Source organism: Brachypodium distachyon, chromosome 5, assembly GCF_000005505.3.
Source record: "Brachypodium distachyon strain Bd21 chromosome 5, Brachypodium_distachyon_v3.0, whole genome shotgun sequence".
NCBI lineage: Eukaryota > Viridiplantae > Streptophyta > Magnoliopsida > Poales > Poaceae > Brachypodium > Brachypodium distachyon.
Genome location: NC_016135.3, coordinates 780961 through 841792, shown reverse-complemented (window position 1 = coordinate 841792; position 60832 = coordinate 780961). Strand labels below are relative to the sequence as shown.

The 60832-nt window shown below is 45.5% G+C and overlaps 8 protein-coding genes and 1 long non-coding RNA gene across 11 annotated transcripts; 4 read left to right on the top strand and 5 right to left on the bottom strand.

Annotated features, from left to right (window-relative positions):
* Window positions 1-6542: 6542 nt before the first annotated feature.
* LOC100835176 (peptidyl-prolyl cis-trans isomerase FKBP53) lies at window positions 6543-10681 on the bottom strand. The gene is made up of 10 exons (XM_003579896.4): window positions 10506-10681; window positions 10331-10404; window positions 9550-9785; window positions 9334-9464; window positions 8142-8460; window positions 7883-8057; window positions 7285-7369; window positions 7161-7202; window positions 7033-7081; window positions 6543-6927 (listed from the first exon to the last, which is right to left on the bottom strand). Exons 1-10 carry the CDS (start codon window positions 10516-10518, stop codon window positions 6849-6851), a joined length of 1203 nt encoding a protein of 400 aa, XP_003579944.1. The 5' UTR covers window positions 10519-10681; the 3' UTR covers window positions 6543-6848.
* Window positions 10682-12034: 1353 nt separating this feature from the next.
* On the top strand, window positions 12035-13285 carry LOC112269270. The gene is made up of 2 exons (XR_002960874.1): window positions 12035-12492; window positions 12575-13285. It is a non-coding gene; the product is annotated as an uncharacterized LOC112269270 (long non-coding RNA).
* Window positions 13286-17383: 4098 nt separating this feature from the next.
* Window positions 17384-25222, top strand: LOC100837957 (putative disease resistance protein At3g14460). Of its 2 annotated transcripts, XM_024455650.1 has the most exons (5): window positions 17384-17481; window positions 17579-18645; window positions 18682-22470; window positions 22564-22724; window positions 22826-25222. In XM_024455650.1, the coding sequence occupies exons 2-3, from the start codon at window positions 17613-17615 to the stop codon at window positions 22125-22127; spliced, it is 4479 nt and encodes a 1492-aa protein (XP_024311418.1). In that variant the 5' UTR covers window positions 17384-17481; window positions 17579-17612; the 3' UTR covers window positions 22128-22470; window positions 22564-22724; window positions 22826-25222. The 2 variants fall into 2 exon arrangements, with proteins under 2 accessions (XP_024311418.1, XP_024311417.1); XM_024455649.1 differs by having other exon boundaries at window positions 17579-22470.
* A 497-nt stretch (window positions 25223-25719) lies between these two features.
* LOC100837646 (probable amidase At4g34880) lies at window positions 25720-27943 on the bottom strand. The gene is made up of 4 exons (XM_003580893.4): window positions 27127-27943; window positions 26813-27027; window positions 26488-26727; window positions 25720-26401 (listed from the first exon to the last, which is right to left on the bottom strand). Exons 1-4 carry the CDS (start codon window positions 27673-27675, stop codon window positions 25846-25848), a joined length of 1560 nt encoding a protein of 519 aa, XP_003580941.1. The 5' UTR covers window positions 27676-27943; the 3' UTR covers window positions 25720-25845.
* Window positions 27944-28157: 214 nt separating this feature from the next.
* Window positions 28158-43434, bottom strand: LOC100837347. Its single transcript, XM_010241302.3, has 22 exons — window positions 42304-43434; window positions 41527-41642; window positions 40275-40483; window positions 38932-39051; window positions 38272-38397; window positions 38069-38194; window positions 36932-36987; window positions 36750-36849; window positions 36026-36143; window positions 35718-35927; window positions 35120-35444; window positions 34038-34131; window positions 33221-33329; window positions 32863-33131; window positions 32221-32348; window positions 31167-31401; window positions 30568-30756; window positions 29843-30126; window positions 29552-29759; window positions 29205-29444; window positions 28954-29036; window positions 28158-28750 (listed from the first exon to the last, which is right to left on the bottom strand). Exons 1-22 carry the CDS (start codon window positions 43140-43142, stop codon window positions 28591-28593), a joined length of 4344 nt encoding a protein of 1447 aa, XP_010239604.1. The 5' UTR covers window positions 43143-43434; the 3' UTR covers window positions 28158-28590.
* Window positions 43435-45544: 2110 nt separating this feature from the next.
* On the top strand, window positions 45545-48468 carry LOC100837041 (subtilisin-like protease SBT1.7). Its single transcript, XM_003580891.3, has one exon. It carries the CDS (start codon window positions 46072-46074, stop codon window positions 48466-48468), a length of 2397 nt encoding a protein of 798 aa, XP_003580939.1. The 5' UTR covers window positions 45545-46071.
* A 232-nt stretch (window positions 48469-48700) lies between these two features.
* Window positions 48701-50957, bottom strand: LOC100827230 (1-aminocyclopropane-1-carboxylate oxidase homolog 1). 2 transcript variants are annotated; one of them, XM_003579872.4, is made up of 3 exons: window positions 50352-50957; window positions 49241-49562; window positions 48701-49136 (listed from the first exon to the last, which is right to left on the bottom strand). In XM_003579872.4, exons 1-3 carry the CDS (start codon window positions 50852-50854, stop codon window positions 48882-48884), a joined length of 1080 nt encoding a protein of 359 aa, XP_003579920.1. In that variant the 5' UTR covers window positions 50855-50957; the 3' UTR covers window positions 48701-48881. The 2 variants fall into 2 exon arrangements, with proteins under 2 accessions (XP_003579920.1, XP_024312091.1); XM_024456323.1 differs by having other exon boundaries at window positions 48736-49113.
* On the top strand, window positions 50951-54245 carry LOC100836728 (protein HEAT INTOLERANT 4-like). Its single transcript, XM_024456324.1, has 8 exons — window positions 50951-51355; window positions 51478-51537; window positions 51688-51746; window positions 52723-52793; window positions 53286-53324; window positions 53415-53477; window positions 53576-53834; window positions 53920-54245. The coding sequence occupies exons 1-7, from the start codon at window positions 51306-51308 to the stop codon at window positions 53708-53710; spliced, it is 477 nt and encodes a 158-aa protein (XP_024312092.1). The 5' UTR covers window positions 50951-51305; the 3' UTR covers window positions 53711-53834; window positions 53920-54245.
* A 3895-nt stretch (window positions 54246-58140) lies between these two features.
* On the bottom strand, window positions 58141-59831 carry LOC100836109 (putative 12-oxophytodienoate reductase 4). The gene is made up of 3 exons (XM_010241300.3): window positions 59122-59831; window positions 58415-59046; window positions 58141-58313 (listed from the first exon to the last, which is right to left on the bottom strand). Exons 1-2 carry the CDS (start codon window positions 59627-59629, stop codon window positions 58463-58465), a joined length of 1092 nt encoding a protein of 363 aa, XP_010239602.1. The 5' UTR covers window positions 59630-59831; the 3' UTR covers window positions 58141-58313; window positions 58415-58462.
* Window positions 59832-60832: the final 1001 nt, after the last annotated feature.

Genomic DNA, 60832 nt, shown 5'->3' with positions numbered 1-60832 from the left:
CTCTGGCCAGCAGGTCGCCACCCCACCATCACCCCCAACAGCTATCCAGCCAACCACATGCACCCACCAGCTCCTGGCCGCCTGGCCTCTGCTCCAGGTGAGCTCCAGGCCGTCAGCGTCCCTCTGCTCAAGGCGAGGGACAATTAACTAATTTGACATAGATGTGGTGATGAGAACTGAGAAGGATGGCCAGGAGGACCAGCAATGGGGCAGGCTTCTTCTTGCCCATCATCTCCACTAATGCTAGTTTCCAATTTTCTAACGAGTGAGTGATTTAATCTAGGTGGTGATGCTAAGGTATTTGGTTTGAGCCCATAGTTGTCTTGCCAAAAATTTGATGCCAAAATATTGGTTGAGATTTTGCTTGCCCATGATTTGACCAACTTTGATAAAAAAAAATGAACTAGAGTTAGTACTGGTGAATTGGCTTGCCAAAAAATTGGCTTTGATCCAAACAAGAACCAAATATTTGCTAGGGCATGGTTTGGTCACTATCCAAACATACCCTTATACACATAGTTGACCAACACACAATTTATGCCCATTGATTGCTGCTGAGATCATCTGAGCAGCGGTTCAGAAACATCACATAATGTGACTGCCAGTATGAATTTGCATCAAACTAGCCACAATATGAATAATTTCTAACTCTTCAGTTTTACACAAGACTGCAATTAATTAACAAGAACAGAGTACCACGTTTGATTCTATTTTTTTTTTCTGAAAAGAGCCTCCCTCCTACATAATCATACTTCAGCTTGTAGTCAAGATGTTAAAGGATTTTGAACTGATGTTTTATGACGCTTATTCTGATTCTGAACTGATGCGTGAATTAGCTATGGACAGGGAGCAAGCCAAGCTACAATATGTAGGCAAGGACTAGATCATTTCTGCTGCAGTAGGATTATATGTGCCACCGCACACTTATCCAGTTCACTGTCCTCCGAAAAAGTTACTACTAGTCCATTATTGTGGCACTACAAGCTAGATTTATTTCTGATTATATACAGAGTATACCCCAGTTGCAAAATAACTCCAACGCTGAGACCTTAATTGTTCCTTTTTTTGAATGAAGCAGCAGGGAATGTCATATATTCCTAATTTCTGAATAGACAACATAAATAAACAAAATTCTAGTGCTGATTGATTGTATATAGTTTCAGATTTACATGAGTGAAATTGAAAAGAACAAGGCACGAGCAGCTAAATTGCTCAGAATTGAGGCAATCACATTGTGAATCAAATTGATCGCTCATTTTTACTGTTAATTGCAGCTATTTGAGTAGAATTGAGGCATGAATTTGATCACATTGTGAATTAAATTGATTACAGTTAGGAATATATGATGTAACCTATAAGTGCACATCGAAGTGATCATATTTCAAAAACATTTTTTCTAGTTTTTAAAGATATTGTGTGCTCAGAGGTGTAATTTTCCGTGTAGCAAGATCCATGGCACATAACATGGTCTATCTTTACAATTACGATATACACCTTGAACTTAAGTACGAATTTGATTCGAAGGTAATAAATCAAAACAATCCTGCAGCGAGATATCCTTTCTCAAGACTGCCAGCATGATTTACCACACAAAGTAGTAAAGGATGCTAAAAAGCCAATACAAAAACTGAACAAGGAGGAACAGCTCTGAAGAATTCTTTATTTTAAGTTCTACTTTCGAATTAGAAGTACTTTGTACTTTAGAATTAGAATTGAACCCCCCTAAACACCCCTTTGTGGCATTTTTCCTAAGAGGCATAGCTCCCTCCCTATTCTCCTCCATCGCCCTTCAAGGCATACCCCTCCCCCCCACCCCCCCACCCCCCCATCTATCCTCCCCGTCTGTAACCGTAGACTCTAATTCTACCTATTTACACATGAAGCTGAGAAGCACCTCCGGACGTGCTTTTGGTGCTTCTAGCTGAGAAGCACGTCCGGAGATGCTTCTTAGCTTCATGTGTAAACGAAAGAAGTGCTTTTGAGATTGCTAGAAGCACCAAAAGCTGAAGCTGAAGCCCAAACAAACAGGGCCTAAAGCGCCCGGGCCGGATGGATTCCCTGCACATTTTTCCAGCGGCATTGGGACTTATGCGGGAAAGAAGTCACTAGTGCTGTGTTGAGTATTCTTAACGGTGTTGAAGAACCTCAGGAGGCTAAACATACTCTTCTTGTTCTAATTCCAAAAGTGCCAGGTGCATCTTCCCTTACTCAATTTCAGCCTATCAGCTTATGTAATGTCATTTTGAAAATTGTTTCGAAGGTGCAAGCGAATAGGCTGAAGGAAATCTTGCCAGAGATTATTTTAGATGAGCAATCTGCTTTTGTCCCCTGGAGACTAATCACTGACAATATTATAACGGCTTATGAGTGCCTACACTTTATGAAGAAGCGCAGAGCGAAGGGGTCTCAATTTTGTGCCCTGAAATTAGACATGATGAAAGCGTACGATCGCTTTGAGTGGACTTATTTGCAAGCAATAATGTTGAAGCTCGGTTTCAGCGAGCCGTGGGTGGCGTCAATTATGAACATTGTTTCGTCGGTGAAGTTTTCAGTTCTGTTTAATGGTGAAAGGACTGAGGAGTTTCAACCAAGTAGGGGGATTTGGCAGGGTGATCCGATCTCGCCGCATCTGTTTTTGCTAGCAGTTGAAGGTCTGTCTTGCCTGTTAAGGAGCAGGGGGAATTCGGAATTCTTATCGGTGTCGTTGTGGCACCTAATGCACCCTTGGTCAATCATCTTATTTTTGCAGACAACAGCTTGCTATTTGCGAAAGTCAGTATGGAAGGAGCTGAGGCTATCTCTGAAGTAATTCAACCTTACTGTCAAGCTTCGGGTCAGAGGGTGAACCGGCAGAAGAGCTCTATCTTCTTCAGTAAGGGCTGTCCTACCGACACTCGGCAGACCATAAAGGATCTACTCCAAGTCCCAAATGAATCTTTAGCGGCGAAATATCTTGGTAAGCCGACTGATGTTGGAAACTCAAAAAAATGGTGCTTTTAAATATCTGAAAGATCGGGTTTGGGTCAAGGTCAAAGGCTGGATGGAAGAAACTTTATCCTTTGGCGGCAAGGAGTTTCTGATAAAATCTGTGGCCCAAGCTGTTCCCACTTATTCGATGGCGTGTTTTAAGCTTCCTCGCGGTCTTTGGTTGAAAATTAACTCAATGATCAGGAGCTTTTGGTGGGAAGGAAAAATGGGAAGAGGAAGACTCATTGGCTGTCATGGGAAACCTTGACGATGCCGAAATACATGGGTGGTCTGGGATTTAGGGATATAGAGCTTTTCAATCTGTCTTTGTTAGCACTTTTCAATCTGTCTTTGTTAGCAAGGCAGGCATGGAGATTACTCATAAACCCTAGCACGTTGAGTGGCCGGATTTTAAAAGCTGTCTATTTCCCGGACTCGAGCTTGATGCGAGCACAGCTTGGAAATCGCCCATCTCAAATCTGGCGAGCTATCTTAGAGGGACGTGATGTGTTGAAAATTGGTATAATCCGTCATATTGGAGACGGTATGACAACCTCAGTTTGGCAGGATAGTTGGATTCCCCGAGATGAACGTCGTCTGCCTTATTCAGTTGCGAAGGAGGATGCGCATGTTCGTGTTTCTGAGCTGATTGATTCTACATCACGTTGCTGGGACTTGGCAAAACTTCATGCGCACTTTCTCCCCATGGATGTTCAAGTTATCAGGAGCATACCAATTAGCACTATTAACCATGGTGATTTCTGGGCGTGGCACTTTGAGAGAACAGGTGTATTCACTGTTAGATCCTGTTATAAGCTGCTGGTTTCTACCAAAAAAGTACGGGAGGATTGGATTGAGCAGAGACCAACTTCTAGTTCTGATAGTGTTGGTAAATCATGGACGAAGCTTTGGAAAACAAAGGTGCCATCAAAAGTCTGTGTCTTTGCATGACACTTGGCTCAACAATCCTTGCCGACGGGTGATGTTCTTAATCACCGGAATATGGCCACCACTTCCCTCTGTGCAATCTGCCGATCGGAACCAGATTCTTGGAGACACTCATTGGTTGATTGCACAATGGCAAGATGTGTCTGGGCGCTAGTAGATGAAGACCTTGTCGAGCATGTTTGCGCTTCGGTTGGCCCTGACGCTAGGGAGTGGCTCTTCCATCTGCTGGAAACAGTATCACATGCAGAATTCACTCAAGTTCTGCTCACGCTTTGGGCCATTTGGTCAGCTCGGCGGAAGGCCATCCATGAGTTGATTTACCAAAGCCCAGTGACCATTAATGGATTTGTGACTAAACTCTTGTCTGAGCTTCCGGTGCTGCAGACGGTGAGGTCGACTCGTTCGCCTCTGGCGGTCTCGGCGGCGCCCAGGTGGATCCCTCCTCCCTCCGGTTTTCTTAAGTTCAATGTTGATGGGGGTGTGGCGAAAACGCAGATCAAGGGCGCCTCAGCATCTGTTTGCCGTGACCTTGCGAGCACTCACCAAGGTTCCTCGGCGCGTGTCTTTGATGCAATTACTGATCCGCCAACCTTAAAAGTTTTGGCTTGTTGCGAGGCGCTAGCTCTAGCAAAGGTTGACGCAAAAAAACTCTACATTGCATCTGATGCTTCAGATGTCATCAAGGGTATTTTTGGTGGAAATCAGTGTGCGTATAGTGATATTCTTCATGAAATTGTCGTTCGAAGTAGGGAGTTTGAAGATGTTATTTTTGTTCACGAGGATCGGGCGTCGAATAGCAATGCCCATAGTTTAGTTAGGAGCTCTTTATCGCTCCAGCACGGCAGGCATGTGTGGCTTATAAGCCCTGGAACAATATTGTACCCATGTTTTTGAATTAATAAAGCCGTATCTTTCGTAAAAAAACAAAAACTAAGGATTGTACTCTTTCTCCAAAAAAAAAGCTAATTGTTTTCTTTTTTTTCTCGGTTACATTGCAGTCAAAAACAAAAATGCCCAGGCAAGTGTGTTTGTAGAGAGAAACTGTTCCGAGGTTTTTTTTATTTTCACTTGGATAATGCAGTGTCTCCCGTGTATTCAAAGTCTAACATTATTTCTCTCCACCACCCTCGACACCTACTCTTAGCGTAATAAATGTTTGCAAGATCAACAGTTGACTATGCATGCAAATGGATCGACAACGGTGCTGACAGCCTACCACGAACGCCATGAAGAGACATTCGGAACCGTGTCTCTCGCACCACGAGCTTCGTCCCGACCAAAAACGGTCATGTCACTGTCGTTCACCACACGGGCTTACCCTTGTGGCATCATATGGTAACTGCACGTGGAAGATGAGATGGTGACATAGGCGGTTAGGGTTTCAAAACCGGTCATGTCACTGATTTAAGTCCGGGATCCCTCTACGGTTTTATTGCACGTCAATAAATTCCTTGCCTACATTTACATTTGGTGTTAATTAATGTCGTTGCTGATATGTTTTGTTATATATTATGAATATTACCAAAATTAAGAAAAATATTTGCGGGTGTTCTCCCTGTGATCAAACTTTCTCACAGAAGATGGTGTACACGGGAAAAAATTCAAGGTGGCGCGGCATACACCTCACGATGTGAACGAATAGGAAAATAGCTTTCGATTGATGCGGTACAATTAAGCTATTGTCATCTCCGGTTCTATTACCGTTGCGTTATTTTGCTTCTCATTCACCTTTGTGACGTATGAGCGTTGTAGTTTCATTCCATGCATGCATGCTGAAATCGTCACCAAGAAAGTTCTAGCCTGGTAGGATTCCAAGCAACAAAATCCTGCATGTCATAAATGAACAAAACTGCCTTCTAGAATTCCAAGATCTCAAGACTAATTAATGTTAGGATGAGATATATGCGAGTCTAACTTAACTTACATGACCATGCATTCTTGCATACCGTTCAAGAATTAACTGCTTTACATTGTAGTTTCCAAGGAGCTGTGGTGAAGTCGGAAGCCATGCCAGAGCCCCTGCCGAGCTCATACCGGACTCGATGCTTAGGTGGCTCAAGGACTTTGATTTTGTGAAAGAGAACTCTGATAAAACCGTCTGTGACTAACCTTGTACAGTTATTCTCTGTCACATGATCCCCCCCTACCTCCGGCAAGTTTATAGACCAACCATGTATTTTAACTTCCGTTAAAAAAAATTCTTTTCTACTTTGCTTCATGGTTTCAACAACCTCTATATTGTCCGAATTGACATCAACTTAGGCCGATTGAGCAACTGATAAACCAAACCAAATGGACTAGTTTTTACTAGTTGAGAGCAGGGTCCAGGTAACCAGTAGACATCGGGGAAATGTACTCTTGCAGACTGAAATTGCCTTGTTTAAGTCAGTTTGGAAACCAGCAAGGTCCAAAAGTAGGCCTGTCAGGTTTCACAACAATTCTGAAAAAAACCCACATCCAAGAGACGACTCTTCTCCCAAGTTACTATAAAATCCAGGCTCCAGCATCTCTAACGCATAGAGTCATAGTAACTCAAACTCCTAAATCAAAGAGTTGGAAAAATCTCAACTCACCCGACAGTCAGGTATATGAACATGAGAACAGAACACATCAAATAATCACGAGGCAACGACGAGAACAGTACTACTTTACTGATGACAAACAGTGGAGTGCTAAACAGTTTTCACCATTTTCATGGTGTGCAAAGCAAAATCAGAACATCCACTGGATCAGTCATACAAAATCTACTGTCGATGATACCAGCTGAAAAATAGTTGAAAATGTCCTATGGTGCAATATGAGTAGCAAACAGATTTTACTAGATTATATCCTCTAGTGTTTTTCAGAATAAGCTACGGAATCTGCCATCCATGTGCTTGTATTGCAGCCTTCAGCATAGGACATCAACACGAAGCTTGGAGTGCATCTTCAGTTTATCGAACTTTCACCAACTCTACTTCATAGATTGCTGACTGACCTTTTGGTATTTTCTCCGCAGATTTATGACCATTTCTGCAAAATAAATGTTATCCAGAGGCAGCGCAAAAAACATTATATGTAAAGACAAAAATATGTGCAACTGAAAGCTGAAAAGTAAACAAAGTGAAAAATGCTTACAACATGGATGGTGGGACAGTTAGCCTCCTTTTGTCTCCAACACGCATGCCTACAGTCAATATCATAAAACTATAAAACACACCCAAAACACGACTTTGTAACATAAAGGTGAGTTCCAAGAGGATTACCACAAATTCCATCATCCCATCCAGGCTTTCCTTTCCCAGCTCCTGTCATCAACATGATATGCCTTGTAAGCATTTAAAAGTAAAATAACTTAATAAAAAGTGGAGATATTTTTAAATATTTTACCAAGCTTAAACTTGTAAGGCTTTTCCCCGACATTGGACTCAACAGTTTTCCCATCGTGCAGCATGGCGATATAGTTGATATAAACCTGCACAAGAAAAGCAAGGTTGTGAAATCTCTTCTTTGGGGCAATATGTCTTGTCAGATAGATGAAAATGCAAAACAGCGATCAATTAAATGACAAGACCACTCATTTAACATTTACTCCATTCGCCATTGTAAAGTGCAGAGTAATTTCAAGATTTAACTTTCACCAATATTTAGAACATAACTTTTTTGTTATGCGACACAAAAGTGATAACATTGGATTCATATTCAAACATTTTTTTACTTGTACTTCTTTTTTTCTCCCTGCTTTTTCTACTTGTACTTCAGTGTCACATAACCTGCATTTGATTGGTCTGATTGTTAATTAAATTTAAACTCGAAATGTGTGGGTGCCTTATACATGAGGGAGTATCTTAGTGTAACTGCGACATGATCACAAAGGCAGGGAGCTCTTTTTGATGAAAACAAAAGTAGGAAGCTTGGCCAAGCACATAGAAGTAATATGAGCTATTTACATTCCTTAAGTACAGGTATGAATGAAGTGCAGGGATACCTTGCTGGTATTGGAAGCCAGCGGTGCATCTATGTTTCCTGCTGACAGATCTTCTACAATCAACCCATTTTCCAATGTTCTTCTGTTGTCAGATTGCTTCCCATCTTCTGTCTCCAGTGAGGTCTTCTTATTTTTCTTCAACTTCAATTTTACTTCAGCTTCTACTACTACATCCCTGCTTATGGCATGTAACAACGTACAGATCAATATCACTATATACAATATAAGAAAATAGGCCTAAATAGAAGCAGAGATATACTTCGGTGGTGCAGGATTCTGACTGATGGCATCATGTTTTCTTTTCATGGCCTCCTTACTCTTCCTTACAGTCTCACCATTCGGCTGAACATTTTCAGGCTTGATCTCCACAGAAACTTTACCATTATCTTTCTTACCTAATGAATAAGATCCAAGCATGTAATCTTCATCTTCACTGCCACTATCAAATATTAAAGAAGCCTTGCGCCTGACAGCAGGCTTGTATGGGGAATCATCATTGTTGTCATCAGTGCTGTCAACTTGGTTCTTTTTCTTTAAGTGTTTCCGTCTTTCACCCTTACCAGCTTGCTTTTCAACAGCTATGGCACAAATATTAGATTGCTACAAATCAGTATGTTGGAATTTCGAGAGGATATTTGTAGTAGACATTTAACAATACGCATTGTGCAACTGAACACAAATACAAGCACTGTAAAGATAATGATACAACAAAAAAGAAATAATCTAGATGTAGTGGGTGGGATAACAAAGTGCACTCGGGATCACAAGAACCTTATTAAAAAGAACAATACTCGTGCTTAAAAGAACTCAGACAATTGAATCTTGTGCATGAGTAATTTTTGTGCAAAATGTTGCTTTTTGTGCCCCGTTCAAAAAGAAAACGTTTGGTGCCCATAATATGCTTTTTAACCCCTCATGCTTGCCTTTTTAGTACTCATTTTTATGAAACTTGGCAGTTACATGCTGTATTCTAATATGTACATGCGAGATTTGTATGAATCTTTTTGTGACCTCTAAACACAGTTTATTTATTTATTTAAGAAAGAGAAAATGTGTGTTTGGGAGTACAAAATGCATGTCCAGATATAGTGTGACTTGTCAGAACATAGTAGCCAACAGATGTTAATTCAGCTTCACAAAAACAGCATAAAACCAGGAGCAATCAAACCACCATGCGATGAGCATACATTTTCCATCTCTAAGATAATAATTCTAAGGTGAAAAAAATATTTTGAGAACAAGCAAAATAAGTAAAAATACAATGTACAGACAAATTTACCCAGTCTCATCCTTAGTTTAGGACTTTGAAAGTGCTTTAAAAACATAAATCTAGAATTTTATGAACATTATCACTCACAAACAAAATCTTGAAATAAGCTAGAAGCAAATATTTATATGTGAATTATGAAAATATGTTAAGTAATTTGGTGTAATAAAACTAAATCATGCACCTTCCTTTTTATGGCGATCAGGGGAGGAGCACACATCACCATCATCGATAAAGTCAGATTCATAGCTGTCATCACTCACAATATCCTCCTCAGCAGTATCAGACTCCCCCACATCCTCGCCATAAGATTCTCTGGTTGCAAGGTTAAGAATGATAAAGTGTGTAACGTGACAGAAAAGTGAAGCTAAGAGTCAGATGAGCCTCTAGGAAAGGATACGATTCTTCGCCTCCTGCATTGCATCTGGTGCTTGGATGGAGGTAATACCCAGAGAGATGAACAGAACTCTGACCGAGTACTGAGAAAAGAACATCCTCGTCCTCCTCCAATTCGATCTCTAGATGGCACATCTCAGCCAATCTAGGATTCAAACTGCAAAGTTTGACGGGTGTCTTGTTACCAACATTACACTGCACCACCGTCCTTGTAGCAGCATCACAACAGCCCAGTGTAGCCTAAAAAACCATAGATATTTTAAAATTGCTGTAGGATGCCTTAAGATCCGTTTGAAAGGGTTATTGTGCTTCAAAGGAAAATACTAGATAACACCAAAACCTTTATAAATTATTATAGAACCAACATGGAAACAACTAAGAACATGAGCAATTGATCTCGTCTGAATATTTAAGAATATAAGCACATGATGAACATGATTTTGTTTTCAAGACTATAAGATACTCCATATATAGCAGTGCCCAGGGAATTGCTTCAACGACAGAGCTCAAGTTTGTACAGACATAATTAAGGATGCCAATAAGGCAATAACACATGATACACAAAGATTGGCTTAAAGCATCTACATCCCTGGGTAGGCTAAACTGGGGATGGATTACCTAGCAGCAGAGCTAAGGGATTGATCCTAGGTGCTAAGATAAAAGACTAAACCTACATAAAATTTACACACCGCAAGTAAATCAATCAAAATTAAAGAAGGCACATAAGCAAGCAATAGGACGACCATGAGAAGTAAAATTTCAGCAAGAGGGGGAGGGGGGGCAACCTGACAAATGCGGAGACGGCCATGGGAGGGGTTGTGGCTGTGCGTGTAGGGCTTGCCAGGCCTCACCTCCACGCCTGCACAGACCACGCACATATTTAACAACAACACCACATAAGAGACAAGGTAGGAGGCGATGAGGCAAACGGAAATAACACAAAGAAGCAGGCTTAATTACCCCAGAACGCCATAGGGTTCGAGGGATTGAGGAGGGATGGAGCCGCGAAGCCTTCCGCGCAGGCTGCAATGGAAAAAAGCGTGCGCTACCGTCGGCGCAACGGAGGGCCCGCTCGACGACCGCCGTCTGCGGAGTAGCGTGCGGCGGTGGCGGTGGCGGCGGCGGGCGCGAGCGCTGGGAAGCCGAATGGTGGTAACCGTGCGACAAGGCTTTAAAAAGAGAGGTCTGTAGTTACTTGGGCCGTCATTTGGGCCGCAATAAAGCGTTTATAGCCCAGGCCCACAACTAATCATCGGAAGCTAAAGGAAAGCCCATCCGACGACGGTCCTATGAGGCCGATTGATGCCACCCATCACGCGCCGAGTTTCCGAAAAACAAAATTCTCCGCCATCTCTATCCGATTCGTCTTGCCAGCGCGCACGATGCCGAAGCCGAAGACCTCCAATGCAATGCAGGAGAGCCCAGCGCAGGCGCAGCCATGTCTCGGCGGGGCGATTTCGGAATCTCCAAGTTCTGCCTTTTTCTCTGGACAAATGCGATCATTTTATTTTCCTGAAAAACGAAACTAACACCCGATAAATCTCTGATGACTTCTTAGATTTGTGCGGTCCTGCACTATCCACCAAATGGTGAAGACCTTGAACTCTCTATTTTTTTTCCATTCAAGTGTTTCAAAATTACCTTCTTGTTGCAAAAAGTGTGAAATCAGCAAGTTTATATCACTGAACCTTTTTGTTCAGCTTGTTTTTTTATAAGTGTCAAAGAAAATAAAATACGTCTTATTTTTAGGAACAGAGTGCGTATAACTTATGTTGTGTTTGTTTGGGCCGCAGTTTCACAACTGCAGATTCTACGGCTGCAGCTCTCAGAATCAGTTGTGGCTGTCAACTGCAGCTGAAAGGTTGAAACTAACTGATGCTTGTTTGTTTCTTGAAATGTGCTGAAATGACTTGAATGACCCTTTAGTTTTGTAGATCGGATATAAGTGGTGACTGTACTTTTTAAAATTTAATTAGCCGTTTAATGATAGTTTTTGCTGCATATGATTAAATTTTCGATCCATTATGACAATTATTTTGAACACATTAGGGAATCACCGGGTACTGTTCATACCATTAATGTGTTTGGCAAAAATCTGCATTAGTCACCCGGTACTGTTCTTACAAAGCGACATATACTTCTCTGGTATCGTCTCAAATAACATTATTTTTGTAATTGCTGTCAAGAATAATCAGAACTAGCAGTAGCAGATTCGTACTAGCTATAGCAATGAAACTGAGATCTTCGGGTCACATATATAGGCGAGAGCCATATGAAAAGTCACCTTCACCAACCATATCTACCTTCAGCAATCTGAACCAACAAACAATGGAAGATGGGGCAAAACAAGCAACCAAGAAACCCAAACAAAAGAAGTAAGAAAACAAAGCAGCGTGGGGACGGAGCAGCACGGGCGTTGCTGTCGCGGTGGCGGACCGTCGAGTAGCACGAGCACGGCTAGCCGCAGTGGGCGTGGGAGAAGAGGACAACATAACGGGGCTCCTGCCTGCAGCAAGGCAGAGGCAGACTATGTCGTTCATTTCCCATCATGTGGCCCTGCTTTCCCTCCCCTCTTTCAACGCCAGACAGTCAAGCCTAGCCCACGTTTTTTAGCCCACGCAACGCCTGGCTCGAAGCACAGGGAGGCAAAACAGAGTGGCTTCGCGCGCGGGACTGCAGCCACGGAAGTGATTTTGGCGGGGAAACGCATCGGTCGGCTCGTCTGGCGCTCTCCCTCGCTGCAGCAGACGATCGACGAGAATCTGCGCCGATCGACGGAAGATCTTGCCAGCTACCCTCCCAATCTTTCCTGATGATTCTAATCTGCAGGTAGCACACACTTGTACTTTTTCACAAATCTGGAAATTTACTTGTATTTGTTCATGATTTGTGCAGTATTTATTGAGTTCTTGCCTTCTAATTAAGAGTTCATGGCACAACCCAACAAGTAAGTTAAGCTCACATTCGGCATTTTTTTGCTTGTTGGCATCTAGATTTGTAGCACTAAGTACGTATTTATTTTGTTGTAGAGAGAATGTGGTTCCTGTGTGCTTGCCTCAAGTTGGTCAGAAGTTTAGAAACTTGCATGATGCTTGGTTATTTTGGATAAACTATGGAGGCCGTGCAGGTTTTGAGGTCAGAAAAAGGTCTAGTTGGACAAGTAAAATGGATGGAAAGGTTACTTCATGTAGATATGTTTGTGCGAAGGAGGGTCGTCGAGCAGAAGACAAGAGGGATCATCTGACAAAGAACCCTCGAGCTGAAATAAGAACAGGTTGTGATGTTCATATGTGATGTTCATATGTGTCTATCATTAGATCGAGTGGCCGGACATTATGAAGTGGTGGAAGTAATGCTTGATCACAATCATGGTGTTTACTTTCCACAAACCTTCCATTTGATGCTATCACAAAGAAAGATTTCAGATTTGCAAGCTTTTGAAATTGAGGCCGCCGATGACTCTGGAATTAGGCCAAAAGCTGCACATGAGTTGGCTAGTCGCATAGTTGGAGGACGAATGAATCTCGGCTACACTTCTCGTGATCTAAAAAATCACTTGCAAAGCAGGCGTCAAAGGGAGTTGGCATATGGTAAGCATGAAGCATGTTGAAGTATTTTCAAGACAAGATATGTGAGAACCCTTCTTTCCAATGTACTTTGCAATTGGATTGTGAAGAACAGATTACTAATATATTCTGGGCTGATGCTAAGATGTGCATTGATTATGCACACTTTGGGGATGTTGTCACCTTCGACCCTACTTTTGGCACAAACACAGAGTATAGGCCTTTTGGTGTTTTCATTGGATTCAATCAGTTTAGAGAGACCGTTATTTTTGGTGCTGCCCTTTTGTTTGATGAAACTCGTGCCTCTTTCACATGGTTATTTGAGGCTTTTCTAGCTGCACACAATGGAAAGCAACCTAGAACAATATTTACCGATCAAAACATGGCAATGGGAAAGGCTGTTGAGGGGTATTCACAGAAGCATGGCATGGATTGTGTACATATCACATAATGCAAAATGCTGTCAAGCACTTTTGCAATAGTAAAGATGAAGACTCCCAAAAAAATGAGGAAGATGAAAAACCTCATATTCTGTTAGATTTTAGCGCTTGTGTATAACATTGAGGACAAGACAGCCTTTGAAGAAGCATTTAACGTCATGAGGAATAAGGTGGAGAAGAAGAAGGCATCATGGCTAGATAGTATCTGCAAGTTCAAGGAAAAATGGGTTGAATGCTACATGAGGGATACTTCCTCATTGGGAATGAGAAGCACACAATTAAGTGAGAATTTTAATAGTGACTTGAAAAAACATCTCAAATCAGATTTTGACATCATTCGGTTCTTAAAACATTTTGAAAGGCCGGTCCAAGGAAAAAGAGACAAGGAACTAGATGCGGAATTTGAAGCAAGGAAAAAACTACCAAGAATAAGAATGAAGACACCTATGTTGTTGCAAACAAGCAAACTTTATACATCAACCATATTTGACTATATATATGATCTTCTAGTTTTAGAATTTTATGTAGTATGTCATGTAGTACTACTTTTAACTATATATATATATATATGAACTTTGCCCAACTATCTATATATGCAATGTCTATCTTCGGTTAGTTTTTTTTTCTTAAATGGGTCACCCGCTGGATGCAGTAGCCGATCCAAACGGACGTAGGCCAGATTTGTGTCCGGCCCGTGACCCAACCGGACGAAAACGACCGTAAAAAATGGGTACGTTTGGGTTGCGTGGCTGGAGTTGCCCTAGGTAGAGGGAGTGAAGACAATTTTTGAACAAATTAAGAGAAAAGGATTCAAGAGGATAAAGGATGACACAAAAACAACACGGCAAAAAGCGAAGGGAGGTTTGCACTCGATCCGTGGGGCGCCTTCCTGGTTCGTCACCAACTCGTGGGCTACAACGTTCGCACTCGTTCACACCGGCCTGCCCATGCGGCCGCACGATACTCGCCGACCATAGTGTGTGTATATCATGCCTGTCGCGCCTCTTTTTGCAACTCAAAATAAAGATACTCCAGGGATGATGTACTTTACTAAAAAAACAGAAGGGAGTGTTGAACTGGACTTACAGTGGCATAGTATGCAAAAGGTGAATCGGCACGTGCAGCTACCTGTCGAAAGGTAAAAGATGCGCCAAAAGGGAACAGACCGTACTTTAAAACTAACATCCCAGGATGAGCGTCTATGGAACACCATTTTTTCTTTCTTCCCAATAAAGGCATGGAATTTTTTTTTCTCTCCCGAATAAAGGTATAATCAGAGCATTTGTCTTCTCCTCTGGAGGTGTGAGAAAAGAAAACAACAAACCTCCAGAGGCAGGGCATCGAACCAAGGATCTCTCTCCAATCAAATGTTGAGTTCATTCCACTGGGCTACAACCCTCCACAGGCAGGGAATCGAGCACCCACTGTCGTTGTATGTTAGCTGAATACGGAGTAACAACCAACCATATAAGACATTCACGCGTCCCAAGATCTGATTATGAATTATATGTCATAAAAGTTATTTCATTTGACTACGAATCTAATAATATATTTTTTATAAAATATAATTTTTATTTTGCCAGTTTAATTTGTAATTTTGGTACACGTACGTGCCTCTTAAAATGGGACGGAGGTAGTACTTCTTTGGTCTCTGTGCCAACCATGCGTAGTGAATGGACGGAGAGAGTACTTGACAATGCAGTCAGTGATACACAAAAAAGTGTTTTGGGAGATGTAGGCAGCTATTTCCTGAGGATTGTCCTGATTCGTAAGGATTTCCAACATTAGCTTAGACCTCATGAAAATTTTGCGAGGGTTGAAGTGGACAAGCAACTCCAATCCTTTACCTTTTCTATTTTCGTGATCCTGAAATACTGTAAACCAAATGAGCCATGAAGATGTGCACCCATGGTGGTGTGTGCACCTCTAGATCTGAGAGCCTTTGGCACGAGGTCTGAAACCAAGTAATCATTTTGAATTCATGCTACTGAAAGATTCGCTGATGCTTATCTTAATTCACGATTCAAAAGGTGTAACCATGTGTGCTCTGCATCTTGCTTATAGGAAACATTATATTTGACTGGATTGTCATGGAAAACATTTAGTTGAGAAGGCATATACGGGAGCGTGGAGCCTAGAACGTGCGGTGTAGCAAAAGCGAGAGCATCTCCACGTCATGCGAGAAAGGATTCTCTCACCCATCCGTGTAGCAGACTGGGTACAAAACCCGATACCCGGATCCCGATAACCAAAGAGAATATTCGGGTGTCAAGTCTAAAAACCCGAATTTATCTCGGGCAATTCGGGTTTAGTTCCCGGTACCCGAATTGTTAGAATTTGGTGGGTCTGATCAGCCCAAGGTCCAAATTTTAATAATTCTGAAAATCTCAAAAGCCCATTCATATAGTGGGATGAGAGGGTTGGGAATAGTCTCACCTTGTTAGTGGAGGGTGAGTTTGACCAATACATAAGGTAGGTTGGTACACACCTAATAGTGAGGCTAGCAAGGGAATATCCCCACGCGCGTTCCTCCTCCGCTCACCTCGCCTCGTCACGACGCGCGCGTGTGCCGCCTTTCGTGGATCGAGTTCGAGCCGTGCCGGGTCGGTGCGGGGCCGGGCTTCCTTTTTTTGTCACGCACGAGGTATTTTGGATTCTGTTACGGACGCGTGTAGATTTTGTGGAGCCGAACCGACTTACCTGCGTGACTATATATATAGCCGCCGTCCCTGCCTCTCGATCTACACGAAACATGCAACACAGCCGAGCCTAGGGTTTGCCTGCCTCTCGCCTCTTGCGCCGCCGCCGTAATCTGCCCCATCCCGCGCGTCGGCGTGCACCGACGAACGGGAGAGGAGGTCTCCGGAACCACTCATCTTTGTGATCCTGTACGGGAGAGAGCGAATAAGGTTTTTGGAAAGTGCTCCGCACGACTGCTTGCTTCCCTGCCTCCACGGGTCGTCTGCCGTCCAAGTCCAGCGGTGCTACGGGCCGCCGTATTTGTCATCAGCAACTTCGCCAAGTCAAGTCAACTTCAGCCTCGACTTTTTTCCGCCGCAACAATATGTAAACCGTGATCCGATCTACAGTTTAATCCTGATCTGCAAGTTCATGTTGTTATTGGTTTTGCTGTTAAATAATTCTAGTATATTTGAGATGCATATGCTAGTTGTTGCTGTCGTCATGATTAATATTTTGAAATTACTCATTATTTTGTTAATCTCGAAATTGCTTAATATTCCAACACGAATAGCCCAATTTAGTTAAACGTACAGAGCAGCCCTGTTTAGAATTTTGGCCCAACCAAAGATTTAATCTAGCCCACTCTCGTATCCCCCGCTCGTCTTCTCCCTTTGCTCATCCCTGCCATGGCGCGCTGCCCTCCCCCCTACACTTCCCTCCTCTAGCCGGTGCCACGTTGACCCCGCGCTGCGCGTCTTCAGCTCCGGCGAACTGCCACTCTCCTCTAGCTACCCTCCCCGACCTTCCCGCTCCCCGATTTGTCCGGCCCTGCCGGCGGCCGCCGCCCCCTGCGTCGTCTTCCCCAGATCCAGTCGTCCTCCCTGCCGACTGCTGAGTCGCGTCCAACCCCATTTTTCAGGTACCCGAAACCCGAACCCAATGTCAGATACCCGGATTTTTGGGTAGATATTTTTTAGATCTAATTTCAGGTATTATTTTTGTAAACCCGAATATCCCGACCCGAAATTTCGGGTTAACCCGAATGCCACCCTGTGTAGTGGTGGCTGGTGAACTGGTGGACTTGGCAGGCTGGCAGCTGCTCGAGTCCCTATATATACCTTACCTCCTCCGCACCAATTCCTCCACAGATCTGCCATCCCACCAACTCTAGCTACACAACATTCCTCTGCGACACATATTCAAGACAGCCCCGGCCTCCGTCTTCTGCCAAGTGTTTACCCCCTTCCTGTGAGTATTTTCGCCTTCTCCTCCTCTTATAGGAAAGATGAACATGACAGTAGGACTATTGAGTAATCACATGAGAACGGAATTGCTCTTGCTGCAGGTAGAACCGTCCATCAACATCTTGGGACGTTCGGATGGAGGCTACCATTGGCATTAGCGCGGCGCGTTGGGGGGTGACTAGGGCGCTGGGCCCTATCCTGGATGGCTTGCTGGAGCCTTGGGCGGCCAGCTCCGCGCTCGGCACCAAAATCCATGAGCTCAAGATGGAGCTGCTGTACGCGCAGGGCATGCTGGACAATGCCCGTGGCAGGGATGTCCGCAGCGCCGCACTGGGGCAGCTGCTGCTGGAGCTCCGGCGGCTGGCGTACGCCGCTGATGATGCGCTCGACGACCTGGAGTACTTCCGCATACAGGACGAGCTCTACGGCACGAAAAAGGCCACCGACGATGATGACCAGGGTTGCCTCAAAGGCCTCGTCGTCAACGCTCACCACACGGTAAAAACCCATGCCGGTAAACTCAGTAAGCTCTTATCGTACCCCTGTACTGCTTGCCATGATGATTCAGATGAGGAGCAAGAGGATGGAAGCGGAGGATGTCTCCCCCGAGCTTGCTCACGTTACTGGGAGAATGCTCAGGCTGCTAATGGCGGGTGCGTGCCTAAGGTCGTCTCTTGTGCTCGTGCTATCGGTAAACGCCTCCCTTGCACCCGCACCGAGCATGCACCTTTGCTTAAGTTTGATAGGGTAGAGATGTCCGAGAGAATGTCCAAAATCCTAGATGAACTCAAGCCGGTATGTGCCAAAGTCTCCACAATTCTTGGGTTAGAGCTATCTGGCATGAACCGCACCACAACCAAAGAGACTCCTTTGGACCGACCCGAAACCACCCATCATATCATACAACCTAAATTGTACGGGAGGGGGAGCCAGATAGACCATGTTGTCAAGGACATTACCGGTAGTAAATATTCTACCAACAACCTCACTGTGCTTTCATTTTACGGCCAGGGGGGTATTGGTAAGACCACGTTCGCACAACACATCTATGATAAAGCGAAGAGCAACTTCCAGATCCATCTTTGGATATGTGTCTCCCACGGTTCCAATGCAAATATGTTGGCACGAGACATTGCAAAACAGATCCAAAGTAGTTCTGATAAAAAGGGTAGTGCTGCCCCTTCGGGGGCATCCGATAAAAAGGGTAGTGCTGCCCCTTCGGGGGCATCCGATAAAAAGGGTAGTGCTGCCCCTTCGGGGGCATCCGATAAAAAGGATAGTGCTGAGGACCAAATCGAAATGGCAGTACAATCTAAACGGTTCTTGCTTGTCCTTGATGATATGTGGACATATCATGAGGATGAGTGGAACAAACTATTGGCTCCATTTAGAAAAGCAGGACCAGCTGGTAACATCGTTATAGTCACAACTCGTTTTCCAGGGCTAGCTCAATCCGTTGCAACGACCGTGGATTGCTCCACCAAATTGGACCGTTTAGACTATAAAGATAGTATGGCTCTCTTCAAAGCATGTATATTTGGTGACGACGAGAAACAATGGGAAGGCCACGATAATTTACTTAAAGTAGGGAGTGAAATAGTGCCCAAGTTGAAGGGGTCCCCCCTTGCAGTAAAAACTGTAGGCAGATTGCTAAGAACCAAGCTTCATACAGACCATTGGAATAGCATACTAGATAGTAAAGAATGGGAACTTCAGACCAACAATGAAGATGTTATGCCTGCACTACAGCTTAGCTATAACTATCTTCCTTTTGAAGCACAACAGTGCTTCTACCATTGTGTTTTATTTCGTGAAGATTACAAATTTACAGGTCAAGAATTAATTCACATGTGGATAGGACTAGGGTTACTAGGTAACAGTAATCAAAACAAAAGAATTGAAGACATAGGGCAGACATATCTTGATATCTTGGTTGATCATGGATTTTTTGAGATAGGTGAAAAGGAGGGGAAGTTGCCTTATTATGTTATCCATGACCTTCTCCATGAGTTGGCAGTCAAAGTTTCATCATTTGAATGCCTTAGTATTCATAGTTCTAACATAAGGTCCACAAAAATTCTTGCGTCTATACGTCACTTGTCTATCACAATAGATAACACAGTAGTCACGGATAGGAAGTCTTTTGAAAAATTTAGGATTGACCTGAGCGCACTAGGAAAGAGATTAAAAGCTGAAAACTTGCATACCTTGATGCTATTTGGAGTGTATCACGGAAGCTTTCTCAAGACCTTGCGTGACATGTTTAAGAAAGCAAAAAGCCTTCGTGTTGTTTATCTTTCCGAGGCAACCTATAATTTGAACAATTTGTTTCACGACTTTTCAAATCTTGTCCGTCTTCGCTACTTAAGGATTGAGGGTGTACGTTACTCCACTCCAACAAGTTTACCCAATAGCATCTCAAGGTTTTATCATTTGATTGTCCTACATGCACATGTATGGCTCAAAAAATTTCCACAAGATGTGAGCAACCTTGTAAAACTTCGTCACTTTGTTGTCGGAGACAATGGAGAAGTTCACTCTCGCATTCCTATGGTGGGAAAACTACATGCTTTACAAGAACTAAAGAGATTTGAGGTCAAAAGGGAAACAAATGGTTTTGGGTTAGAGCAATTAGGGCCGCTAGAGCTGAGAGGATCATTGCGCATTGATAATCTTGAAAACATACAATCAGTAGAGGAAGCGGATGAAGCAAAATTAGCACACAGAAAGCACTTACACGAGTTAACATTAAATTGGAGCGAAATTAGCACACAGAAAGCACTTACACGAGCTAATAAAGAAGAATTGGTTCTTCAAAGTCTAAAACCACACAGCAATATTCGAGCCCTACGCATTAGTGGGAATGGAGGTGCCACCTGCCCAGAATGGCTAGGTGTGGAACTGGATTTGGAACATCTTCATCTGGAACGTGTATCCTGGGGCACACTTCCTCTTCTGGGGAAGACGTGCATGGTTTACGAACATGGCAAAGAGTGTGTAGGCTGTGTACCAGGCCAAGGCTTCAAGAATTTGAAAACTCTATCACTTGTTGGCATCGAAGAACTTATAAAATGGCGTGGAAATGGCACCTGTCATTTGCTCTCTCATCTAGAAGAACTCACCGTTCATAGGTGCTATTTGCTAAAAGAGTTGCCGTTTTCACGTTCTAGCTGCCATGAATCTGAACGAGAGGAGAACATGCTGGCTGTCTTTCCTAAATTACGAACCCTTAATATTTCAAATTGCCACAACCTACTGCCTTTGCCCTCACTTCCTTGGACCAGCGCTGTGTGCTTTATTAAAATAAAAGATGCGGGTTCAGATTTTTCGGAGTTATTTTACACCAAAGAAGCAAACGAGTCTATAATTTTGCGTATTAGCGGGAGGGACCAGGGAAATGGTTCCGGAGATAGCACATTCTGGGACGTGTTGGACTTCAGCAATCTAACTGAATTAGAAGATTGGACGATCTCTAGTTGCCCTCCTTTGCCGCTGGATCGCCTCCAAGCGCTGAAATCCCTGAAGAAGCTTTGCATAGAGAATTCGAGTAGTAATGTCCTATTGTCGGTTGAAGAAAGGAGCTGTGTCCAGTGCTATGTCTCAGTTACAGAACTAAAGATCGGAAACTGTGGCTCTAGTGGGAAGGAACTTACAAAGATGCTCTCCCATTTCCCATACCTGTCACGGTTGTATTTGCATATGCACAGTCGTAATGGATTTTCAGGGTTGGGTGTGGCGGAGCCGGAGCAGCACGTGAATGTAGCTGTCAGGGACGAAGCGGAAATAACAGCAGACGACTTCACGCTGCTTTTGCCTCCCCAAATAGAGTTTTTGCAAATCCTCGACTGTCAACAGCTCAGCGACTGCTCCATGTCAGCAACAGGTCTCCAAAACATGCGCTCCCTCCGAACATTGAATGTAAGTCAGCTCCACATGCTCGGCTCCTCAGTTTTGTCTCCTTCTCTCCTTTTCCCAACCTCGCTGCAAACGCTCACTCTTTGGCGCGTGCCGACGAGCTTGACCCTGCCGCCCCTCCCCAACCTCACCGAATTGACCATACATGGGTCGAGCGATGTAAGAGGTAAGGACTTATTGCATCTTCTCCCACAACTCACCGACCTACACATCGAAGAAATTGAAAAATTCTTTGACGGTTTGGACCCATCAAGGACGTTGTCCGGAATCCGGAGCATCTGTACGTGTGACGTTGAAGGGCTTTTGGTTAGCCCCATCTGCAGCATCATCTCCTCCTCCCTCGCGAATTTAATACTCCTCGGACGAAAAAACTATAATCTGCAGCGCCTCACAAAGGACCAAGAGAAGGCGCTCCTAATGCTCACCTCCCTCCTTAAACTTGAAATTATATCCTTTTGTAATCTGCAGTCCGCCCCTGGAGGGCTCAGTGGGCATCCCAGCCTAAAGCTGCTAAGATTCAGCACCTGTCGAAACCTCCAATCGCTGCCCAAGGACAGCCTTCCGGCCTCACTCGAAGAACTAGTTATCTGGGACTGCCCACGGCTCCGATCCCTACCCAAAGAAGGCCTGCCGAATTCGCTGCGACGTGTCAGTGCCCGTGGTACTGAAATCCACCCGGAGCTAATAAGGCACTGCCGCAAGCTTCAAGGCACCATTCCAATAGTCGAAATATAATCCGGTTCTTCAACCAATCGCCAGCCTTCCATTTTACATCCATCCCATGGCCACCGGCGTTTGGTCACCAACCACCAAACCGATCGCAGGTGACAGTCACATCCCGTACAGATTTATTTACGGAGAAGAAAGAGGCGTGCGGCACAGCTTTCCTTCTTCCGTTAGGTGCTCATTGGAGAGAAGGCTGGCGATGGAGCAGGAAGGCATGAAACCAGCGGCACCGGTGCTTTGTTCATGGAAGGCGCGACCGGCAGAGGGAGCGGGGCAGGCTGGGGTTACTCCTGCCGCTTGGCGCAAATCTCGTCGAGCAGCGCTCAGTCTCCGGTTCATCAACTTCGATCAGGTAGCAAAGCACTTCCTTCTCTCCAACTTTCTAACGTCCATAACTCGCTTTTCATTTCTCTGAACAGCATGCTATTTTTAACCTACTGCGCAGGTTATTCATACATATCTACTTCCTTTGAGCCTGCTGAATTCGGTCGTCGTGATCTGTGCCAAGTTTTGAGGTTCAAACAACACAAGGCAAGCAGTGCTCACAGAATCAGATTGGTGCATCTGTTTTGACCAACATGAAAGAGACTGCATAACTTTAACTTGGTAAGTCTATATCCAACCTGTATTATTTGAACAAAAAAACTGCAACATAATTAGACTGTTTGAACTACATGGAAATATGAAGAAAAACGTCTTTATTTCAGGAATGCTCAGCCATCAGCGTCAGCCTACCAAGGATCGTGGCCGTATCACTTCTCCAACAGGGTGTTTGAGGTTGGTATTCCATTCGAAGTTTAAATCTGCTGCATTTGAGACCTGAAAATTCAAAATGATATATTTTGTTATTGTAGTAGAAGAAATATAAAACCCCAAAAAGAGTTTCTTTATTTTAGACTGAATAAATGTGCTAACCTCTAGAACATTTAACACTTGCAATTACTAGGGGTAGAGAGCAATTGCCGTCAGGTACTTGGCAGAAAATACTGGATAAATGGTTTAGTGAACCAGCATTTTCCTGTCTCCTATATAAAACCCCATGTTAAGTGTAATAAAGTTGAGGTGCTTGGCGTGATCCAAAATTGATTTAATCCTATTGCTAGCCTCTTTCTATATATTCTCTTCTTGAAAGTCCACAAAGATGAGCTTGTAGTTTGGGACAAGGACTAGCGGTATTAATCTTGGTTCCATATTGTAGTCAGGAAGTTCTTTTGAAGCTGGTCATTTCTTTTGCGTATCTTTCTTATTGCTAACCTCTTCGGCACTTTGCATTGCACATCTCACAAAGAGGGATGTAGCAAACTCCGCAAGTGCATCCACATCCCAAGAAAGAAAAGAGGAGTCTAAGTTACAAGAGACTCACCAATCCACTTGTGTCCACCATACATTCCTACACAGCACATCTTGCTGTTCTGCAGTAGTTGATTTGCCCATGCACATTCATGCTTCATATTGCATCTTAGCCACATCTATCTTCGATCCATGCACATTCATTATTCTGTTGGTCTTACAGCACTAATATAATTGCACAATATCGGCATTGCATGCCATTGCTGTTGTTCTCCATGAATGAAGCTTCGGTCATTGTAAGGCACGTCTCAACTTTTTACGAGAGAGGAAAAACAGAAACAAGGAAAAAAGAAAAAAAAGAAGAAAAAAGGAAAAAAAGAAAAAAAAGAAAAAAAGAAAAAATGAAGAAAAAGGAAAAGAAGAAGAAGAAGAAGAATAAGAGACGTACCATTTTTTTTTCTTTTAGCGTGGTATCTTCACAGTGAGATGATTTATTTTCTTTGGCGCATGCTTCATCTTGAGTGATTTAATTTCCCATGTGCATAGCATGACAAATCTTCGCGTGGCAAATCACTACTCCTTGTGCACTATCTCGGTAACGGGGACATGATTAGGCCCCGAGACCACTTTGCAATGCATAAGCCTTTCCCATTCCTTTGTGCGTGTGTCTCCTCTCTTCACATTATCTTTCCAGTGACCAGAATGACTAGACTTTTAGCACTACTTTGGACGATAAATTAATACTGCGACATCTGGATTCTAAATGCTTGCTTATCCACCATTACCGAGATCCACATAAAAGCCTTTTGCTTAGGGGTAGGGTGTGAGAAGTAGTCTTCAGGTCAAGACACCAAGAGTGATGAGTGTAATTTTGGATCACAAAGAGTGCCTCACTAAAGGCTTGGCTTGGGAGAATTTTTATGAGTGCTTGCACTTCACTATAGGAGGCAAAAACGGGTTGGTGAGCTCTACTGTTTATCCATGAAAGTAAGCTGAGTGTCTTGGTGACATATTGTTGAAAACCTCGAGGCTTGCCAAGTGTTCGGCATCCTAGCTCACATAATTTGTTAATCAACCATTAACACCTTTCGTTTGGCATTGGAATATTGTAACTACTAGCCCATGCTCACTTGTCGCTTGTTATAATATCAGATGCATGAAATAATTGATTCTTGAAGATCAAGTGGAATGGATGACAGTGTTTAGTGATTAAAATATAGTCATTTGTCTGCGAGAAAACCATGTCTGCTGAGTGATGTGCAGGAAAGGTGAATAATATGCAAAGCAAGGCATAGAAAGTATAAAAGAGGTACGATGCAGAGGAAATTCACCAGCTGGAGCATTGGAGCCACCTCGAGGAGGCAGAACAGAGTCACACGGGACGATCAAGCGTGGCCGTCCCACCTGCCCTCGAATCACAACGCCCATCTGCTCATATATTCTGCCGGGGACAATTCCAGAAGGGGGATGCAGTAACTTCAGAATTATGATCGTAACTGAAGATTGGGATCCTGTCATTTTGGTTCCTGCACTTTTACATCGATCAGCATCTTCTGAGCCATAAGCAGATAGGCTAAGAGCAAGATATGTACCTAGAGGAGCATGCCATGAATACCAGGATGCACCTGATTAATACCTGAATGCACCCAGCTAGTACTACTAGACTATGATGCATGTACCCCTGCTGCGGCCCTGCCTCCCCTGCCTAGGGATCTTGCTTGCCCATCTTTGTAAACTAGTAGTGTACAACTCTTCATCATCTGAATCAAAGTGCATCTGGCACCGTGCGGCCAATCGGCCTGCAGTTTAAACCAGAAAAATGCCGACCCCGGCATTGCTCCTTGCCGCGCCCCTCCCCTCCCCCGGGTTCCTCCTTGCCGCCCCTTCCCGCGCTGCTCCTCGCCGCACTCGTCGGAAGGAGGCGGTCGGAGACGACGTGTTCCGGCTCGCGCGTCGTGGCGGCCTGCAGCGGCGGCTCGATGATGAAGGGGATTTTTTCTTTTGGTAGGTGGCGTCGGGAGAGATACGTCCGTGGCACAGAATGGATAACGGAGAGAAAGCCATCCATCAGGGAGATGGATCCGGTAGAATCCAGTTAGAATCTCCGAAAGCCATGGATCAGGGAGATGGATCGCATCGGACGACGCACAAAGCGCCACTGCGTAAGACCGATACGGTCACGTGTCCAGTTAGAATCTCCGAAAAAAAAACAGGATCCGGTAGCTGAACCTTGGCCGTCTTCCTTCCTCTCCCGACTGATACAGACCCTGTTTGGCGAGAAGACGAGCAAGGCAGGAGGGGGCGGAACCCAAAAGTATCTGAACGATTCTCAATTATAATTTGTAAAAGTGATTACACCACAGGCATAGATAGATGCCCTAAAATGGATTAAAATAAGATCGTAACAACACCATTGATCCGTGTCGCTTGTTAACTTCTATGGCATGAAGGTGGGAGCCTTCCTGACCTTGGTGACCTGCTCAAACGCGTAGGCGATCTCGATGAGCCTGGGCTCGTACCCTCTGAGCCCGCCGAAGCAGACACCGAACGGCACCCCCATGTCGCCGTACCCGGCCGGCACGGTGATCCCCGGCATGCCACCGACGGCCAGCACGGCGGACGCGGCGGCGTTGGGCGTCACCACGGCGTCCAGCTCCCGCTCCCTCATCAGCTTCTCCAGCCCGTCGGCGGACAGCTCCTTGAGCCCGTCAATGGCGGCTCTCTCCGGCGCTCCGATGCCGGTCGTGTTCTCGGCCACCAGGAAGATGAGCTGCCCGATCTCCTCCAGCTTTTCCTCCACAGGATGTGCGTTGTTGAAGGCTATGATCTCTGCCAGTGAACGGACAGGGGAGTAGGATAGGTCTGACAGGTAGGCGTTGAGGCTTAGCTTGAACTCTGCTGCTAGTGCAACCTGTTGGCCGTTGTTTAGGGGATCCAGTATGACGCTTAGATTCTCGATGTCCAGGTTCTCGATCAAGATCGCTCCTTGTTTCCTTCAAAATAGAATTATACAGGTTAAATTTGTATATCACTGATCCAGGTGGGGAATTCAGTTTACATTATGTAACCACGTGCATACCTCATTGTGTCGAGATGTTGCTGGTAAACCATGTGTTGCACGGAACCATTTGGGTAGCTGAAGAAGCCATTGGGGACGCCGATCCTCTTGCCTCTAAGTCCATCCGTCTTCAAGAACTGCGTGTATCCGCCATTGGGGATGTACCTGGAAGCTGCCATGGTGGCTGCCGCGTCGCGATCGTCGTAGCCGACAATTGTGTCCAGCACGTGGACCGCATCTGCCACCGTGCGGCCAATCGGCCTGCAGTTTAAACAAGAAACAACTTGGCTTGGTGCTAATATATTCTCCGTCTCAAAAAATATACTCCTACAGTCAAACTTCTTACCCGACGGTGTCCTGCCTGGGCGTGATGGGGACGACTCCGGCCCGGCTGGTCAACCCCACCGTGGGCTTGATCCCCACCACGGAATTCAGCGACGCCGGGCAGAGTATGGAGCCGTCCGTCTCCGTCCCCAGCGCCACCGCCGCCATGTTGGCCGCCGCCGCGATCGCCGACCCCGTGCTCGACCCGCACGGGCTCGCCGACAGCACGTACGGATTCTACACACCACAGAACGATCGAAGAACAGACTGAGTTCTTTCTTTAAAGACCAACGCTAATTAAGCGAGAAAGACCGATTCATCTGAGGAACTTAGTACCTTGCCCTGGCCGCCGCGGGCGCTCCAGCCGCCGGAGCCCTGCAGGCTGCGGAAGTTGGCCCACTCGTCCATGTTGGCCTTGCCCAGCACCACGGCGCCGGCGAGCCGGAGGCGCCGCACCACGCCGGCGTCACGCCTGACGACGGACCCCAGCAGCGCCAGCGACCCGGCCGTGGTGTTGAGCGCGTCCCGCGTGGCGATGTTGTCCTTGAGCAGCACGGGGACGCCGTGCAGCAACCCGCCGCCTTTGCCATTGCCGGTGTTCAGGCTCCGGCGGCCGTAGGAAATGGAGCGGCGGCGTTCGGCGTCGGCGCGCGCGGCCTGGCGGAGCGCGTCCGGGTTGACCTCGATGACGGCGCGGAGGAGCGGGTTGAGCCGCGCGATGCGGTCCAGGTAGAAGATCACGAGCGCCGTCGAGGTGAGGCTGCCGTTGCGGAAGCCGAGGCGGATGGCGTCGATGCTCGCCTCCTCGAACCGGAAGCCATGGGCATTCACGCCGGCGAGCACAACCAGCACGACGACGACTGGCAGGCGTCGGAGCGACGGCATGGTGGACGGACTGACTATAGAACCAGTCCGCCAATGTAAGCGAGTAGTACTATTAAAGCAACCATCGACCGTGATATGATAAACAACGGTTGTTTGCTAGCTACGGAGACATGGATTGGAAAACGTTTTTGCGTTATCACGTGATGGCCGATCACCAATTGGCAGATTAAACAAGAAGAAAACACAGCTACTAGACACCGCCTGCCGAACGCCAATGGGTAATATTACAAACAAAGATGGATGACGACGAGAGGTCAATAGTACTGCTAGTATCGTTTGACCAAGCAACCAACAGATCCCTTCCTAGCCTAGTCTCTTCAAAACTGTTGGGAAGAATACGTTCTAGGCGCTGACAATGATGCCGACAATGACCAACATGCAATGCAAATATGCAATGCAGGACATGGCGAAACCATTGGCCGAATACCAATAAGAGAAGGAGAATCCTTCTTCTCTATGATATCTAGCTCCAATGATTTAAATTGCTGGTAATTACCATTGCCGTTTATTAACATACAGCCCCGGCACGGCCCTGAGTCTAAAAACGCTAAGCAAAAAACCTATATGAGTTCCCTATTATTACTTACAGAATGTACACCATTCCAATGCCAATCTCACCACATTATTCTTTGCTGTACACCCGCTCACTATCTTATTCTAAAACCTAGCAACTGCAGAATCTAGTTAGCCAGACCCTATTCTAAAGATCACTACATATTGCAGACTAACAAAATTTCCACTTCAAACATATCTGCACACATGCTGGAAAGCTCCTACAAATAGGAGCAAGTCTCAGGTTTCTAGAAGCACCTCAACTGTGTTCCAGATTCTACGACTACGGTAAACTGATGAATACAGGAAATGCGGCCTGTCAGTGACATGAGGTTGAGATTCTCCCACTCTTGCCACTGGGTGCTACCTCGCCCAGAATCTATCCGGATCAAGGCTAAATAAGGAGTAATCCTGGATCTCCAGATTCGCTACATGCCAATTGACCAATCCAGCTTGCAGTGACTTGACAAGAAACAGGGCAAGAGGTAGTATCCACCATTCATTGTCCTCCCTACTCTTGAAGCTGCAAATATGCCAGATAGAACAAACGGATCAACACATAAGATATGATACTTTTTCATTTCTTTTTTATCATCTGAAACCAAATTTTTAGATAAAAAAGTCACTCCAACATGTAATGATAAAAGGATTCAGTTTGGAGATATTATTTGACATGAAACATATTAGGATTAAAATATAATGATAAAAGTATAGAAGAAACCTAACCCTTTGGTGTGTGATGCATGAACTGAAGACATTGTCAGAGATGATATCCCACAGTACATAGCACCATAGATGATTGCTACAATCTGCAAGGAAATAAGATATTTAAATCTCTGAGCCTGCTACGTCCTCTGTTTATGAAAATATGGACATAAAACTCTTGCAACAGACCTCTAATCGATAGCACTATAAACAAAAGATATATTCTCTACTTGTACGATAACAGTAGTATAAAAGAGTTCAAGGAGACTTACAATGTTCACAACAGAAGTAGTATTCCAAAGAGTAAAAATACGGGTCACAGAAGATCTTTTGGGCCCTCGGCTGAAAAGCGCATTGAGACCAGCGAGAAAAGGGGACAGAAGCGCAAGGGGTGGAATAAGCAGTACAGCGAGGAAAGCTCCAACGGATATCCAGTAGTACTGTACAAGCATAAGCAAGGTGATGGAAAAATCGCCCACAAGTACAATACAAATAAGCAGCTGCAATCTTTCCTGAAATGCCATAGCAAGGTTCCAGTTAAGGTGATTGTTATGTACAACACGAGCATTGTATGTGCTTATATGTTCCTCCTATAAAAAAGGGTTCACTGGTTACTCACCGCATAGCCAATAGGCCTGCAATTTTGCAACAGTAACGAGAAAGGGAAGAGATAGTCTCTTTTGTACTCCAGTGACTTCAATGTTCCTTCGTTTATGACCCCACCATTCACTCCGCCTGTCAACCGCTTCCTTGAAACTGCATTGCTTCCACAAGGTTGACCCTGGCTTGCCTGCCTCGAACACTGTAGTGTGACCGCAAAGTTCTTCCTGCAGGATTAAAAATATAGTAGTTATCTTACAGAGCAAGAGCAATATTCTGCAAGACACGTAGTTGGTCATTCTTTTCATACCTTGAGCGATCACCAGAGTCTGGAGCATGCTCATGATGGTCGTGATTCTTATAGAAGTGCTCATTCACCGCTAAGACAATACCTAGCTGGTAGTAACCAGAAGCAGTGGCCTGAAACCACCCTAGCTCCACTCGAACACCATGCAGCTCAAGTTGGGGATTTGCATGACTGTTAATCCAAGAAACAACTGGTCCCAAAGTTGACCGGATGCTGCCTTGCTTTACTGTCCTCAACTGAGCATTCAAGCCATCAACTAGTCTGTTCCAGGTTGTAGTACATACATACTGGGAAAAAGAAACAGCTGCTATGATTGATTGAACAGAAGAAATGCATTTTGTAGCATATGTGCCAAAATAATTTGATAACTTCCGCAGAAAACTAATAGGGATACAGTTAATAGGGATTTCTTATCATTTGCCTCGAGGTCGGTGGTGTGCCTATGCCCTATGACAATTTGCCCAAGTTAAGACATATCAACTAGGGCAAATTATCGAAGACACGCCAACTCGAGGCAAATGATAAAAAAAATTCTAACTAACACTGCATTACTTCAGCGGCCAACCATATGCTGATCAGCAACTGGCAAATTTTCCACTTCAGCAGTGTGGGGCAAACTGGCTACTGGCTAGTCCTCATGAGGTAGTATAATTGGAAAAACTGGGCGTATTCATAGAGATAAAAGAAATTGCAATGTCCTTAACATCACCATTAAGTTGCAAAATTACCTGGACAAGAAGATTTGATTGTATTGAATCGCAGTGTAGGTGGTATGGGGACATATAGCTCCCATCGCCACCAAAAATTAAACACATCGGGAACCTCTTCTGGATCATGAATGTTACGTCAAGTCGTTTCTCATCACCTCCCAGAAAGAAATCAATGTAAGCAACCATCAAGTCCGGTGTTGAACCAACCTGTTAAGTTGCAACAGTTAAATGTGTGCAACAGATAATGCACCAATTTTCACTTAGTCCTTACAAAGTGCTGCTCACAGTTTAGGTTAAAGAGCTAACAAACAGTAGCATTCAAACCCGAAGTGAAAAGAAATATACTCAACTGAATAATCTCTCTCTGAAGACTTATTCCAGGTGTATTTTCTGAGGTTTGGCTATAAATTTAGATACATTATTAATAATATCGTTATATTGGAACCCAGCTGGTTCCTCACCATGTTCTGGTAACAATGCTGCTTTGGTAGAAAGCCAAGAATAGCTGGTGGTTATGTGATTGCGAAACTAAACTAGCCAGTCTGGTTTAAAAAAACATTGGCACTATTATTGCTGATTCTGATACCTGATGACATGACTAAATTCTGATTACTAACCTTCAACCCTTTATATAGAGCTCGTGATCTGCAAGAGCGAAGACATGAATGGTCATATTCAGATCTAACAAATTCTTGAAGACGATGGATTTTCTTTCTTCTGCGCCATTGCTTCCAAGACCAGGCACAAGGATATGCAAGTACTGAAAGTATACTGTGCACAGAACCTTCCCACCACTCATAGGCTGCTACCAAATTGATATCATCGATAAAGCGGTTAAAAGCATCTTCATATCTGGGGGGAAAAAAAGACAGAATTGTCACCTACAGTCGGGAAGACATGTATAGTGAAGTACAGATGGAAACACCAAACATTGTTCTCTCATGACATATGAGCCATTAAATCAAAACCATACTTCATCCAGATCAATTCAGGTAAATACCAGATCGTGCCTTTCCAGATAATGGAAGCTTTATTACCTCTGACCTCTGCATCATATATGCACATAGCCAAACTATTACAAAGATAAAACTAAGCTTCCATTTCCAACACGATAGTTGACCATTTCAAGCAAATGCCATCACTTCACATAGGTTCTACAAGGTATTTTGGATCTTGAGTTCCAACAGAAACAGGTTTAATACTGCAATCATTTTTCTTCTCAAATTCCAGTTGGTTCTGTCAAAGAGTGTAATTCTTGTGTAGCTACGACACTCAAACCCAAGGTACATGGCATCCTACAGCAATGATGACTGCACGAGAACATCCAAGCTCCAATTTTTATAAAGTAAAAATGAATGTAAAGTCGCAATGAGTTAATCTGTGTTTGGTACTGTGGTGAATTCTCATAATCCCATATCCCGTTTGGTCCACACACTTTTGTCTGTTTTATTGTTTGGCTAACCAACTTTTTCCTGCTTTCGTGTGTGTTTTTCCACAGCAAATTATAAAATAAGTTCAGCAACCACAAACTGAGCCTTGGAGGAAATGTTTACGTAGATGAGTAAACAACCTAAACAAATCTTCTGTGAATCACTTTGAGATGAGTGAAAGCACACGTATAAGTGATCATGCACCAGCACAACCATAAATTCATAAGCCAAAAAGACTTACACAATTGGAATTATAGCATCAGGAGGTGAGTAAGGAAGATGCCACGGTTCTCGGAAGGTATTAGGTCCCATGAAGTACATCCGGTGAACATGGCTTTGTGTTTCGTCCCTCATGATGGACCCAGGTACCTATTTATCAGTAAAAACACAAGAAGCAAGATTCCTCAACAAATTGGACTACAAATATCTGAGTAATTTCATTTTTTATGAGCTAATTGTAATAAACTTTTTGGCAGTTATTCACCAAATCAAATAACGAGCAGTTGACATTTGTTCTAAGAAAAATTGGCCTTCGTGAATGTTTCACAGTACTAATACACGATGAGTTACATTTCTCACAACGGAACCTGGAAGTAATCCCTTTCTTCTAAACAAGTAGTCTACATTAGAGGTCAAAGGTTCGTGGTTTCATGTATTGCAATTTGCAAGGACAGGAGGGTGATAGAATGATGATCAATTGGTCACAGAAAGCACAAATAACTACTTCAACCTCCTTTTTCTCAAAAAGAGGTGTATAGTATGTCTGTATGTGTATAACTGCATCTGAATTAATTTGTTAACGTCCCAGTTCTAGTGGTTTTGCAATAGCTCTAACCTCTAAATGACTACATCTAAAGATTATGTTGTATGAAATGAATTATACCTCAGCCAGTGAAAGCAAGTGGGGGAACGAAGAATAGGTGTCATTTTGGATTGCATTTGTTGCCCGGTATGTAACGCCACCCTCACCAATCTTAACTCTTATAGCACTTAAGATGAGTGCCAAAATAATAATTGCAGCGGATAGGATAATTGCAAAAAACCAAGGGCCACCAAAAGTATATATAAGTTCCTCAAGTGGCGTGTAACAGTTTGGCATCTTGTACTTTGCAGATATGCACTTGTACGGGCAGGAGGGCTGGGTAACACCACCTAGCAAGACAAAGTTAATGTTTAGTTTCTTCCATGCAAAGGCAAGAAGTTTAAACATAAATTTCGGTAACGAAAGTCCAAGGACCTACCTCTTACATATATGAAGTCAGCTCGGTTTGGAAGACTATCCAGAGAACAAGCGGTGCAGAGAGACGAGTTGGACCCAACAACATTCTTATATGTGCCGACTGGGCATTCCTGGAATCAATTATAGTCAGTAAATAGTTTCAAGGGAACCAATGAAAACTTGAGAAGTCATCTGCTAGTTAAACAAAATAATACATAAAAAGCAACTACTCGCTCCATCCAGAAGAAGTATTCTTTTAAAAACTGTGGTGTCTAATTCAAGACTTTGACAAAGGTTTTCTTATTTGGACACATAATTCACAAGACAAATCCAATCCAGTTATTCAATTTTGTCAATCTATGTAGTTTTACATATATCAGTAGTCAAAATTTAAAAATGTTAACCACATGGATCTCTCGATGGCCTACATTAGAGACTGAGAATAACTTGGTTGCAGAGTATTTGACATGTACTCCCTCCGATCCATAATAAGTGTCTGGAATTTAGTACAAGGTTAGTACAATTTTGTACTACAGAGTACATCTCAGACACTTATTACGGATCGGAGGGAGTAGAAAAAATATAAACCCCAGAACATTTCATTAGTTCACAAGTACAGACCAAAGTAAGACAATTCAATCCTCCAGAGTGCAGTACATAGAGCATATGCAACAGTACAAGTGAGAGTGATACAGCTACCAGTACTAGTATCATATACTCGAGATAAACAAGGAGATGACCATGAAGTTTGAACCACCATGAGAGATAGGATTAGCCAGGCAGAAGTTTTATCTATATAAGCTGGATGAGCAAAAAGATGATGAGTTTAGTGCTCATACGGTGCAAAATATTCCATATAGTCCCATGGGGCACTTCTTTCCAGTCACTGTTCCACCCTCTCCAATATGCCCATCTTCATTACCAGATCCTCCACTACGAAAAAGAACAGCAGCTGGAAGTTATGACAAGAATATATTCATTCACTAAAGCTTCTCAAGAGTCAAGACAGTGCACAAATGAAGTTCCATGAAAAATAAAAATTTGATGCCAAAAGGAACAATGGTAATCGGTAAACCTTCGGACTTCTCTCATGTAGGTCGCACAGATAGTAGCGGCTGCATTTCGTGATGACAACATGCACATCTTGCGAGAAGGAAATCACAAGTATGACTTGGGAAATTTACATTTTACCATGCATATGGAAAAAGAAAACGGTTTTGGTGCAAATTGCACAATGGACCCCTGATCATGTAACAAAGTACACCAACTAGGTCCTTAAACTTGGAAAACAATTTGGCAGGTTCCTATACTTGCAAAAGATATTGTCTAGGGTCATTTCGACTCGAATTAAAATAATGACGTTACATTGAAATAAAGGTATGACCATGATGTTCATCATTATGTGAAGCTAAATTGCAGCATTGGTCACGGACACAATATTCAATCGGTAAGCCACCATATTAGGCTAACAAAAAGCTACCATATTAGGCTAACGAAAAGTCATCATTGTCACAGATGTATATAGTTTCCTTATATTAGCTATATAATATCCCTGTTGTATAAGTGCTTTACTGCATATTTGCAACAGATATGAATGATTCACATTTGCTTTTGCATTCATTTTATTAGTATGTGAATTTATCATTTATAGTCTTAGCTTACAATAAATGTTGGAATGACCTAAATGCTGTGTTCTAAGATGCAGCCTAGGGAGGCCTTTCCGCCTTTAGTATGTTACCAATTTTAACTACTTATATAGTTATACTGACCTGCACAATGTTCAATAAGCAGATCAAGTGGCTGCCCAGGCAACCCATGCTGCCCGCATATTTGGCCATAGTTGGCAGACTGGGTGGCATGGCAGGCAAAAAGCAATGACTCTTAGGTCTGTTCCAATCAGCGACTTTACATGATTGCATACCTTGATGCTACTGTACCATTGATAGAAGCAATCTGAACATATTCATCTCCTGTTGCAATATTTGACCAGTGGAAGTGTATTCTGCCACCGCCACCGCCACCTCCACCATGTATGCCTCCATTGCCACCAGATGCTGACAATGATGAATTTTTCTCGATCAGAAGCCGTTGAAGAAAAAACAGAATTGTTCCTCCAGAACCGCCACCAGTGCCACCTTTAAAGGTCCCATTAGAATTTCCAGTTGTGCCTCTATTGCTTTCACCGTCAGAGCTGACAGAGCCATAAATTAACAATCTTGAAAGTGGCCATTTCATAGACCCAATAACTGCATTGGGAAATTAATCATAAATCAGAAGTGGTATCAATTGTTTTGCAAAGTAAATGTACTTTGAAAAGATTAGTTAAGTCAAAGAGTGTATTTAGCATAATACGGTCATTGTGCAGTGTATTTTGCATGTTAAGGACAGAATAAGGAAAAAGAAAATATGCTGACAGCAAACTCAGATGATGATATTAAACAGGTTGAAGGAAAACAAACAAACGAAAATGTGTTATACAGGTGAAGAGGATACACAAGACTACACAAAATAATACCTACCAATTAAGCCCCCACCAGCACTGTAATCAGCTGACTCAGCAGAACCGCTACCACTTCCTAGCTCACATGGAAGATAAGCATTGCCATATTGCTGACCACCTACACTTCTCATTCCGTTGTAAATCCCTACACCACCCTGTCCTCCATGACCAGCACCACCAGCAGCTCCATACTTAAAAAATGTCCCTTTACCAATGCCTTGCTTGCAACCTATAAATGAATTCAGATTGCTGAGTGAACAAAGTTACAACATCAATAGAGGAGATGTCAGTTTATTTACGGGTCACAGGATGAGAACACGGAATCACCTAATTCTGAGGCACTTATTGCACCATCATTTGTAACAGTCACAGTTCTTGCTCGGTGAATATGGATTATACTCCCCCTGACTATGCCACCGACAGTTATGTCTTCAACCCGGCAAATCTGCAAAATATGAATTCCTTACAACGAAGGCTAGAACAAAAAACATACTCTGACCTGCAATATAGCCAAATTCAATTTAAAGAAACACAAATACACATACAGTATGAGAAAAGTATGACTCAGTGCTATTTTTATTGGCAGGAGGAAATATTACGGATCTCTGATAACATGAAGGTGTATTGTTTACCACCATGACCATGCTAGTATCAACAGGTGGTTCCCTCTTTCTATCAATTTGGTATGTTAGTTGTCCTGGGTAGGTATAATATATGAAACCATCAAGTCTTTAGATCTGCATTTTGTTGATTGGCAGTATAAGCAGCGTGGCATGCCAAAAAAGAAATGCAAACACAATAGAGAAAATTCATCTCTACTGACTGACCATGAAGGTTGCAGTGCAAGTATCAATTCAACATGGTGTACGACACATTTCAACAGGCACGTAAGCTATCAGACGCATCTTGTGGAATGATTGCAGAAAGCCACAAATGTAATTGAAAAGCCATCACTCTTCCCCGCTAAAAAATCTCGTGCATTGAAGATCTACAATCTAATGAAAATTAGGAGCTTCCTTCAGAAAACAATATCACAGCAAACAATCCTTACTTGTAGTGTAAAGGACAAGGAGCTGTTGACATGGCAATCATCAGGTGGTGTGATTAACTCAGTAGGGCATGTTTTACTTTCACAGGCCGAAAGTGCATCCCTGATATACACAAGCATCAATCCACAGCATTGCTTCGAAGCAACTGAAGACCATTAGTTTGCATTGAAAAAACAGAACTTACAAGCTACTTTGAACGTCCTCATCGAGTGGAGCCTGGAGAAGGGAACCAGGACCAACCTGCTCATAAATGAAAAGAAGTTGTGGAGTCAGAAACATTATAAATACTGTCAACAAAATTAAAGTACACATGTTGCTTCGATATGATAACATGGACCAGTTGAACATTATGCATACTAAAAAGGGAATCCCAATAAATACAATTGCACAGAGTTAAGAAAGAACTATGGAAGGATTTTTCTTGTTTCCAGAGGCATCCCAAATAATAATGGCATCAGGGGCTCAATGCAAGTGGTCCAAACAAGTGGACGCAAACGCTACAGGAAATGGCAGTGCTTCCAAGATACACATGAATGGCAGTATTTAGAAATGGACGCCTATGAATAGCTGCATCATATATGAAATTATGCAGCCATAAGAAGACCACAGCCAGCAGCTACAAACAGATAAACAGTGTCACCAGCAAGTAGACAATCCAAGCCTTCATATGGTTAGTAGGTTACTACTCTCTTTCTGTTAGGACAGACAACAAATCCTCAAAGTTTTCAAATTGATTCTGGCTATGAATGGAAGTACTAAACACAACAAAACTTGCATTCAACATTTTATGGATCTGTGGCTGTGTGGCACAACTTAGTTTCTTTTCTAAATCAATTTACAACTTACAAGACTTGCACACTAGAAGCCAAAAATATTTTATGTCTAGTTTGTACGTTGTAAACTCCCCACCTCCTCAAGAGGCCCAGTCACAAGCTCAGGCACATAACAAACAGGGCTAATTAAAAATACTACTCCCTCTGTTCCATAAAGATTGTCACAGATTTAAACTAGAGCTAGTTCAAAGCTGTGCCAATCTTTATGGAACGGAGGGAGTAGATTATATCATGAAAAGTTCATCAATGTTTCGCTCTGTTCCTGACCCACTTGCAGTACAATGAATACAAGTTCCAAGAACTTCGAGAAATTACAACTGCAGAGATCTGAATATATTTGAGAACACAGACAATTCATACTGATGCATACGGTATATCATGTCCATCAGGTAAGGCGATATTAAACAGGGGAAACTATGCATTTGCATAAGTAGCAATACTGCGTCAGCACAAAAACTGAATACGTAATGCACATATTATGATCTTACTTCAATGCTGTAAAAAAGAGACAGAAACAGTCGACGCGCTTTGATTCCATCGCCAGGACCACTCAAGTTAAGAAGTCCTTGTCCATAGACTCCCAACGCAGCATTGGAAGATATCACCGACCCGTGCTGTCAGAACACAGAAAACTGAACTTCCACTACTAACAAAAAAAGACATTTGGCAATACGCTTTCACACAAACATACCTTGAGTATGACAAGGTTTCTCGCCTCAAGCATAGATGCAAGAATAACATCCCCCCCACCATCTATCTGAATCTTTGAATCCCACATCAAGAGCACCTTCACATACATTCTGAACGCACCATACACCTTCAATAAGACGAGCAAGTTAGGACTGTATACACTGACAAAGGATATTACAATGAAGTAACCATATAGTATACAACATAAGTTTCAGTTAACAACAATAACACATCTGATATAGTGATATGTTTGAGTAACAACAATCTTAGATCTGAACAAGCATGCATTCTAGAAATCATGTAGCGGCGGCATTGATGCACTATGAATTAATTATTTCAGAGTCTTTATATATGCAGAATAGAAACAGAACAGTGAGATTTTCCCTACAAATCAAGCAATACTTGACAAGGAAAACTCTCCAGCACTGCAAAATGGAAAGAATGGCCTACTATTTTCCCTACAAAGAAATCAAACAGTACTAGTGGCGCTTGGTGTGATGGACAAGTTCTCATATAATTCAGAAATAGGATGGATGCCTATGAAGTCTTCAGTATACAGATGCGTGATTCACTATACACAAATTGATCGCTTTCCTATGTGAGACATGGGTCATTATTTACAAGTACCATCAAAGAATGATATGTAGACAACATGGCATACCTTGATAACAGAGTCACTCATTAGAAGCTCTTCAGCAACCAGCTCAAACTCTGATACTGGACGTTGAGACAACCCAAAGCAGATGCTACCCTTACTAAGCACTCTAATTTGACCTGTCACCTGACAAGTAGATAACAGGAGCATATAAGAATAGTGAATATAATAATGGAAATGCAGGTAACAACATAGGAAAGGTATAAAACAATAACAATCAGAAAGTAAAGAGGAAAGCGTGCCCTAGAAAAAAGCATCATAATGAATGGCCCATCCAAACATTATATTCAATTATAGATTATTTAGGGGCTGATGTAACAGAAACATTATGATCAGCAGACTAAATTATCAATTTAGACACAGTAAAGAAAATGACAAATAAGGAATGTGAACAATTAAATAATAAATCACAGTAGAGTGACAAAGACTGCAGGGATTGTTACAAGCATAGAGTATTGATGCTCTACGACATGCCAATACATGACCAGTGGGCAGTGGCGGAGCTAGTGGGACCAATGTGGGCCTTGTCCCCTCCCATGCTAAAATAACAAGAACCACCAACCCCTCTTTCTTCCCCCCTAGGAACCCATGGCGCAGGGCTACCATCCCAAACCACAAGCTCATATAAGTTGCACTAGTCCTGGGCTTTTAACTGAGAGTGGCTAAGTTGTGTTGGTAGGCTTTCGGTCCATATAGGACAGACAAGGGCACCTGGCAAACAGCAGGCTGATCGACTAACGAGAGTACAAGAAGCCCTACTCTTGACCAAAGTTGTGATTACGGGCCGCGGGCACTGGCAGGCAGTGCTGCGAGGAACTCTAACGGCATGCTGGCGCCACGGGCGGGGAAAGCTCCTATAACAGAACAGCTCTATATTTAGCACGTTCCTCACCAAATGCTGCGTCTATTTGGCCCACTTGATGGTCAAATCCTGGCTCCACCCCTGTGTGGGACTGAGAACATAGGAACACCGCAGACCAGTTCAATTAATGCTACTCCCCAGCAGTTCATGTCTAAACCTAATCCAAGTATGAACACCACTTCATTATCACATTAGCTTGTTGAAAACAACGTCATTTAAATTTGTGGTGTCAATATTCACAATTAGATTAGTGCAAATCTTATTGTTCGACCACTTTGAATGGGAATATTTCATCTACAGAAACAATTGGATATATTAGTATCGTGGAGATCACAGGAAAATCCATTTTAAGGATATCAGGATATTAGTGTGGTTATACAGATTCAGTAATACATAGCCTCAGAGATTCATAGTTACACATAGGCATAATGACTAATCAAGAAATGATGAACGTGATGTTAATGGGTGGGTCATATATTATTCAAACCTGTACTCTGGACCACAACAAGGGAACCAACACTTTTGCATTGCACTCCACGAGCACATTCGACCAGAGTCTTTTCGTCGAGAAACCCAGAATTGGAGTTTCCGTATTTGTGCTGAAATTCCCATTGCTGACTTTTAGAGAGTGCAATGAACACTCAAATATTGTGCCTGCTGCACCAGCATTCTGAGGACACCCAAAACTCTGTCCACCTGGTGGATATGTAAAGGCATGTCATCAGATGAAAAAGCGCATGTGTAGATAACAAAAATACATGCATAAATATTCAACACTCAGGACGGATAAGAAGAGTCATAACAATGATGGTCCAAATCAAGGCTCACAATTTCAAAAGGAAGTCCTAAAAGTGATGTATTTAACAAGCTAGAGCAATCCAGAATTTGCTTCTTCCTTTTTGTCTAGTTAAATTGTAAACAAAATAAGGGCGAGTAACATTTTAGCTGATACAAGTTCAGGGTTTTATAAGCTTTGCTCACTTGCAAGTTAAAATTACCAAGGCTTTTACAATGCATTCTTAAAAAGATTCATTTCAACCATCTGTTCATGTGCAGAAGAGGTACGTGAGTTCCAACTTACCTTTACACTTCTCTCATCTCTTTGCCAAATGTTTTGTTTTGCAATACTTTTACACTAAAATAATTACTACACTATAACACATGTGCTAATATGCACATGTTGTGATATAAATTCACATACTTGAATATAAATTGGCAATGACTCTGAGGTTCTAATGCTCAACCCTACATTGATGTCTTGCTCAAGAACTTGAATGCCGATAATTAGCACTTGTGGCATCAGGAGAAACCAGCAAGTCACTAAAAGATATTTGCACACAAGAGCAGTAACGTTATACAAGACAGTACCAAAACAAGACTGCATAAGTTTATGGCTATTAACGTAAGGATATCATGCAGTTATATCTAAATATAAACATGTCACAACTTACAAGTAATGAAATGTTCAAAGTTTTTTCCAGTGCAACTAAGTCAACAGACTCCACTAATTGAGCAATTTATGCATGCGGCACACCTCGAAGTCACACCCTTAATGCATTTGGTACGGTTGCTAACTAGCGAGGGAACCAATACATGACACTAAACGGTATTAATAACCCGAATATCTATTTCACTTTTAAGTGCGACCGTTTAGCTGACTGTGCTCCTCTATGGAGAAACAACAGTGGCAGGAAGATTACAAAACAGTTGCATAAAAAGTAAGGTCAGAAAGTACTAACCATGAACTGTAATTTCCAAATCTTGTTGGATGCTGTAAAAATCCAGAGATATCCTCCCGCCACCGCCTCCGCCCCATCCATTACCACCAGCAGCACTTATTGTACCATTTCCATATCTAAAATGTTATACCACATGAGAGTTGTATCTCGAGTCACCACAAAAAGCATACAATGCAAGTATCTGGTTTGTTTGAGTAATAATCCTATGGGAAAATGTTCATAAATCTTACAGCAATTAATAACCTTAAAGTTGTGCATAGAATAACAAAGTAGTATAATAGTTATTGACAAAGATTGTTTGCTTGAGCAAAATAATTGTGTATACTGTATATGGCAGCAGGACGAAAGGCAATAACCAAACAGCATTCAAGTCATTGGTTTACAACTCAACCTAGCAAATGCACTCAGATTCTAGCATAGGGGTGTACAACCAGATTAAGCCACAGAAACTCATACTCCTTATTTGCAAGTCCTTGTTTCCCTTGAAAGTAGAATTTCAACTAGATCCTGAATAATGCAGATACATCCAGTGCCTAAGGAAGTGCAATGACATGGTAATTCATACAAGTTTCTAGAATTTCATTAGCTAGCACCATACCATCATGTTCACAAGGGAATAATCAAGTTATGAGGACATTAACCAGGTTGTGCATTTATTTATCTACATATCATGGAGATTTGCTAAATTCCAATGAAAAAGTAAGTGCGATGAAATATCTGATATTTTTTCTAAATATGGATTAAAACAGGTTAGACTTGAATAAATGCAGTTCTTACAGGTTGACAGCTTGAATTATGATGCTCCCACCAGCCCCGCCGCCTCCTCTGAGACTGCCCACACCTCCTTCAGCAAGCACATATCCATCCACGTTCATGATTTCGCTTGCCCTGAGCATGACACGGCCTCCACCATCCCCTCCAAGCTGGTGATCAGCAGACAAGCTGCCTCCCTTGCTGCCGTAGCTCCACGGTGTCTCCAATTCCGGCCAATCATACACATCTCCGCCCCAGTTTGTGGCATTGGAGACTTTACACGAGGCGCCCCGCCCACCATGCCCTCCACCGGCCCCTTCGAGGCTGTGAGGCGTGCCGGACGTCTGGGAAGGAGGATCACCTGCCATCCCTGTGGTGTTGATGGTGGTGTGGCGACCCAACGACACGTTGGTGGCATACAGACTGACGGACCCCGCAATCACCTCGACGTGCTCGCCGACAGTGATGCTCCCCGAGACATTGAACGCGATGTAACACCCCTTGAGAGGGCAGATGATCTTGACCAGCGGCCTTATCTCCACATTCCCGGTGCCATAGACACATACATCAGCATCGAGCGAAGAGCTGGAGGTTATGACGCAGGTGGTGTTGAACGACCCGGAGCCGTTCATCTCCTCGCAGGAGCGCGTGCTGGCCGAGTAGGCCCCGCACGGGAACGCCTCGACGACCTTCACCGCCGCGTCCTCGCTGCCAGAGTCATAGTCGGCAGAGGACAGCCGGAACGGGTCCTCCTCCTCGGGCCACAGCGGCGACGCCGCGAGGAGGCGGCCACCGCCGCCGCCGCCAATCAAACCGACCGCCACGAACAGAACCGCCCAGCAGGCGACGCGCCTCATCACCATAGCCACCTCCGATCGCCCCGAACCGCAGCTAAACAGCGCATTTCTAAGCGGAGCCAGAGCGAGAAAGCAGCACCTGCGATTTCGTCGACGGTGGCGGCGCCGCCGCCGCGGTAGTTGAAGGCGATTCGGGGAGGATCTCGGGAGGGGGCGGCGGCGGCTCAGGGGAGATCTCCAAGCCCTAGCGAAGCGAGCGCGGAGGGGGCACGAGGAGGAGGAGGAGGGGGCGAGGAAGGGGGGAAGACGGCGACGAAGCGAGGAGTGTGTGCTGCTGGCGAGGCGAGGCGAGGGAGGCGCGGGGAGAGAGAAATAAGAGAGGGGAAAAAGGCGAAGGTGGCCAGCTGGATCGGGGGGTGGGGCCGTGAGCTCAGCGAAAGTAGTCAGTTATGGTTTTAACCCGGAGGCGCCGTCGGTTTCACTTCTTGGCTCTCGCCCCACTCTTTCTCCCACTCTGGTTTTGTGCAACCGGAAAATTCAAAAATTTGGAGTTTGCTTCCGATTTTGGAGAGTCATAAATCCGCCCCCCGTTTACTGGAGGGGTCATTAATTAGTTGTTCATCGTCCAACGGAAAATTTTGAGGAAAGTAATGCAGGTTTTGCACCAACGATCTAGCATTCGTCCCCCTCCTCTCCCTCCTTCGATGTCGAGGGTCTTCCGGCGCCCTTACCCTTTGCAATGACACGGCCATGCCTGCAGCTCTATTACGGACTTATCTCTTTGGTCTTGCGATAATTCTCGTTAAGTCGTCATGTGTTAGGAATACGTTGAAACCATATATATGGAAAGTTTTTCCTCCGGGTCTGGCGACACATAGGGCACAAGGAGTAGTAGCGTTCTTGTGGAAAAAAATCACGTGTGTCGTCAAGGATTGTTGACACACGTATGACGTCGGAAGAAACACAAAAGAACTGAATTAATGACAACTAGCGACACGGACATGGGTAACCCACATAGACTCGTGATGACCGGAAATTGTCGTATGTTGCTTAGGGTTTTGCTTTCATGATGACCAAAATGGTTGTCGTTTCCGTCTTAGGGTTTCGCTATTTATTACGATGAGCAACAGGCAACGTCGTTTCTGCTTCCTCGCAACTTTGTCGTGTCCTCTTCATTTCTATTTGTTGTCGTGAGTGAGGTGGGCCCAATCGGACGTCTCTTGATCCACGTGGCGGAAGCTAATTTTAGTGACTGGCGACGTTCTTGATCACGTGGACGTTGGTTCAGTTTAATGCCTAGTCGATGCCTTGACACTCTATACTAGGTCGATCTAATTCGCGAGAACGACGCTTGTGATGGGGAGAGATGCAGGACCATGGTATTGTGTTTATAGAAACCAAAAGGGATTGGACAATATCTTAACCTAAAGGAGCACAACTTTAAATAGAACCCTCAAACTTTAGCTGGCTCTTATATTTGCCCCCCTATATTTGAACGTACTCTATCAATTAAATCTAAAACAGTTCAAACAAAAGATATCAAGGTCAATCGGCCATTCGAGGTGCACTCACAAATGGGGAGGATTATACTCCCTCAAAGTTTTTTAAACATAATGTGTCCACACATATAAAGATATATAATTTCGACGCATTTACCTGAAAAGACGGGTAAATAGCAAACATTTACAACAACAAAACTTTATTAGTTGATGACATATGTAGCGTTTGTTGGACCAGCTAGATTAAAACCTACTCCATTAAATTAGATCAGACCACCGTTTACTTGTATGTATGTATGATACTATAAGGCAACAAAAGAAAAAGAGTCATCTTCAGCACATTTTGTCGAAAAGGACATCAACAGATAGAGGTGCATCTTGGAGCGAGGCAAAATCGGCAGTGTCATCCCGTGCAGGATAAACAAAGAAGCTCGCGTGGCATTTCGTTTAGTGCAGACGACGACGACGACGACGTGCTTTGCTTTGCCGTCGCTATCCATCCACATCAACAAACCTCCGGAGCTTTCCCAACCTCCAGCCAGGCGCCCACGCCAGCAAGCAACCTCTAGCAGAAAGTGTTTTTTTTCCTTCTTTCTGAAATAGATCTATGTGGAATTCATGGGTAGCGTGGAGATAATCGGCATCAAGCTCTAACAGAAAGTGTTTTCCCAAAATAGAACTCTCTGGAAGTCATTAGAGTGCGGGTAAACTCTAACTGAAAGTGTTTCTGCAGAATAAATCCAGAAACAGAAAGTGTCCAGTAGAAACAAGAAACGGAAATTTAGAAGAAAAAACTGTTGTAGTAATCATGTGAAAATTCAATCACGTACACTCGATCACATTCGGGAGCTATGTATGAGAAAGGGAAAACAAAAGCAAGACCGATGCTGGATTCCTTTTTTCTTTTGTTGTAAATCCAGTTGAGCTTGGTTTTGGAATTTTATACTATTTATCGAATATCAGCTCACATACAGTATATTACTGAATTTTTGTACAAACTTCTCGCAAAGTTTCCATCAAAGCCGAAAGCAAAAATGCAATGTCAATTTCATCTCATTCCCAAACCCCAAAGGAATTTCTTCTCACATACATATACTAAACTTCATCTCGCAAAGTTACCTCTCGAGCTGGTTATTTTTTTTGGGGACATCTCGAGCTAGTGTTGAAACAAGTTCTTCTCATTCGCAAAGCCCAATGGAAGGTCAACTCTCTTGGCAGAAAATACACTTGGACCTGGATTTTTTTTTTTAGAACTACTTGGACCTGGATGAGTTCTCAATGTCCAGGAATCCACAGCCCAGTTCACAATTTCCCCAAACAATATCAGCCCAGTTGAGCTACCAAAACCTCTCTCTCTCAAAAAAAGAGTTAATCTACCAAATTAACCCCGGCTAAACATAGCCAGCGCATGGCGTCTTCCTCTGCTGCGCACAGGGCCGCTCGCCGTAAAAACGAAGCGCCACCACCGCCTCATCTTCTTTTCTCCGGCCACCACAATGGCCACGCACCGCCGCCTCCTCCTCGCCGCCGTCCTCTTGTTGCTCGCTGCCGCGGCCAACGGCGACGACCTGCTCGCTCCCCTGATCGCCGCCGCCAACGGAGAAAAATCACCGCACGCTCCGTCGCCCGAGCAGGAAAGAGAAGAAGCGGTCATCGCCGACAAGGTCGCCAAGGTCGAGCAAGCGTTAGCCGGCGGCAACGGCGAGGGAGACGACGCCGGAGGCAGCGGCGCCCTGAAGACGTACCTGGTGATCGTGGGCCGCGCCAACGGGCCCAAGGAAGGCGGCGACAAGCTCATCGAGTGGCACGCGTCTCTTCTGGCTTCGCTCCTCAACACCACCGCGGGCACGCTCCTCCTGGAGGCGCTCTCGGCCGTGAGCCCGCGTCTCGTCTTCTCCTTCGCGCACGTCGTGAGCGGCTTCGCGGCGCGGCTCACGGACGCCGAGGCCGGCGAGCTGTCCAGGTTGCCCTGGTGCGTGGATGCCCTGCCCGACGCGCGCTACCGCCTGGCCACCACGTACACGCCGGAGCTGCTCGGGGTGAGCGCGCCGTCCACGGGGGCGTGGAGCGTCGGCGGCAGCATGGGCGAGGGCGTCATCGTCGGCGTCCTCGACAACGGCATCGACCCGCGCCACGTCTCCTTCTCCGACGACGGCATGCCCCCGCCGCCGCCCGCGAAATGGCGCGGCAAGTGCGACTTCGGGGGGACTCCCTGCAACCGGAAGCTCATCGGCGGGAAAGCCCGGGCGATGGAGCACCACGGCACGCACACGTCGAGCACGGCCGTGGGGGCCTTCGTGGGCGGCGTGAAGCTGTTCAGGGCCGACGCCGGGAACGCGTCCGGCATGGCGCCCAGGGCGCACCTGGCCTTCTACGAGGTGTGCCTGGCCGACACGTGCTCCGCCACGGAGATCCTGACGGCGACCGAGAAGGGCGCGTTCGTGGACGGCGTGGACGTGATCTCCATCTCCGCCGGGGACGACACGCAGAAGCCGTTCTACAAGGACCTCATCGCCGTGGGGAGCTTCTCCGCCGTCATGTCCGGCGTCTTCGTCAGCACCAGCGCCGGGAACTCCGGCCCGGTGTCGCGGACCGTCACCAACTGCGCGCCATGGCTGCTCACCGTCGCCGCCAGCACCATGGGCCGCCACGTCGTCTCCAAGGTCCAGCTCGGCAACGGGGTCGCGCTCTACGGCGAGACCCTCAAGAGGTTCAAGCCCGTCAGGAACCGGCCGCTCGTCTTCATCGCCGGGATGTTCGCCGACGGCGCGCTGAACGCCACCGATGTCCGGGGCAAGATCGTGGCCACGGAGCGGAAGGAGGACCCCATCACGCTTGGGGAGATGATCCAGAAGGCCGGCGGCGTCGGCATGGTCAGCTGGTCCAGCGCCGTGCGTGGCAACGCCACCACGCCCATGGACGACCTTGCCATTGCCTCGTCGAGGATCTCGCATGCCGACGGCGAGGCCATCGTGGCGTACATCAACTCCACGCCCAACCCCACCGCCAGCATCCGGTTCGGCGGCGCCCAGGTGAACAGGTCCTCTCGGCCGGCAATCGCCGAGTACTCCTCCAGAGGCCCCTGCAACGTGTCCAACGTCGGCGTGCTCAAGCCGGACATCACCGGGCCCGGCACGAGCATCGCTGCCGCCGTCCCGGGCGGCGGCAACAACAGCGCGCTGCCCACACGGATGTTCGGCCTGCTCAGCAGCACGTCCATGTCGACGCCGCATCTCTCCGGGATCGTGGCCATGCTGAAGAAGGCGCGGCCGGAGTGGTCGCCGGCGGCGATCAAGTCGGCGATGATGACGACGGCGGACGTGGCGCACCTGGACGGGACGCCGATCGTCGACGAGACGACCGGCCGGCCCAACTGCTTCGCCATGGGCGCCGGGCTCGTGAACCCGACGCGGGCCCTCGACCCAGGGCTCATCTACGACCTCGCGCCGGCGGACTACATCTCATACGTCTGTGGCCTCGGCTACAATGCCAGCTTGGTCAACGATATCATCGCGCAGCCGATTCAGAACGTGAGCTGCGATAAGGTCGAGAAGATCCAACGCAAGGACCTCAACTACCCGTCGATCATGGTGACCCTCGCTCCACCGCCGGCGGCACCGGAGGTCGAGGTGCGGCGTGCGGTGACCAACATTGGGGAACCCCTGTCGGTTTACACCGCGGAGGTTGTGGCGCCCGAGGGGGTCGCCGTCGAGGTGGTGCCCAATATGCTGGCATTCGGGTCTGTACACCAGAGGATGGAGTTCACCGTGAAGCTCAGGAGAGGTGCCGATGCCGCCGTCAATGGCACGGCGGAGGGAAGCCTGCGGTGGGTCTCCGGCAAGTACTCCGTGCGCAGCCCAATCGCCGTCCTCTTCGAAACATTGCCCAACTAACTAGCCTCACTGGGATCGCCTCCTTTGAGCTCGCTCCTGATTTTTTTTATGGAGTAGCAGTTCTAGAGCAGCAATGCCAGGAAATACAACCGAAGACGAAGCAACTTGGCAGCTAGGATGCCCAACACAGCAGCTATTTTTACAGGAATATAGGAAACAGTTCGACGGCCCCAGAAATCGGGGCCTTCAGATGCAGAAATGCAACCTATATTTTTACAGGATCTGACATGAATCATGACAAATGGGAGCAAAGATACCATGAGTACATACAGAGAATGTAATTAATTTTAAACATCGTGTTGTCTTTTTATTCTCCCCTTTCCCAACGTTACACACGACGCATTATTCAACCCGTGAGTACATGTATACTGTAAGTCACCTTGTCCGATACAACACAGAGACTCTCGCCGTATTCACAACCGGAACTCGGAGATAGCAGTTTTAGCATCTAGCCCGATGGAATAGTAGCGCGCAACATAATCTCTGACAAGTGTTTCCCTATATAACGGTGGGTTCTCATCAGACAACAACTCCTTGATCGGACCGTACATCCTCGTCGAAGCTGGGTGGAAATGCGTGCTGAAGAAGCATGCGATCGAGACCCTCGGCTCAGCATTCTTTGCCACCACTCTATGCTCCACGCTCCTGAACATGTCGTTGGAGATCAGCTAGACATTTTTAAACGAAACAGTCAGTTCTGAATTTTGAATGCACAACAGGAACCGGTGCTTGTGTTGAACAAATTATTCAGGCTTGGAAGATCTCAATGTACCTGTAGGAGATCGGCAATGTTCACGATGAATGCTCCAGGGGTTGGCGTAACATCGACCCACTGGTCATCATGGAGGATCTGGAGGCCGCCAATTTCGTCTTGGAGAAGTATCGTCAGGAAGCCAGAGTCTGAATGCCGGCTTGTCCCGATGGCGAGTTCAGGCTGTGGGCATGGAGGGTAGTAGTGGGAGAGTATAATCTGTCCTTGGTTGCAATCGATATCTGCCAGGTAGCTCGGTTTAAGCCCAAGAGCTTCTGAGAGCAGCTCGAATAAAGTGTTGCCCAAATTCTTCACTTGTTTGGCGTACTCAAGAAGAGAATCGCTGCAAATCAACATATTAGCCCCATAGCGAACATTTTTGGAACAGATGATTCAAGTAATATATCCTAATAATTCACAACAAATAAAGGTCCTGTATATTAGCTCCGCCAATGTGGAACGGAGGGAAGAATATATAGGTAGTTCCACCAATAGAATCAGACATTAGTACTATCTGTAGAACATTCCTGTTCTAAACATACAGAGAAAGATAAGTAGCTGAGATCTGGTGTGGTAAGGCAAAATCATTTGCAGGAATATAGGATCGCCGATTGATCATAATTCATAATTATATTATTCTCAATTTGCAGATTGGCAACTTGCTAGTTAAACTTATTATAATGAATATGTATGTGACAAAACAGATACAGCTAAGCTCAGAATGGGCGACCATACTCTGTATAAGGAATTTAGAAATCGTTGGTGTTCAAACTAATATGGTATGTATATTCGTACTTAGATTACAGTTTGAGCTGAGGGGCACTGATGTGAGCTAGTGGTACAACGCAGCATGTCATTGTGGTTGAGATCATTAGTCCCATGTTCTCGCTTGAGTAGTTTTGCGCTAGATATGCCCTTGTACTTCCATATCAATTCAGTACTAGTAATTACCAAATGAAATTGATCAGATTCACAGGGATTTGGCAGCAGATACTCCCAAATACAGTCAACTATATACACACCCAATTATATACAGTAGCGACTACACACCAGAAGATTCAGTACTAACAGTTGCAAAATTAATTCTGCTATAAGAAGGAAGTCACAGCAAGGTACAGTTGGGAGCACTCACCGGCAGCTATCGGGCAGGTCGGCGGGAGCCGGAGGGTCGGGGGCCATGCGGAGGTAGAGCGTGTCGCGCCAGTTGGCGACGGGGGACTGGTAGAGGTCGAAGTTGCAGTGGTACTTGACCGCCTTCCCGGGCTCCCGCGAGTAGAGCCTCGCCTTCTCGCTGCCCTCCCCGCCGTCCGCCTCGTGGAACCCCCTCACGGACTCCACCGCCGCGGCCATCGCCGCCTCGGGTACCCCGTGCCCCGTCACCTGGAAGAACCCCCACTCCGCCGCGGCAGCGCGGACGGCGGAGACCACGGCGGCGCGGTCTCCGCCGCCGAGGTCGATCACCGGGACGGTGGTGGCTCTGCTGGGAGGTTCCGCGGCTACAGGTACAGGTTCGGGGGCGGCGACGCGGAAGATGCGGGGGAGGTCGGTGACGCCGGAGGAGAAGAGGCCCCGGACGCCGGAGAAGGTGGCGTCCAGCGCGCGGAGGTCCGCCGCGCGGTCGTAGGCGGCGGCCATGGCTTTTGACTGGGCACCGTGCGGATTGCGGACGGACGATTGGTCCTTTTTCTTCCTTTTTTTTGCGACGGAAGACACAATGACTTCTGTAGACAAAAATTATATTGTATTACCAAGAGAATTATCTTGGTAGGAGCATTTATTTCCTCCTATTGCTGTTATTCTGTTATGATTCTGTTTTCTCTCTCTAAGATTTCCTGTTAACTTGTCAAAAATTATTTGGCTGGTGACCTTGTCTTGCTCTTCACTGATGTTTTCTACCCTAACACGCAGTATCAAATATTTTGTCATATTTGTTAATTTGATCAATACTTGCTTAAGGCCTATGATCTGGATGGTCTGTCTTGTTTAGCAGTTGACATGTTCAATTTTGCAGGTTGACTGTCCTTTTCCTCCATCAGATAAGATTGCCATAAATTTTGTTCTAACGGGAAAAGAAGAAATAGTACCAATGAAAGAGATGAAGATGTCATGGGTGCCTTATGTTCCTCTTCAGGACCGGTACTGTTGCGTTACTTATATCAAGCAATATTTGTTGCCTTTTGTTTTCATTGTTTATATCCCTGCTTTTTTCCTCTACTTTGTAACTTATTTTGCTCACCTTGCTATTGCTTTGCCTACAGGTTTGGCAGGATTGAAAGTTTGAAAACAAAAATCTTCACTCTCTGTTGCACCCAGCGGAGGTGAGTTTTATGAATTTATGCTTTCAGATTTTCATGCTTTAGGTACATATTTATTTCTGTTGGCAGGCATTTTCAGTCTCATTCAATGATGTGCTATAGTTCCATTACCACTAGTTACGATTACTAAATCTCAGGTTTATACATTTACAGGTCTGCGCTGAACCGTATGGAAACTGAGAGAGCCAACAAGTTCTACTACTACACGCCCTGTAAGCTGAATTGGGTTTATTTTTTTACGCCTGTATTATGCTTCTCTAGTAATATCTTTTTTTTGTACCCTTTTTGCTTTATAATCCTTTGAATACCCCTTACCATTAGAGAGGTTCCGCTGTTGTACCTATCTTTGGCACGTGTCATGCCAAGATCATGTAAACCAAACCATCCAAAAGTGTGCATGATTCTGCAGAACTGCAGCCACTATTAGTTGAATGGTTGCAATGCAATTATTCTTCTTGGAATGATGCCCTTTTCCCTAAACAAATTGTTAATTCCTTGAAGCGACAGTTGAAGAAACATGCCTGCGAACACATGCAATGGCTTTTAAACTTGTTTTTTTTGTTAACTGGTATTCCGTTTTACAAAATCATAATGGCATCATATTTAGTAACACCAGTTTGAATTATATCCTGATTGCTTTCTAGTAATTTGATGGCACATAATATCCTGTCATAAGCGAATCTCTCTTTTATTCTCCTTTTTCTTCTGAGGGGATAAATTTCTTCTTTTAATTTTTTGCACTTTGGTGCATATTTGCTTGGCCTTTAGTGCTGTTCGCACCTTGACGGTTAGCATCTCTAGAGCGTGCAGATTTTCAGGTCCTGCTATTTTCAGAAAGTACTCAGTAGGCAGCGAGGTGGTGCCTAGCACTTATTACTGTCTAGCAAAGCAGAAACCTAGGCAGCAGGGAATGCTATGTGGCAGGGTTGCGCTAAGAAGTGTCGGGATGGAATTGTCAATCACATTCTAAGACATCATAAGCACGAAAAGATTGCTAAGTACTCAAAATGACCCAACACTCACTGAATCCTGTTTGGCACAATCCACTCTCAGATACGCGCCCATATCCTAGAGCTGTTCTACTAGTTGATCACTCGATTTAAATTTATATGGCATTAGTTGTTTTAATGATATCATTCTCTGTAGGGTAATCTCATCGGCATATGAACCTTGTTTAATATCTTGCAGACATGCCACTAAATCCTCCTGAAGATGAAGATGGCACAGTTGTCCGTGTCATATATCCTCTAGAACCCCCGGTAAGCTTCCTTTAAGCGTATTATTGCTGTGATCTAGTCTGCTTTAGTCTGCGACGTGATCATCAGTCGATGAGGTCATGGTTTTTGTCCGGTACTGGTGACATGCTGCCATTGCTGTTGCTACATAAGGCAATCTCATGCTGTGGGACCCCTCCTCATCTTCCGTTGCCGGTATCTGATCATACGCATTACTTCCGTTTTGTCTTAAATGTTGCCACCTGTTTTGTAGTATGTTGGATGCTTGACCTAAGTTGTTCCTGTCACAATTTGATGGTGCAAAAACCAAGTAGATGGGTGGGTTGTTTGAGGTTTCCTTCTGTTGATAATAAAACAAGAATAAAATCTGCTTAGCCTGCTTTCCACTTTGTAGTTATTGTATTTCTATTCCAAACACTATTCGCAGAAGTGCACTCGTGCATCCTAACCAGGTCTGGTTTCAAGTAGCTGTAAATTGTTCGTACATTAATGTTTACCTTGTGCTGCTTGTTGCAGATAGTTTGTGATTTTGACTTGGAATTGGATGATTACGAGGTTTGTAAGGAATTTCAATTGTTCTACTCTGATGTACAATGCTACCTATGAAAGGACATCCATGTTGAATCATATCATGTTGCAATGCAGAATTTAGCTGATAAGCTAGTCAAAGATGAGGGGTTGCCAGAGGATGAGAGGGGAAAAATTAAGGTCACTAATCTCTTGTTGATCAATTATACACTCTAAAGTTAGCATTGTTTTACAGCAGTAACTCCCTTGCTAATTTTGCTGCCACGTTTCTTTGATAGGAATTTCTAGAGGAGAAGGTTCCACAAAGGAAAATAGAACTGGAACAGGTCCATTTAACTGAAATATTTAATTATTTTCCAAGAGATTTGACATTTTACAAATATTCAATATTCCCCAAAACTTGTGCAAGCTGAAGAAGCCAGAAAGAAAGCTATTGAAGATATGGACCCTAAGCAAAGAGAGGCATTTGAAAACATGAAACTTTACAAATTCTATCCTATGAAAACCCCTGATACACCTGATGTTAACGATGTGAAGGTATGAAGTTGTTCTTGAGTGCTCATTACTTAAGTATCTGAACCTGCAACGCTAGATTTAACTTGGTATTTACTATTGTCTGCAGTCGAGGTACATCAACGGATATTATGGCCACGCACATTATCTGATGTTAATGGTGTTCCTGATCTTCTACATGTTTGCTAAACTGTGATTGAATAATCTATCAAACTTGGAGAGTCTTGTTCTGGAAGCTGGGTAGATCAGCTTGGTGACATAAAGAGTGTAGTCTCGTGTTGGTCCATTAGATACAATGTTGCATCTGACTTTTAGTTGTAATGGAGCTACTGTCACTTGTCTGGACAACCCTGAGAGCATCCTGTAGGCATAAGAGTGTAGTCTCTTTGCTTATTTTTAGGGGAATCTGAACTCTCTTTGCTGTGTTTAACATCCTGAGCATGGATTATTGTGTAGTACGTCCGGTATTGGATCCAAAATCTTCAAACCTTCTTCTTGTGAAACGCACTTGTGCAAAAGTTCTTCCTTGGCGTTCTTTGGCATGAGTTTCCCGTCCACGAGCAGAGCAGGTAGTGTTTGTTCCAGCCAACGAGTTGCTCCATTTGAATCCTCTTCTGAGGGGATCTCGGTGTTGGTGTCTAGGGAAATCAATTAAACTTCAAATTGAAACCTATCTGGTGCTGATGTCTCGCTCTCCCTCCCCCCTTTCCACCTCGCCACCGCCATTGCCGCCCCTCCCTCCACCAAATCCGAGCGTGCTTCACCCCACGAGACCTCCGGAGGTGTGTGCGCGTGCCGATGGTGCACTACTGCAGGGTTGCCCCAGTTTGGGTGGCGTTGGTGATCCAGTTCGGTGCTCCCTTGCCCCGGGAAGGCTGTTGACTAAGGATGACTGTCGTCGGCGGAATCGCGACTGGCCGTCCTGGGCTGGAGGTCGGGGCGCTCCACCGCGCCGCCGCCGCCAATCACCTGCGCTTCCGTAGATGCTGGCGGTCGCGGGGCCATCTTCTCCTCAATCTCGTCATTCCGAGGCCGATCTGACTCTGCGGGCTGGGAGATCCTCTTCCCCAACACCGCCATGCTCCCCATCCGCTTCCCCTCCACTGATGGAGTCCGCGGTAGGATCTTCGTCTTCTTCCTTCGGTGAGGCCCATGTCTGCGCCATTGCTGGTGCCATGAGCTCCATTTCAAACGGGTTTGCGGTACTACTTGTTTACCCTCCCCCTACGGGGTTGCTTCCCGAATCTCCTTCTCGTGGATGTGTGCCACCTGTGCCTTTAGAGGCTGCTACACGTGTTCCCTTGGTGGAGATCTAGGGTCTCAGCGCCGCCACGGCCCAAAACCGCGCCGACGCTCCTCTGCTGGATCCGCCGTGAGCTATTCACCCTCCGCACATTCACGGCTGCCGATTGTTTCCCTGCCTCCCCGCTTGAGCGGTTTCATCAAACACCCAAGGAATTTAGCTTTGCGAAGGATTTGTGGGGGCTTGACCAGCATCGCCCTACTTTCGCTGAAGTTCTTCGGCGTCCGAAGATGGCGACCCAAGGTGGTGCTCAGCGTGGTCGCGGTGGTCGTCATCAACAACGCCCGCAGCGCCCCCCTCAGCCGGCCAAGGCCCCGCCTGCACCTACTGCTGCTACGCAGCAGGTGGCCCCTGCGGTGGCTGAGGCACAACCTGCCCTGCTCGTCCACAAGCCCAGCCATTGCCGGCTCCTGCCCCAACTCACGAGGTTCGCGTGCAGGTTCTCGATCCCCGTTATGCTAACATGATCTGCTACAATTGTGGGGAACCTGGGCACTTCGTAGGAAATTGCATTCAGCCCAAGTTGTGTTTCATATGCCATCAGAATCATCATGTTAATAACTGTCCTGCTTGGGTCAATCTCCCTCCTTGTGCAGCGTTCCTTGGTAGTGCTGCTACTGGCCTTGGTTTCTATCATGTTGAGGTCCCTTCTGAATCTGAGACGCAGTGGTTAAACTTCAAGAACTGTGGGGTCATTAACATCAAACAGGGGTCAGTTTCTCTGCAATCTCTGGAACAAAAACTCTCAGCAATCTTCTGCAGGGTGAAATAGTGGCCCTGGCAAATTAGAGAAGTTGATGAGAAAACATTTGTGGTCCGGTTTCCCCCTTGGAAGAATGTGGCTGAACTAATTGATCTTCCTGCTTTTGCTCTTGAAGAGGGTGGAGTTACTGTCAAAATTACTGAGTGGGATGGTAATGTTGATGCTTTTGGTGAACTAATTGAGGCCTGGATTCAGATTGATGGGATCCCCCCCAGATGGTGCGCTTGGAAGGTTTTCGCTCAAGTTGGTGCTTGTTTTGGTCTCCTTCTGGATGTTGACTGGTCTAGGCTGTTCAAGAGTTTTTATCGGAAAGTTAGGATTAAGGTTGCTTGTAAGGATCCTACCAAAGTCCCCTTTGAGAGACTGATTGAAATGAAAAGGAAATTGTTTCTCCTTAAGTTCACTGTTGAGGGCTTTACTCAAGATGGGAGTGAGGAGGAGGATTATGATGGTACTGATTATGATATGGATGGTCTAGGGGATGACTTCCTGGATGCTACTCAGAAAGATAAAGCTGCTGCCTCTTCCTCTATTTCCCTTGCTGCCCCCAATGGAAGCTCCTCTGCTGGAAAAGTTCCCATGAATGAATGTCAGCATGTCTCGTTCTCTCCTGCCGTGCACCTAGATATGGATACTTTGGCTGTGGGCTCTGCTCCTATCCATCTAGCTACATCTCCAACTGATGTGGCTGATATGGATCACCCTGACATGGGACTGTTGCTGGATGATATGGTTAATCCTTCCTCTCCACAAGCTCAGGATTTACTGATGGGCCCTGTGCAGGATGTAACTCACATTGCTAATATTGCTCTTACTGCTCCACAAGATTCATTATCTCCAACACCTACTGTTTTGCTTGGGACAACTGATTTGGAGCAGTCAAACCAGTATTGCTCTACCTTGCTGCGAGAGCTGGAGGCAAATGACTCTGACACTGGATCTGATGGGGCTGATCGTGGGGATGTGCAATTCGTGGACGTTCACTGCGCAACGATGGCATGAGAAAATCACACGAGGAAGACACGAAGACGACTTCTCCCGACGCCCAAGGCCCTGTTTGGTATTAGAGTGTTTGAGTTGTTTTCTACTGTATTATCCACTCCAAATTGAAAACACTACAAACCTCAAATGGTTGTTAGGTAGGAAGAGTTTAGAGGAGATTGTCTCTAGTTTCCCCAACAAAACACTTCCTTTTTGTACCAAATTAAAACACTTCTCAAACTAGTATTTTTTAACACTAGTCACTAAAAAATACACTTACATCAAATAAGGCCCAACAGGAAAACCCCGCCGCCAGCCCTAACAAACGCCGCTCCAGCCGCTTCTCTCCCTCACCGTCGCTGGAGGAGGTCGCCGGGCGAAGCCCCTTGCGATGGATGGTGGCGGCGGGGCCGCGCATGGCTAGCGCCTGCGCCCGTGGCTACGCCTCCAAAAAATCCCCCGCGAGATCCAAACAATACGGCGACCCAGATCCTCTCCTTGCCACCCGCCTCGTCCGCTTCAGCCCGCATGGTGCTGCAGCTCACCATGGCATGGTCCTACTCTGGATGTGGCCGGCGGCGCATGCAGCGGCGGCCAGCCTTGGCTTCTCCCGGGTGGCGCATGCTGGAGGTGGCTGCTCCACTAGCCCGGCAGATCTTCGGCGTGGGGCGGCGGGATGGCGGCTCCCTCTCCCGCGGCTTGGGTCCTGGGGCTGTGGCGGGTTCGTTCCCGCTGCCCTCCAGTCCTCGCGGCGGATCTGTGAGGTAAGGCTCCGATACATTCGGGGCTGACGATGGCAAAAGCATCGTCCCTGTGCTTCTCCGGTCTCCCGCCCAGTTGTTCTGGGGGAATCCTAGATCTGAGTCTCCCGGATCGAGCGATGGCGACACTTTGGCTGGCGGTTTCCTCCTTGGGAGCATCGTTTTGGAACTCGTGTTGGCCGTAGGGTCTGGTCCTGCTCGTCGATACCAAGCCTGGCATGATGTGATGCTTCGATTTCTGTTCAGAAGATGGGTTGGTGTAAGAAGGCGGCGGTTGATTCTGAGCGTGAGCAGTCAGCACACGCTATGGATTTGCCAGATCGGTTGTGTCCGGTGCGGCATTCGGACTTCGATGTTGGATGGTGGTATGCGGTCAGGGCACTCGGCTTTCATCAAGATTGTAGGCGTAGTTTGGTTGCTTTAGGATTGCTTCGATCGGTATTTTTTTTGTCAAACTTATAAATAAATAAATAAAATATGGTTGTGCGCAACATTTTGAAGAGGCTGGACGTTTCAATCTTCTTTTCGAAAAAAATATGAGAAAATCACAACAAAGATAACATATAGCATGTCAAAATGGCCACGAGAGCAAGTGGAAAGCCGGGAGTCGCAAATTCCGTCTCAAAGTCCAAGTGACCGAGACAGCAACGACTAATTAGTTCGGGGAAGTAACATTATCTCCGACTCACCTAAAAGGAAATGCAAAACATCATTATTGCAAACTGCAAATGGATTTTAAATCATTATGTGTACACCTGCTTTTGATGTTGTACACTTGTACTCCACTACAAGAAAATTTTATTCGAAATAGATGCTGTAATATCAAAAAAATTGAAGTGAAGTCTCAAGGAAGGAATGGGTAGTCGGTGTAGCCGATGACAGGGTCGGAGACGTAGAAGGTCATCCGGTTGTACTTGTTGAGCGGCGCATTCAGCTCCAGCCTCCTCGGAAGGTCCGGGTTCGCGAGAAAGAGCCTCCCAAACGAGACGAGATCGGCATACCCCTCGGCAATCGCTTTGTCCCCTTCCTCCCTGTCGTACCCACCATTAGCAATGAAGGTGCCCTTGAATGCATCCCTGTAAGGCCGCAGCCGGTGAGGCACGACCCGGCGGCCGCCGACGAGCGCCATCCGAGGCTCGATCATGTGGACGTAGAGGATGCCGTGGCCGTTGAGCTCCGTGGCGAGGTGCAGCGCGAGCGCGTGCGGGTCGGAGTCGTGGCAGTCCATGTAGTCCATGAATGGCGAGAGGCGGATGCCGACACGGTGTCCGCCGACCTCCTTCGCCACGGCGTCGACCACCTCTAAAGCGAAGCGGCACCTGTTTTGGAGAATGCCGCCGTACTCGTCGGTGCGGTCGTTGGCGCTGTCCTTGAGGAACTGCTCGATCAGGTACCCGTTGCCGCCGTGGATCTCGACGCCGTCAAAGCCTGGCATGCCACGGGTGGCAAGGAACGAGAATGAGGAACAAATATAGAGCAGAGTTGATCAATTATTCAGTATACCAGCTTGGATGGCGTTCCTGGCGGCGTTCCGGAAGTCGTCGACGACGCCGGGGATCTCCTCGGCCGCGAGCCTCCGCGGCGGCGAGAACTCCTCGAGGGAGCCGTCGTGCCTGACCTGCGGGCCCACCTGCCGCTCCGTGCTGGACACCGGCGCCGCCCCGCCGGGCTGGAACTCGAAGCTGGACACGCGGCCGACGTGCCAGAGCTGGCAGAAGATGCGGGCGCCCTTGGCGTGCACGGCGTCCACGACGGGCTTCCAAGCCTCGACCTGCTCCGGCGTCCAGACGCCCGGCGTGTCCCTGTACCCCTGCGCCGTGGCGGACACGCCCGTGGCCTCCGTCAGCAGAAGGCCGCCGGCGGTGGCGCGCTGCGAGTAGTACACGGCGGCGTGCGGCTGCGGCACGTTGCCGTACGAACGCTGCCTCGTCAGCGGCGCCAGCACCACCCGGTGCGCGAGCTCCAGCGATTCGCCCATCTTGTACGGCGTCATCAGAGGGATGGGCGCCATTGATTCTTTCTTGCGCCTGGCTCTATGCTCCAAGCTTTCTGAGTTAGTTTTGGTCTAATGGAGGTCAGGCGTACTTGCAAGTGAAATGAAGGTCTCCATTGATACATCACATGAATGGAATCTATATGTAGTATTATATGAAATGATGTGAGATTGAGATTGCTCCACGTCCAGTTCTCCGTTTTAAGTAAGCTGAGCAGAGTTGGATCATGTGGCCAACAAAGGGGATTTTTATTGGTCAACTGGACTGCCTAGGCTAGGCTGCTCCAAATTCTGCATCTGCAACTTGCAAAGCCATCGCAGATCAATCGCCGTCTCGCATCAAATCCTGTCTTGCGGACATATCTGCATGTATGCAACTTGCCAATTGTAGCACGGCTACGCCCTTAACATATCTTTCTTTTTAGCTGTCGACGTCCTATCCATACTAGTAATCCCTTCATTATCCTATTTGAGTAGTGAAGAAACAGAGACCTAACTGTAATGGCTGCTAATCTGAACAATATGGTCAACAAAGCTTAGTAGCTTGTTGGTCAATTCTAGGCGTTTGGTGGGCTATGGCTGCTAGGACCATGCACTGGTCAAAATCAGGGAGCCGCATGCAACTTGCAAGCGAACCTCCGATGTGAACAATTACTCCCTCTGTTCTTCCTAAGTTGTAGTACAGTTTTTATTACAAGAAAAATATTATCCACAAAAAGAATACTGAAATGCAGCAAAAAGCAGGCCGGCCAGGAGTGAGCATAACATAAATAAACATCAACTTATTATTACAAGAAATTAGAAAATGACCATCAAATTATTTATCACAAGCAGCCGTGAGCTCCAAAATTTACTGAAAATGGCAGCTTAACTGTGACCAATCATATCATACATGCTTCACAACTGAGCTCTCCAGATTCACTCAAATATCTTAGCTCACTTTCACAAAAATCTTGGCTTACACTTTCAAAAAAAAATCTTGGCTTACTTTCGGATGGACAAGAAAATAGTACCATTCCTACAAGTCTAATTGTGCATGTGACAAAAAACATATCAGTCCAACAACTTATTGCTAGGTCTTCTAGCAGTTTGCATTATAATATCCAGCAACGTAAGAGTCAGCGGTGGATTCTTATAGTGAGCTAAGATATAAAGCACCAAAACAACGCTCCACCTTCAATTTTCTCCTCTTTCACCATCCGAAACTCTCAATACAGTGAC

Coding starts and splice junctions, on each gene's coding strand:
- LOC100837041 (XM_003580891.3), top strand. CDS start 46,072: ATGGCCACGCACCGCCGCCTCCTCCTCGCCGCCGTCCTCTTGTTGCTC.
- LOC100827230 (XM_003579872.4), bottom strand. CDS start 50,854: ATGGCCGCCGCCTACGACCGCGCGGCGGACCTCCGCGCGCTGGACGCC. Junction 49,563..50,351: donor GACCTGCCCGATAGCTGCCG/GTGAGTGCTCCC, acceptor GTTGATTTGCAG/CGATTCTCTTCTTGAGTACG. Junction 49,137..49,240: donor ACATTGCCGATCTCCTACAG/GTACATTGAGAT, acceptor AAAAATGTCTAG/CTGATCTCCAACGACATGTT.
- LOC100835176 (XM_003579896.4), bottom strand. Junction 8,058..8,141: donor CAGAATCCTGCACCACCGAA/GTATATCTCTGC, acceptor TGCCATAAGCAG/GGATGTAGTAGTAGAAGCTG. Junction 7,370..7,882: donor TGGCTTCCAATACCAGCAAG/GTATCCCTGCAC, acceptor TTTCTTGTGCAG/GTTTATATCAACTATATCGC.
- LOC100837347 (XM_010241302.3), bottom strand. CDS start 43,142: ATGGTGATGAGGCGCGTCGCCTGCTGGGCGGTTCTGTTCGTGGCGGTC. Junction 38,195..38,271: donor GAAACCTTGTCATACTCAAG/GTATGTTTGTGT, acceptor GTGTTCTGACAG/CACGGGTCGGTGATATCTTC. Junction 30,127..30,567: donor AATCAAATCTTCTTGTCCAG/GTAATTTTGCAA, acceptor TCTTTTTCCCAG/TATGTATGTACTACAACCTG.
- LOC100836109 (XM_010241300.3), bottom strand. CDS start 59,629: ATGGCGCCCATCCCTCTGATGACGCCGTACAAGATGGGCGAATCGCTG. Junction 59,047..59,121: donor CAGGAACGCCATCCAAGCTG/GTATACTGAATA, acceptor GTGGCATGCCAG/GCTTTGACGGCGTCGAGATC.
- LOC100836728 (XM_024456324.1), top strand. CDS start 51,306: ATGAAAGAGATGAAGATGTCATGGGTGCCTTATGTTCCTCTTCAGGAC. Junction 51,747..52,722: donor GTTCTACTACTACACGCCCT/GTAAGCTGAATT, acceptor AATATCTTGCAG/ACATGCCACTAAATCCTCCT. Junction 52,794..53,285: donor TATATCCTCTAGAACCCCCG/GTAAGCTTCCTT, acceptor TGCTTGTTGCAG/ATAGTTTGTGATTTTGACTT.
- LOC100837646 (XM_003580893.4), bottom strand. CDS start 27,675: ATGCCGTCGCTCCGACGCCTGCCAGTCGTCGTCGTGCTGGTTGTGCTC. Junction 27,028..27,126: donor CCCGCGGCGGCCAGGGCAAG/GTACTAAGTTCC, acceptor TGTGGTGTGTAG/AATCCGTACGTGCTGTCGGC. Junction 26,402..26,487: donor CAACATCTCGACACAATGAG/GTATGCACGTGG, acceptor TCTATTTTGAAG/GAAACAAGGAGCGATCTTGA.
- LOC100837957 (XM_024455649.1), top strand. CDS start 17,613: ATGGAGGCTACCATTGGCATTAGCGCGGCGCGTTGGGGGGTGACTAGG.